General features: G+C 37.3%; 1 long non-coding RNA gene across 1 annotated transcript; it reads left to right on the top strand.

The window, feature by feature from the left end:
- Window positions 1-58,254: 58,254 nt before the first annotated feature.
- Window positions 58,255-65,775, top strand: LOC109273019 (uncharacterized). The gene is made up of 3 exons (XR_002082708.2): window positions 58,255-58,398; window positions 59,044-59,127; window positions 65,697-65,775. It is a non-coding gene; the product is annotated as an uncharacterized LOC109273019 (long non-coding RNA).
- Window positions 65,776-72,089: the final 6,314 nt, after the last annotated feature.

The following is a 72,089-nucleotide window of genomic DNA, read 5'->3' as shown; positions in this document are numbered from 1 at the left end:
CTGATCATTGATGAATAAACCCATTTTGGAACATAATGCGTAATATTAACTCATAAAACATTCCCATTGTTTTGGTGTAATCCCATCCCACATCTTTATCCTGACCTTCAGTCAAGTCTGTTAGGCCCACAAATGGATGTCAGTGATCTGGAGAATCTAAGGAAAGAGGGCTGGATTTGTGCCATGTAAGATGGCAAAAAATATAGAGAAGAGAACAAATGAATTCAGTGGGACATGGAAAGAAGATTTTAGAAAGAGTCCACAGTTAGAAAAAGTCAGGAAGCTGTTAGCTGCTAAAGGCTTTTCTTCCAAATGAGGGACACCTTTTAAAATATTTTTTTAAATATTTTTAAATGAACAAATTTAAACAAGTATTTATAGAAAAGTGTTAGAGTTACAGAAACATTACAAAGGTTGTACAGAGAGCTCACACACAGCCCACATGGTTTCCCCATTATTTATATTGTATATTAGCATGGTACATATGTTGCACTAATGATCAATGTTGATACATTGTTTTAAACTATAAGTCCAAAGTTTATTGAAATTTCCTTAATTTTTTTCTTTTGTTCCAAGATTCCATTCAGAATACCACATTACATTTAGCTGTCCTCTTGTCTGTGACAGTTTCTTAGACTTTCCTTGCTTTTGATGACCTTTCCTTGGTTTTGAAGAATACTGGTCAGTTACATTATAGAGTGTTCCTAAATTGGGATTTGTCTGATATTTCTCTCATGGAGTTAGAGATTTTCAGGAGGAAGACCACAGAGATAAGGTACCAGTTTCATCACATCATATCAAGAATACATACTACCCAGTGACTTATCACTGTTAGTGTTGTCCTTGATCACCTGGCTGAGGTAGGCTCTGTCCGTCAGGTTTCATCACTGTAAATTACTATTTTTCTGCCTTTTCCATACTGTACTCTTTGGAAGGAAATTACTCTGCTTAGCTCACACTTAAGAAGGGTATCTACATATGTTACTTGTAATTCTTCTCTACAGAATGTTTGTTTATTCTCCTTCATGTATTTATTCAACCGCTCATTTAACTCAGTATGGACTCATGGACATTTAATTTATACTATGGGCTATAATCCAATGCTTCTTTATTTTGTTAATCAAATTTTTCCAGCTTTATTCATTGGTAGCTCTTTCATTTGGCTGCTATGTCCCTTGGATATCCCTCATCGTTGTGTTTTGTTGTGGTTGAGCACTTCCTTACTTTTTGGCACTATCAGATGCCCCGGGATTATCTTGTATCTTTTCTGTCCCAGTTCTAGAATTAGTCATTTGTACAAGGAGCTGTGCTTGCATTTATTGGAAGAAGGTATTAGAAACCAAGACCTGGGCATTAGGTGTGCTTGTAACTACTGGAGTATCATTGCTTCTAAGTCCTCTCAGCTGAGAGAGCACAGAAAAATGTGTACACTAACCATGTAACAGACACCTATAAACACATGTGTGTAAACATCTGTCTCTATATTAATTTCAACATGGGTTCATACTAATATCTCCAACTTCTAATCCATTACCATATAGATTATTATAGCTTCCCCTTGCTTATCTGTAATCCACTCCAACAGCGGGAAGCCTGGCTCCCACCACTTATCATCCATTTACCTATTTGTTCAGTTCAAGTACACGTGTAAAGCAGTATCAGAATTAATTGTACCTCCCCTGGGGGTGAGGAAACTTTATCAGTTAGAATAAACTGCTTATGTCCAATTTTTTTTTCACCAGACTCTATGCATTTCCAAAGTTACTCGTGTCAGCACCTTTTCCTCCCAATCTCTTTACTAAAATTGTTCCATTCATTTATAATAGAGTTAGAGTGTATGTCACAATCATGTATTACATCCAGGGATCCACTGACTTCCTGAGTGCTTTTCAAATTTTGCATGTATTAATGTTTGCTCTTTATACTGTCAGGTTCAATGGGTTTCAATAAATACGTTATGATGTACATCCACAATTACAGTATCATAAAGAATAGTTTCACTTCCCTAAATTATCTGTTGGATTTCACCATCTCTACCCTGCCTCCTTCCCTCAAATCCCTGTTAACTACCAATCATTTTACCATTGCTATAGTTTTTCTGTCTCTACAATGTCACATAATTGGAATCATATAAATGTCCTTTTAGACTAGCTTCTTCCACAGTATTTATTTAAGGTTCATCCATGTCATTTCATGGCTTGATAGCTCATTTCTTTTTATCATTGAATGGTTTTACCACCATTAGTTTATTTATTCATTCTTAAATCTATTTTTGCTTCTAGTTTGGGGTGAATAAATAAAGCTGCTCTTAACATTTGAGTCCATGCTTTTGTGTGGATATATGTTTTCAAATCAATTAGGTAAACAGATAGGGATGTGATAGCTGAATCATATGGTAGGTTTATGTTTAGTTCTGTAAAAACTGCTAACTCACATCCTAAGTGGTTGTTCCATTTTTGACCCCTACCACCAAGAAATGAGAGTTCATGTTGCTTCTCATGGTGTCAGACCTTGGGATTTTAGCCATTCTAATCAGTGTGTCTTTCGGCTTTTAATTTGAAATTTTCTAGTCACAGGTGATGTTGATCATCTTTTAATATGCTCACTTGCCATTGATACTTCTTTGTGGAGATGTCTATTCAGATCCTCTGCCCATTTTTTTTTTTTAGTGGACTGTTTACTTATTGTTGACTTTTAAGTGTTCTTTGTATATTTTGAAAACAAGTCCTTTATTCGATATGCGTTTTGCAAATATTTCTCCCAGTTTATGTCTTGTATTTTCATTATCTTAACAATGTCCTTCAGAGTAGAAGTTTTAAATTTATAAAGTTTTCTGCCATGGATTATGCTTTTTGGGTTATATATAAAATGTGTTGCTAGGCCTAAGGTCACCTATATGTTATGCTATCTTCTAGAAGTGTTGAGATTTTGCATTTTACAGTTATATCTGTGGTCCATTTTGAGTTAATTTTTGTGAAAAGCATAAGTTCTATGTCTAGGTTCTTTTTTTTTTTTTTTTGCATATGGATATCTAGTACTCCAGCACGGTTTGTTGAAAAGAATATCCTGTTTACATGGAATTGCCTTTGATCCTTTGTCAAAGATTAGTTGACTACATGTGTATGGGTTAATTTCCTGGACCCTTTGTTCCATTAATCCATGTGTTTATTTTTTCCAGTTACATGCTGTCTCGATCATTGTAGCTCTATAGTAAGTATTAAAGTGGAATATGCATCCTACAACTTTGTTTTTCAGCATTATGTTGGCTATTTGGGGTCTTTTGCCTTTAGAATCAGTTGTTATCCATGAAATAGTTTGCTGAGATTTTGACTGGGATTTTGTTGAATCTGTAGATCAATTTGGGAATAATTGAATCTTAACAATATTATATTCTAATCCATGAACTTAGAATATGTCTCTTTTTTTTTAACTCCTCTGTGGTTTCTTGCATCATAGCTTTATGTATATATAAAGTTTTTGTATATAGATCCTTATATATTTTTTTCATATTTATAATTTAGCATTATGACTTTGGGGGTGTTATTATAAATGATATTTTTTTATTTCAAATTCAAATTGTTTATTACTGGTAGATATGAAAGCAACTGACTTTTGTATATTAACCTTTATCCTGTTATCTTGTTATACTTGGCTATTAGTTTCAGAAGTTTTTTTGTTTTTTGTTTTAATCAGTTCTTTGGGTTTGTACACAGATAAATTAACTTCAAACACAGACCATTTTATTTCTTCCTTCTCAATCTGTATGCCTTTTATGTCCTTTTTTTATGTTTATTTATTTTTGAGAGACAGAGAGACAGAGTGCAAGTAGGGGAGGGGCAGAGAGAGAGGGAGACACAGAATCTGAAGCAGGCTCCAGGCTCTGAGCTGTCAGCACAGAGCCCGATGCGGATCTTAAACCCACCAACCACGAGATCATGACCTGAGCCGAAGTCGGATGATTAACTGAGTGAGCTACCCAGGCGACCCTCCTTTTTTATCTCATTTCACTAATTAGGACTTCCAGCACAATGCCGATAGGAGTAGTGAGATGTTACATTCTTACCTTATTCCCAATTTAAAGGGAAAAACATCCATTTTCTCACCATTAGGTATGATACTTTTTGTAGGATTTTTGTACATATTCTTCCTCAAGTAGAGGAAGTTCCCCTCTATTCCTATTTGCTAAACATTTTTATTATGAATTAGTGTTGAATTTTGTTAAATGCTTTTTCTGCATCAATAACACAGTCATGGGATTTTTCTTTTTGAACATATTAATGTGGTGGATTAATTTGGTTGATTTTTGAATATCAGGTCAGCATACCTGCAATAAACCCTGCTTTGTCACTGTGTATGCCATTTTATCCATTGTTGGATTTGATTTGCTCATATTTTATTGAGGATTTTTGCATTCATGTTCATCAGAAGTACCAGACCGTAGTTATCCTTTCTTGTGACATCTTTATCTGATTTTTATCTCCACTTCTGTTTTCTGGAAGAGATTATGGAAAATGGGGTTTTGTCTTCCTTAAATGTTTGATTGAATTCCTCCAATAAAACTGTCTTGGCCTGGTGCTTTCTTTTAGGGCGGTTATTAATTGCTCATTCGATTTCATGAATGGATATAGACCAATTTGAATTATCCAAATCTCCTTCTGTGATTCTGGTAGTTTATGTCTTTCAAGGAATTGGTTCATTTCATCTAAGCTATCAAGTTCATGGGCAGAGATTTGTTCATATTATTCCTTTATTATCCTCTATGGGATCAGTAGTAATGAAATTTTTTTGTTGTTGGTAGTTTGTTCCTTCTCTCTTATTTTCTTGGTTAACCTGGCTAAAGGTTTTACAAGTTTTATTGATATTTTCACAAGGTAAGAATGTAACCATAGCCCTAGACTGTCTTCTTCTAGACTTCTTATTAGATAAGAAAAATTTCAAACCTTTACTTTGGGCCATAACTTTATTTTTTTTACAAGCAAATTAACTTAATCCTTAATTGATACATTACCCTTCCCTCACCTCACTTCTCATTCTTTGGAATCTACTGACTGTCCTAAGGTTTAAGAGTTACATACTATCTGCCCCCTCTTTCTCCTTCTTCCCTCCTCCCTCTTGTATTTATCTTATCAGTTAGTTCCGTCAAATGGCACCTAACACAGTAGATATGAGATAAATATTGGTTGAATGAATGAATAAGTTTTCTTGATTATAACAGTTTCTAAGCATATGAGGAGAGGAGCTCACTCACAAATCCATTTCCAGTATCTGTCCCATGGAACAACTCATAAGAGAAACTGACATGTATGTCCTTACCTTACCTTAAGATTAGCAAACTTCCAAAGCAAAACTAAGGCTTGAATGATTACCAGAATCATTTGTCAAAACAAGTACTTTAGCCAAATATTCAATCCCCAGCAGGACATATTTCTGCCCAAATTATCTGGATAATTTGTTCAGTCTTCCAGTTGGCTTCTCCATGGCCTCCTATGGTCCTTGTAAGCTTCTGCAGCTGTAGCTATGCCAGTGCTTGGCTCAGAGCTAGAATGCAGGTAAGTGAGGGTGGAAAGCTCTGAAAATCCAATGGCAAGGGTTAGAGGCACTATTTCTGGGGGGTTCTATGTGTTATTTTTCTGGGATGGAAGGGAAGAAAATGTAAAATGGAAAGAGAACTGAGCTACACATCATATTTCTCTTCTTAGCACTTTTCATTATCTGGGGTTAAATTTGTTTTTCTTTAAGTTTTGATTTTCTTTCCTCTCCCTCTGGAATGTGAGCTCCATGAGGGCAAGGGCCATCTCTATCTTATTATTCTCTTAACATGGAAACTTGGCAAATAGTGGATGACCAATAAATACTCCTCAAGTGAATGTTTCAAAAACAAACCAAAAGCCTCTGGGGCAAGCACAGCTCCCTTCTGTCGAGTTTTGTGTTAAGATCACTGTTTGGAATGAGACTGCCCTGGTTTGTATTCTGTATTGTCTATCACCAGCTTGCAACTGGGATTACTTTCTTTGTCACACTGAATTTATTTCCTTATTCATAAAATGGAAGCAATAATGATACTCTATAATATACTGAATATGCTACCAATTACCAAGTACAAATTTATTTTTGATCCAAAAACTGTATTGAAAAGATTATGAAAAGGAAGTACCCAGGATCAATTTGCAGTGTGCAGGAATAGAGATTCATATCTGTGTGCTAAGCATCACCATGTCTAATTAGGCTAATTCCCTAATCCAGCATATCCAAATGATCTTTTAGGTTTCCTCTGGCTTCAGCATTCCATAACTAGGTGACCAAGTGTGTAGTTCTGAGGGACTTCCCTGTGCTTCCCCCCATCCTCTCTTCACAGTGAAGAGCTCCTCAAGGTATCCTGCTCTCCTATCAAAACCCCGTCACCTCTCCTGACACTAACAGGCCCCAGTACAGAGCCCGTGGCTTCTCTTTAGCCAAATTTTGCAGTACGTTGCAGTAAGCAGACTGGGTCTGGCATACCCATGTATCCCTGCAGGGAAAGACAGACTAAGCAAAATCTTATTTACCTCTCCCAAGTCAGTATCTGATAGGGCTTGAGACATTATTGTTTTACGTGTGTTGGAAAAGACCGAGGCCTGGCAAGGAGTATCTTAGTGGCTAATGTAACACAGAATAACACTGGACCAGCCACTGAGTTATTCAGAACATAGTATGTCCCTCTGTCTGGGCACATGAGTCACAGTTCCCCCATAAATAAAAGGCAAGCATAAGTTTCTCAGAACTTCCTCGTTTTTATGGGGAGGTCTCCCTAATAGCCACAAACATTCTGCTAAAACCAGAGGGTGGTGAAATTATAAGTCCATTCTTCCCTCACATTTGCCTATGCTGGGACAATCAGCAAAACAAAAGTTTATTCCAAAGTTAAGTGCTTAATATTGTTCACTGAAATACCGTCCTCACATTCTGAAGTATTTAGTTTGTGAGTTTTATGTTTCCATGCTTTTGAAAAGGACTCCAGGATTTTAGTTATCTCTATCAGTAGCTGTGTGATTGTGGTATTTTGTTCAATGGATGACACCCCCAATGAATCACAACTTTCTGTATCAGTGTACTTGTGTATCTTTCCCCTCTGTGTTGAATTGTGCTTTGGCCAATGGATCATCAACAAATATGACGCCAAGCTCCATAAGCACTTGTACGTTGAGGCTTGTCCTCATGTACTGGTGCCTTTACCCCGAAAGGAAGCCCAGGCCTGAGCTTGCTTCTTTGAGATTCAAAAACCATAGGATGGGCCTAAAATGTATTATGCTAAGTGAAATAAGCCAATCAGAGAAAGACAAATACCATATGATTTCACTTATATGTGGAGTTTAAGAAACTAAGCAGATGAACATATGGGAAGAAAAAAGGGAGAGAAAAAAAAAAGACAGAAGGAAACAAACCACAAGAGACTCTTAATGGTAGAAAACAAACTGAGGTTTGATGGAGGGAGGAGGGGGATGGGTATTAAGAAAGGCACTTGTAATGTATACTGGGCGTTGTATGTAGGTGATGAATCACTGAATTCTACTACTGAAACCACTGTATGTTAACTAACTACAAATTAAATAAAAATTAAAACAAAAAATATAGGAAGACAGAGGCACAGCTATCCCAACTATCTAAGTTGAGCCCTGCTCCCAGCCACCTCTCCAGCTACATTCAACCATGTGAGCAAACCCAGGAAAACCAATGGAAAAACCAGCCAGCCAATCCACAGAACTGTGAGAAGTGGTAAATTGTTGTGTTAAGCCACTGGTTTTTGTTAAATTCCAGTGTCATTAATGTATAGCATATTAGTTTTCAGGTGTACAACATAGTGACTCAACACTTTTATACATCACTCTGTGCTCACTACAGGAAGTGTATTCTTAATCCCCTTCACCTATTTCACCCATCCCCCCACCTACCTCCCCTCTGGTAACTACTGGTTTGTCCCCTATATTGTAGGGGGTTTTTTCTTTGTTTTGTTTTTTTTCTTTTAAGTTCCACATAAGAGCGAAATCATATAATATTTGTCTTTCTCTTATTTATCACTTAGTATTATACTCTCTAGGTCCATCCATGTTGTTAAAAATAGCAAGGTTTTATTTTTTTTATGACTGTGTGTATATACATATATACATATATATATATATATATATATATATGCGCATACATATATATGTGTACACACACACACACACACACACACACACACACACATATATACACACTATATGCCACATCTTCCTTCTTCATTCATCTATCAGTGGACACTTAGGTTACTTCCATAATTTGGCTATTCTAAATGATGCTGCAATAAGTTTTTATGGGTATGTATATTTTTTTTCAAATTAGTGTTTACATATTCTTTGGGTAGATACCCAGTAGTGGAATTATTGGATCATATGGTAATTCTATTTTTTTAATTTTTTGAGGAAACTCCATACTGTTTTCCATAGTAATTGCACCAGTTGGCATTCCCACCAATAGTGCGCAAGTGTTCCTTTTTCTCTACATCCTCACCAACACTTGTTTCTTGTTTTTTTTATTTTAGCCATTCTGATGGGTACAAGGTAATATCTCACTGTGATTTTGATTTGCAACTCCCTGATGATGAGTAATGTTGAGCACCTTTTCACATGTCTGTTGGCTATCTGTATGTTGTCTTTGAAGAAGTGTCTGTTCATGTATTCTGTCCATTTTTTTAAATTGGATTATTTGCTTTTTGATGTTCAGTTGTATATATTCTTTATATATTTTGGAAACCAACCCCTTATTGAATATGTAATTTGCAAATATATTCTCCCATTCAGTAAGGTTGCCTTTTTGTTTTGTTGATTGTTCCTTTGCTGTACAGAAGTTTTTTATTTTGATGAAGCCACTGGGTTTTGAGAATACTGATCACATATAGATAGGTAGCTGGTACCATGATTTGGGGCTAGTTTCATAAGTCTTAGAAGCCTGAGTTTCCTCTTCTATATAATGGGAATAATGGTATTCACACTACAAGGATACTGTGAGTTTTAAATGTAATAATAAATTTGTCCCTAACTCTGAGTCTGGCCCATAGTAGACCTTAGGCTCTTAATACATGACATATTTTTGCTACTATTTTTGCTGCTTCTATATCTGAAGGAGGAAAAAAAGTGAATTGGCTTTTGTCATGAAAACCTAGTGTATTTTCCAGGAAAATTGTTTCATAGGTACATCAGGGATGAATAATCAAGATAAGAAAAGTTTCCTTCTCATAGGATACTTTAGAAGTTGTTTTATGTAAGGAAAAATGACTTCTGCCAGAATAGCAGCATTCACCTAGCTAATGTTGGATTTTTTTCAAATATTTCGATGGGACTATGTGCTTTGACTAGACAATAATCACAAGGAGAGGCTGTGTGGTGATACCAGTTTAAAACGGCATATAACAAACTCAAAACATAATTGGAGAAAACAGAGTATTCATTTCTGAGATAAAAACATCACCCCTCACATACCTTGATGATTACTGGAGCCAAAATATGGCACAAATGACTTGTTATGAATATAAACTTGTAGAAAATGAAGTCTAATGGTATAATTATGAAGACAGTCACAGTCCTGTTTATCAGACACTTTAAAATATTCTAAAGAAGTGCAGTGGTAGATCAGTATATTTGAAAAGATGATTCACTTTGAAATAGCTGAAGGATTCAGAGTGGTTCAGTCCACTGAAAATAGATATACTGCAGTGGAGAACATCATTATGCCTAGTGGACACTCAAGATGAGATAAGCAAAAGAGGAAGAATATAGGATGATGAAATTACTTCGGCCCTACTCAGTATATTGTGTAATGGGATTCTCAGGCTATTATTGACTGAGTTGGTGAAAGATAGAAAAAATATATAGCATTACCAGAGAAATTATCAGTATAAAAATACAAAGCAATCCTGAAACTAATTTGGATAAGACTTCCACAGAGATTAGAAATGATTTAAACTACTTTTTGATTTGAGATTTTTGGGGGGCTTATTTTGACAAATTTTTGTAACTTTCTTATGTTCCAATAATAAATATTTATGATAACATGATTATAGATTACTTGATTACATTACATTACATGATTATGATTACTTTATTTTTTAATTATGTAATGTTTACTTATTTTTGAAAGAGAGAGAGAGAGAGAGAGAGCAAGCAGGGGAAGGGCAGAGAGAGGGCGAGACACAGAATCTGAGGCAGGGTCCAGGCTCCGAGCTGTCAGCACAGAGCCCAACATGGGGCTCGAAGTCACAAACCATGAGATCATGACCTGAGCTGAAGTCAGACACTTAACTGACTGAGCCACCCAGGCGCCCCTGGATAACACTTTAAATTGCAACAGGAATGTGAAAGACTAGCAAGGGTATATTTCTTGGACTCAAAAGGCCTTATTTCTAGCTATAATTATGTGACCTTGAATAAGTCACCTCATTGGATCTCAGTCTCTGTATCTTCAAAATGAGGGTACTGGATGGAGGTTAGCTATTGGATATTTTTAAGACCTTAAAAATGCCTGACTTTCACTAATTTGGTGATTTAAAGTTAGACATTTGTATCATGCTAAATAATGACCCCCAGAATATCCAGGTCCTAACCCTTGGAACCTGTAAATGTTACCTTTTATGACCAAGAGGACTTTGCAAATGTGTCCAGTATAAGGGTCTTGAGAAAGAATTGTTATCCTGGATTATCTGGGTGGGCTCTAAATGTAATCACAAGCATCCTTATAAGAGAGAGTCAGAGGATATCTGACTAAAAAAGAGTAGGAAATATAACAAAAGAAGCAAGAGATTATAGGGGTCATAAATCAAGGAATGCCAGCGGTTTCCAAAAGCTAGTAAAGGCAAGGAAACAGATTCTTCCTTGAAGACTCCAGAAGGAATCAATTTTGCTGAAATCTTACCTTCAGCCTAGTGAAACTGATTTCAGACTCCTGACCTCCAGAACTTGAAGAGAATAAATGTATGTTGCTGTAAGCCACCAAGTGTGTGGTAATTTGTGACGGTAATAAGGAGGAAACTAATATAGCAGTCAAAAACCCTAAAGCCAACTTTGAGATATAAATGACTCAAATCATGAAATAGTAACTAATGATTCAGCCATTTATTAAGGGATTTATTTAGTACCAACTGTGGGACAGATATGAAACCTGGTGCTGGGGTTGAGACATAAGTCAGATATATGAATCCTGGTGCTGGGTATTACTTAGGATGCGCTTTGACCTTGAGTAACAGGAAACTTAACCCAGACATGCTTAAACATTAAAGGAGATTTATTAACTCATGTCACTGAAAAAAATCCAGAGGCAGGACAGAGGTTAGCAATTGGTACTTTTCAAAAATGGAAAATGGATTGTAGGAAAACAGCTAGAACTTTCTACTGCAATAGTCTTCACAAACACCATGAACATGTGAAGTGGCTGAGACAAAGTGCAATCAAAGAACTTCAAGATATTGTGATAAATGCCATTCTAAGGATACCTTAAAATACTGTGGATAAATATAGAAACAATGTGGAAGAATGGAGAAATCTGACTGGGATGGTTTAGGTTCAGTTTCTTGCAGAAGTAACATAAACTGAATCTTGAAAGATGAGTACATTAGTCAGAGAAGGGGATGGTCTTCCAAGATAGGAATATAGAGGTGGTTAAGTGCCCAACTCTTGATTTCAGCTCAGGTCTTGATCTCGTGGTTTGTGAGATCAAGGCCCATGTAGGACTCTGTGCTGACAGCAGAGAGCCTGCCTGGAATCCTCTCTTTGCCTCTCTGTCTGCCCCTCCCATGCTCATTCTCTCTCTCTCTTTCTCTCTCTCAATAAATAAGTAAACTTTAAAAAAGAATATAGATTGTAAGGCTAAAGAAGCATGAAAGCATGCGATCAATGAGAAGTGAAGTGTGGTTGAAAAGTACACAGTGGGCCTGGGAGTTGAAGGGTAAGGGTACCATGGGACATGAAGGAGAAAACCAAGACTGAGGATGGAATTTATAAATTTTAGGGTCTGTAAATCTTGTAGGTCATCGTGAGGAGTTTGGTCTTCATCCTGACAACAGTGGGCGAGAGCGTTATCATTATTTTAGATCTATAGCAAAGGGTACTATAGAATAGACAGAACTTTGCAATTACTGTGATTAGCAGCTAAGGAAGAATGAGCTGGGTCAGGTCTACTGTGAAGGATCTGGCTTAAATGAGGGATCTGTAAGTAACCAGGAATGAGTCTGAAGTGCTCCAGAACCTGAAAAAGAGATTTTCAGTGAGCATCTAGAGCTGTGGCAGACGTGTCTGTCTCTCTCACACTTCGTTAGGGATGGGAAGATGGGGAGATGTAAAGAAACTTGTCCAAAGTCATGGGACAGAAAGTTTCTGATTCTTCCAGATTCACTCAAAATTTATGCAAGGTTCAGACCCAGGGTCTGCCTGGCTCCAAAGCTCATGCTCTTAACACTTTTGCCATATGGCTCACAGTAACTCTTTCTATAGAGGTTAATGAACACCTGTTTTGTAGATGGCAACTGAAGCTCAGAGAAGTGATTTGTTCAAAGTTATATAGCCATTAAATAGTAATTTTTGGCCTTGCAAACTGACCTTTTCAACTCTAATGTTATTTGTAATACATGGCATTGTCTTTCCATAAAAGTTTGCTTTCTAGGGATCTTTAAAAAAAATTTTTTTAGAACATATACAGGCAAATCTTCAGTGAGATTAGATCAGGCAAAGGTCTCCAGAGAAAAAAAGTTAAACTAGAATAATTCCTTTCAACAATAGAATTCAACCTGGGTGATTTTGATCCCCAGGGGACATCTGGCAATGCTAGAGACATTTTTAGTTGTCACAATTGGGGTGTGAGTGCTACTAGCATCTAATAAGTAGAGGCCACTTGTGGTGCCCATCATCCTACAGTGCACAAGCCAGCCTCTCACAACAAAGAATTTTCCAACTCAACTGTTAATAGTGCCAAAATTGAGAAACCCTGGCCTATAGCAATAATGCTTTTGCTTGGTAGATGGGGTCATTGTCATGTCCTCTGTCTGTGTATCCCAACCACTGAAAACTCTGCTTTCCCTCTCCTATTTTACCTGTTAAACTGACCATTGCCTCTATGTCATTGCTGTCTCCTTACCATCATTTTAAATAAATGCAGGGTATTAATAACCATGTCCCTAGAAGCTGACAGAACATATTTTCAGGAGGAAACTTTCTAGGAAATATTTAAAACAGTTTCACTCCTAAAAGTTGAGCTATGCACCTAATGACACCATACCTTAAGGAACAGCCTATTTTTTCTAGTTGAAGACAAGTGGTTTAGACAGCAATTCTAGAGGATGCATAAATAATTGGATTGGTGCCTCACCCGAGGGCAGGTCCAGTTAAGGGCTTTGCCCTTATTTCCATTTGTCCTTTCTTCCTTGTCTGTCTCCCACAGGGTCATGCCTCCTCCTTCTGTTCCCTCAAGGAAACTCTTTGCAAATTCCAATGAGCTCTGAAGAGACACAATTTTTGTCTGTGTTTTTGGTAAATTCCTTCTCTTATTATAGTGATTTATTTTTTAAAATTTGAATTGGCAAAATTATGCACACTCCTTTTCAAAGTTATCAATCACATCGAAAAGGGTAAAGAAGCAGAAAAAAAAGATCATCCATAATCCCATAGCCCAGTAGTAATTGTGGTTGGAATTCAACATTTTTAAATATTTTCAATATTTTATTCCTTTGTTTGATATAGGTGACTTAAATATTTTAGCTTCAATGTTTTGTGTCCTTTTATTTTTCTTAGCATTATTTTACAAGAATTTCTACATCCCACTAAAAATTCCTTGGAAATTTTTGATTTAATGGATGTAGATTATTCTCATATATATATATATATATATATATGTGTGTGTGTGTGTGTGTGTGTGTATGTGTGTGTGTATATATATGATATACAGTATGTATATCATATATATATATATATATATATATATATATATATATATATATAGTAACCAATGTTCTATTGTTGGATATATCCTTTCCCCCCAACTATTATAAGTCGGCTGTGAATATCTTTGGAAATAAATCTTTACCTATATTTCTGATTATTTTTTCAAGTTATACTGCTAGAAGTGCTCAAGCATTGTGTCAAAGGGCAGGAGAACTTTTAAGATTGGTCAAATTATTAATTTGCAATCCCACCAGCATATATGAGAATGCTTAGTCTTGAAAGCTTCCCCGGATCAAAATAAGAAGATTCTCTAAAGAAATACCTAAGTAGAGTATAGAATTATGTACCAGAGTTTTTAGATTGGAGAAGAGAGTCCTTAAAAAAGAATTCTTAAGAAACAGATCATTATCAACTAGCGTGGGGAAGTTAAATGCAGATGTCTACCTTTCTGTTTTTATTATAGAGCTGGAAAGGCAATAATTTTCCCTCACCGGTCCATCAGCTCCAGGTATGAAAATATTTGCTGACTTCCGATCAAAAGTTTATTTTAAACAGGTAGAATTTTCTAAGAGCTGACTTCATATCTCCATCTAGCTCCTTGTGCAGGGTCAGGGGCCAGTTAAATTCACAAGCAGAATTAGCCGAGACAAGGCAAAGGTATTAAGTGATGGCACTCATAATTTATAAAGCAGACATTATTTTGATTGGAAGTGTCTATAAATTATTCTTTCTTCAGTGTCTTTCAGTAATGGGCTTATTGTAGATGAATAAGGAGGGTTCCCTGAGGCTATAGACGTGCTTAATAAACCACTGGAGAATGTACAACAATTGCGAGATGGAAAACTAGGAAAATGATTTGGCCCCTGTGTTACATGAAATGGGGGCAGGGAGACCACTGCTGGGGAGAAGAGGAGGGAGCATTGACCCTGGGAGACCGTGGTACCAGGAAAAGTTGAGTGTCACTTTGACATTTAAAAAGAAAATTAGAGGGTGCCTGGGTGGCTCAGTCGGTTAAGTGCCTGACTTCAGTTCAGGTCATGATCTCCCAGTTCATCAGTTCGAGCCCCTCATCAGGCTTCCTACTGTCAGCACAGAGTCCGCTTCTGATCCTCTGTCCCCTATCTCTCTCTCTTACTTGTCCCTCCCCTACTTGGGCTCTTTCTCCTTCAAAAGTAAATAAACATAAAAAATAATTAGGACACACCAGTGTATATCAGGAATCCTTAAGTGTTATCCTACATTGGAGAGTGGAAAAGGAACAGAATAAGAAAAAGAATATGAGGAAGCAAGGTGACAAAAGGAGGCAAATATCAACTCTGTTGACTTTACTTGAGTGGAGATTGTATCCAACTCCTTCTGAAAAGACAAGACAGCTACAGATTAAAAGCCTAATGCAACAGGTAACATATGTGAGGTCTTTGACCCAATGTAAGAAACATACATTTTTAGGCCACATGGCATGAGACAATCTAGCCAGTGGGATCCAAATAGAACTTCTCTGCCACGACCACCACTATGACCATGGAGTTTAGCTGAACTCACCTTGCAGCCTCCCTATGTTTGCAGCAAGGTGTAGCTTACTCAAGCTTAAAACTAAATACTTATGGATCTCGAGTTCACAGAATTTTCACATACTGAAAGTCTATAATCAGGAAAAAAATGGCATTATTGTCTAGTATGCTGTTGCTTATGCAGCTACCTCTGCTTACACGCTATAGATGGTCCATAAAAGGCTTGATCATGATTCCAAAAACATCAAGTGCATGCTAATGAAAGGTAACAGATACTGTTGCTCCCCAGCCCAGGTTCCCTTCACTCCTTTTAACCAGATCACTGTACATATCCCTTAGCTGCCCTGAGTATTGTCAGCTAAGGGCTCTGGACTATCTATCTTCTCCAGAGAATTGTCCTCTGCTACAGGGAGACTCCTACCCTAGGAGAGGAGACCTGCCCCTGACCTGGGACTATCCATAGCCAATGACTGACTAATAAGGGAATAAAAAAGGCAGCCCCCTTGCCTTCAGTGGGAACATGTATATGGTGGGTCCCCAATACTATCCTTGTTGCCAGCAGATCATGCCAGGACCAGTCTACCTGAGACCATAGCCTTTTTTGGCTCTTTCTATTTCCTTATTTTGTTTTTCTCTTCTCCATAGGTTTTTTTTTTTCCTCAGGAGCACTCACTCCATCAAGAAATTACACACCCAAATCCCTGTCTCAGGCCCTGCTTCTAGATCTAAGACAGGAGAAATTATTTTATGATAATTATATGTTTATCTTTCAGTCTCTCAGAATAGACTGTGAGTTTCTTAAAAGTGAGGTCTATCCTTTCCCATCCTTGTAACCCCTCTAGTGTCTAGTAAATAAATTCCTTCCACATTTTAGGTTGTGAAATAGTAAGCTGAAGCAACCATGGATATTGCAGAAATACACGAAAAATCAGATTTAAAAGAACCAAATGCTGGGGTGCCTGGGTGGCTCAGTTGGCTAAGCGACCGACTCTTGATTTTGGCTCAGGTAATGATCTCACAGCCGTGAGGATTAGCATGGAGCCTGCTTAAGATTCTCTCTCTCTCTCTCTCTCTCTCTCTCTCTCTCTTCCCCTCCTCCACTCATAGTCTCTCTCTCTCTGTTTCTCAAAATAAATAAACATTAAAAAATGTTATACTATATTAATATAGAGTATTAAAAATGTTATATACTATATTAATAATGAATTTAGATATATTGTGGTCTACCTCTGAATTAATGAGAGACCAAAATAACCTATCCAAAGACCAAAATGCCTTTATTTTCCCCTACTCCAAACTTTAATTATTTTCACAGCCCTTGATACATTTTCTTATTCTACCACTACCACCCACCTTTACTCAATTCTGTAATTCTTGATTTAACAGATTTTGAACATCTAATAGATAAATGTACCAGTCAATTTTTTTGTTGTTGATAGTGCAAATAAAGAAACCAATTTGAGCTAGCTTAAGTGGCAAAGGAAAAAATTTTGAAGGATATGAGGGTGTCTTACAGCATTCAAAGAAGGGTTGGACAAGAGGTTATCAGAATGGACAAAAACCAGGATAGCTTTGGCAATTTCAGGTGCTGAAGTTCATGGACTTTCTCTTTAGAGAGCTACCATTTAGTCACGCTCAGCCTCTAATTCTTGTGTTTCTTGGTAAAAAAAAAAAAAAAAAAAAAAAAAAAAAAGTATATATATATATATATATATATCTACCTATCTCCTGGGGCGCCTGGGTGGCTCAGTCGGTTGAGCGGCCGACTTCGGCTCAGGTCACGAAATCGCGGTCCGTGAGTTTGAGCCCCGCCTCGGGCTCTGTGCTGACAGCTCAGAGCTCAGAGCCTGGAGCCTGTTTAAGATTCTGTGTCTCCCTCTCTCTGCGACCCTCCCCCATTCATGCTCTGTCTCTCTCTGTCTCAAAAATAAATAAAACTTTAAAAAAATCCTAAATACACACAGTTAAATACGCAGTTTATGTGTCAACCCCCAAAATAAACAATTACAATCAGAAAATGTCACAAGTCACCTGCCTGGCTATTAGGGACCCATCCTAGAGAAGTGGGAATTTTTATTAACAGGCAGGTTCCCTGAAAGTGTACAACCTGAAAAGGTAGTGTTCTGGACATTTTAGATCATTTCAGGATTATTAGGAGAGCCCTAAATGGACTTAACATTCTAGAAGAGGAGCTAGTATGTATGCTCAAATAGTTATTCTCAACTAACACAAATAAAATTGACAAATACAAAGGGCATAAGAGCAAAACATTTTAAGGGGATCAAAAGAAGGAAAGAATTTTTTTTCAGCACAGATGAACAGGATAAAGCCATGGTCGAGAAAGGGGATTTTAGGAGCCAGAATAGCACAAGAAAAGGTGTGAATAGGTAAAGTGTGGTAGTTAGAGGTGGGCTGGCTGTGCCAGAGGTCCGAGGGCGTTTTGCAGAGTGGCTAGAAAACGGGTTCAAAAGGTGAGACTTGACTGGCTGGTGAAGAAGCAGAAAGAGGAGTTATCAGATAATGGGAAGCAGAAGGTTTCCGAGCAAAGGAATGAGGTGCTCAAAATTGTGCTTTTAGATTAATCTACTTACACCCACATTCCCCAAACACTGCCATTAGGAGAAATAAAGTCCCAATTTCCTGTACTTTCTGCATGTTTGACGATGCAGAGGCAGCCAATGAGAATGATTTTACTACCTTCAGGGAGCCCATGTGTGGGAAGGTATAGCTGAGGCTTCTCAGGTAGCACATATGCAAGCAGAGTGAAGAATTAGGGCAATTACCAAAAAAATCTTGACTTCAAGGTCACATTCACTTGACAAATCCCAATTGTTAATGAAAGATGGTGTGCATGGTTTTTCACCCCTTAGTTTGGTTTGATTGGGGGTAGTTTACTTGAGTCGTCTAGATAATTGCTTCATTTTCCCACCTTTCCTGGTTTCTGTAGTCACAACGCTCATGTGTCAGAGTTTTGTGGGGCCCCAAAGAAGCCCACATCCCAGGATATGTTAGGTGCTACTCTCCCAAGCAGGATTCATTTGCCTGTTTCCTGAATAGATTTCATTCTCAGGAGAGGAACGTGAGGACAGAGCTCTATGTAGATTGAGATTCAGCCTTCTTCTCTCTTCTTCCAGCAACTTTGGAGATTTTGGAATTATTTCCCTTGGTTAAAAAAAAAAAAGCAATAGGAGCGCCTGGGTGGCTTGGTCGGTTAAGCGTCTGACTTCGGCTCAGGTCATGATCTCACGGTCCGTGAGTTCGAGCCCTGCATCAGGCTCTGTGCTGACAGCTCAGAGCCTGGAGCCTGTTTCAGATTCTGTGTCTCCCTCTCTCTCTGCCCCTCCCCTGTTCATGCTCTGTCTCTCTCTGTCTCAAAAATAAATAAATGTTAAAAAAAAAAATTATAAATAAAAAAAATAAAAAAAAAAACAATAATCAGCAGAAACCCACGGAATCATGGCCAGGGAAGTTGTCTCAATAACTTGAATGCTGCCCTCTCAGAAGATGACACTCATTCCCTAGAGACCTGGATGCTAAGATTGTTCTTTTCAATGTCTCTAGGTTTGCTGTAAAGGGAAAAAAAAAAAAAAAACAGACAGGGGGTGGATATTGGTGACTTCTGCCTTTCCATATGAATTAGATGCATCATTGTGTCGTGGGTATGAATCCCCTCCCCATAACACTTGAGTGTAAGAACTGTCACATGACTTTATTTTTCTTAATAAAATAAAACCTGAGCGCCCATCCACAAGAGTACTCAATAGTTTCTATCTCTGCTATGTTTTGGGCCTCTGCTGTGTATTGAAAAGTTTGTTGCCAATGTTGAGGCCATAATAATTCTGTGTGGTGCCCAAAAAAGAGATGATGGGCCTTAGCTTGCAGTGACCATCAGTGCAATATGGTCAGGTGACCCCATTATACCCATATGCCTATTGTGAGGTCCTCACCTTAGAAATTCTGTCTCTTGCTATTGCTTTCAAGACTTGGCATTTAGGGGCACCTTTGTGTCTCAGTCAGTTAAGCATCAGACTCTTGATTTCAGCTCAGGTCATGATCTCACAGTTTGTGAGATTGAGCCCCAGGTGGGGCTCTGTGCTGACAGTGAGGAGACGGCTTGGCATTCTCTGTCCCTCTCTCTGCCCCTCCCCCTGCTCTCTCTCTCTCTCAAATAAGTAAATAAACATTTTTTAAAAAGACTTGGCATTTAAAGACTATCACCCACAGACATCCCATATTTACACCCCATTTGGGAAACCACTTTCTGGGCCTAGATCTCTGTCATTTCTCTCCTAATATGTCTTCCTTGTCTTACTCAAGGCACCTCATTCCAAACTTTCCTTATCAGTGACTTTGAAACAAGCAAATATATCTGTTTACCTCTCCAGGGATGTGTGTGTGTGGGGGGGGGGGCAAGAGAGAGGAAAAGGGGTGTGGAGAGAAAGAGTTAGTTTTAGATTTGTGTGGGAATGAAGGATTGGTCAGATCTTCAGAAATATAGTTCTTACCTCCGATCCGTGGGGTGAATGTTGTGATCCAGACACAAAAAGAGGTTTTATTGTTTTTGGTGAGTTCATAGAAGCTTCCCTCAAAGCTCCAAAATGCTTCTAGTATGTTTTATTTGCAGGGAGGGGAAGGTGATGAGGAGGGTCGCAGGCATTGAACGAATCTCCTTAACACGTTGCTGTGTATCTTTGTTAAAGACAGCAGTAAGAACCACAGCAAGAGTGTAGAAGGAACTTGAGGGGAAAAACAAAACAAAAAACAAAAAACATTAGTATTGTGGCTCCAGGGTGTCTACAGTGTTTCTAGCTCCCTCCTGGACCAGCCAGTGAGCTATTTCTAATTCTTGTTTCAGGAATAAGAACAGGAACATGGTGGCTCTTTTCATGACTCCAGGCTAAAGCAGGGAGTTCATCACCAGCCTCCTGAGGACATGAGGCCTATTACTCATACTCTCCTTCCAAGTTCAGTACCTAATCCACGATGTTAAGAACTAGGTCTGGTTCCCATACCCCATGGCTTCAGTGCCTATTGATATTCTGAATTTTCCCTTCATTTTGAGCACTGGTTATATACCCAACCACTATTTTGTTTTGTTATATCCAGGACTTACAAGTGTTTAGAAGGTTCATTTATTGTAGGAAGTCCTTTGATTTCACATTCAGTTTCTTTAATAGGCAAGACTATTCAGGTTTTTCTTTTTTGTGTGTGTGAGTCAGATTTTATAAATTGTGTTTTTCCCAGGTATTTTTCCTTTTCATTTAAGTCGTTGAATTTATTGGCATATAGTTGTTCATAATTTCCTTATTTCTATATTATAATATCTGTAGAGTCTACAGTGATCTACCATTTTCATTTCTGGTATTGGCATTTTGTGTTTTTCACTCTTTTAAAATTATTGTTCTTGCTAGAAGATTCTCAATGTTTTCAGTATTTTCAAGAATGAAAACATAACTTTCATTTTTTCTGCTTTTTGTCTATTTTATATTCTATTGATTTTTGCTTGTATCTTCATTACTTCTTTCCCTCAACTTCTTTTGGGTTTGCTCTACTTTCTTCTAGCTTTTTAAGATGCAAACTTAGGTAACTAATTTTAAGCCCTTCTTCTCTCCTAATATATACATTTAAAGCTAAAACTTCCTTCCAAGCATTGTGCAGTATTGCATTCCATGATGTTTCATTGTCATTCAGTTTGACGTATTTTCTAATTTCTCTTATTTCCACTTTGATCTATATGTTTCTTAGAAGCATAATCCTTGGAGCGGGGAGGGGAAGAGAGGAAAATGGGTGATGGGCATTGAGGAGGGCACTTCTTGGGATGAGCCCTGGGTGTTGTATGTAAGCACCATGAATCATGGGAATCTACCCCCAAAACCAAGAGCACACTGTATACATTGTATGTTAGCCAACTTGACAATAAATTGTATTTAAAAAAATAATAAAAAAATAAAATGACCATGTCAACCTAAAAAATAAAAATAAACAAAAAGAAGCATACTACTTAATTTCTAAATGTTTGAGGATTTTCTTGATATCTCATTGTTACTGGTTTCTCATTTAAATCTGTTGTGGTCAGAGAATATACTCTCTAATGTTTTAATCTTTTGGGATTGTTGAGGTTTATTTTATGGCTCAGCACACCATCTGTCATGGTGAATATTCCATGTAGTTTTGGAAAGAATGTGTATTCTGCAGTTGTTGTGTGTGTCTTTTACTCCATCACGATTTGACACAGCAGTAGGGAACATCCTTCCCATCAGCTTAGCATGATTGTCACAAGTACTCTTTCACATCAAAAATATTAATTAAAAGATCCAGGGTAGTTTATCACAACTTCTGTAACCATTTCCTTTGTGTCATTTACATTGCTTCTTCCTCTTCTCCTTTCTCTTCTCTTACTTTGTGTTCTTTTATTTTGTCTACTCATTCTCTCCTAGTTCAAAAAAAAAAAAACACTTTGTGCATATTCAGAATTATTTTTTATGGCAAAATTCTAGATTGTGTGAAAGTATACGGGATAATCTAAGATTTTTTGCTGCTGATTGAAAAACAGCCTCTCAGAAAGTTTTCACTATTCTTCCCCACAGAGTGTATGTGTACAGTTACATCGGCATTGCCTCTAATGATAAATATTTTAATTTTTAAATTTGACAGTTTAGAAGACAAAAATGTCTCTAGTTGTTAAATTTGAATTTAATTACTAATGAGTTTAAATACTTTTCACATGTTTATTGGCTATTCATATTTTATTTTTGTAAATTATGTCTTTTATCCATTTTTATATTTTTCCTATTAATTTACAGGTTTTCTTATGCAATGCAAATATTTATTTTTAAATGTTTTTCTGAGATTTTTTTGGAGGCATAGACAGTTCTACTCAAGTGATCCAATCTATTCTTTCTTTCCTTTGTGATATTTATTTTACTTATTTTTATGCTTGGAAAACCTATCCATATATCAAAATCACATTTGATTTCTGCATAATTTATTCAAGATATAATATGTTTCTATTAAACCATGTAGAGAGCATTTTATTTGGTATAAAGTAAATAACTAATTTTGGAAAGATTTGTTATATCACCACCCTAATGAATAATATTTCTTGGGGCACCTGGGTGGCTCAGTCGGTTTAGCATCCAACTTCAGCTCAGGTCATGATCTTGTGGTTTGTGAGTTCAAGCCCCCCATCGGGCTCTGTGCTGACAGCTCAGAGCCTGGACCCTGCTTCAGATTCTGTGTCTCCCTCTCTCTCTGCCCCTCCCCTGCTCGTGCTCTGTCTCTCTCTGTCTCAAAAATCAATAAAAATATTTTTTTTTAAATTTAAATTTAAATTAAAGTAGCTTAAGGCTCTTTTAGTTACCACTTTTAACTTGATTTCTCTTTCCTTTAATCCAGTGGCAGTGAGCTTAATATACAGTAAAACCTTGGATTGCAAGTAATTTGTTCTGAGTGTCCCACAAGACAAGCAAACATTTCCAATAAATTTTAACTTGAGAAAGGAGCGATGTATTGCAATACAAGTAGTATGCATGAGCCAATAGTTTTTGAAATTCACTTTGATATATGATTTATTTGGATTACAAGCATGTTTCCAGAATGATTTATGCTTGCAAAACAAGGATTTACTGTATATTCACTTACTACATTTTAAAATAATCTGGCATACGTGTATATAAATTCATGAACTACATATGGTATTTATTTTAGTACTTTTAACATTTACATTAATGGAGAACCCAGAAATGGACCCACAAATATATGGCCAACTAATCTTTGACAAAGCAGAAACGAATATCCAATGGAAAAAAAGGTAGTCTCTTCGGCAAATGCTGTTGGGAAAATTGGACAGTGACATGCAGAAGAATGAAACTAGACCACTTCCTTATATCATACACAAAAATAAACACAAAATGAATGAAAGACCTAAATGTAAGACAGGAAACCATCAAAATCCAAAAGGAGAAAATAAGCAGCATCCTCTTTGACCTCAGAAGCAGCAACTTCTTACTAGACATGTCTCTCAAGGCAAGGGAAACAAAAGCAAACATGAACTATTGGGACCTCATCAAGATAAAAAGCTTCTGCACAGTGAAGGAAAGCATCAACAAAATTAAAAGACAACTGACAGAATGAGAGAAAATGTTTGCAAATGACAAACAGGATAAAGCGTTAGTATCTAAAATCTATAAGGAACTTATCAAACTCAAGACCAAAAAAGCAAATAATCCAGTGAAGAAATGGGCAAAAGACATGAACAGACACTTTTCCAAAGAAGACATCCAGATGGCTAACAGATACATGAAAAATGCTCAACATCACTCATCATCAGGGAAATACAAATCAAAACCATGATGAGATACCACCTCACACCTGTCAGAATGGCTAAAATTAAAAACTCAGAAAACAACAGATGTTAGTGAGGATGCAGAGAAAGAGGAACACTTTTGCACTACTAATGGGAATGCACACTGGTGCAATCAATCTGGAAAACAGTATGGAAGTTCCTCAAAAAAATAAAAATAAAAATAAAAATATAGCTATCTAATGACCCAGCAATTACATTTCTAGGTATTTATCCAAAGGATACAAAAATGCTGGTTCGAAGGAACACATGCACCCCAATGTTTATAGCGGTGCTGTCAACAATAGCCAAATTATGGAAGGAGACCAGATGTCCATTGACTGATGAATGGATAAAGAAGATGTGGTATATATATGATGGAATATTACTTGGTGATAAAAAAGAATGAAATCTTGCCATTTGCAACAACATGGGTGTAGTTAGAATGTATTATGCTTAGCAAAATAAGTCAGAGAAAGATAAATATGTGATTTCACTCATATGTGGACTTTAAGAAACAAAACAGATGAACATAGGGGAAGGGAAGGAAAAATAAAATAAAAACAGAGAGGGAGGCAAACCACAAGAGACTCTTAAATACAGAGAACACACTGAGGATTGCTGAAGGGGTGTTGGGGGGGATGGGCTAAATGGGTGATGGGCATTAAGGAGGGCACTTGTTGGAATGAGAACTGTGTGTTATATGTAAGTGATGAATCACTAAATTGTACTCCTGAAACCATTATTATACTATATTTTAACTAACTTGGATTTAAATAAAATTAAAATAATAATAATAAAATATTTATTTTGCAAGTCAAAAAAATAAAATAAAATACATAAATTGTATCACATGGTATATCTCATCTTGGTTCTGGTTTTATTCATTATTGTTATGTTTTTAACATCTACCCATTGAGATATATGTACATTTAGGTCATCTTGATTGCTGTATAGTTTTCTATTTTATACATAATCCATTATCCTATTAAATCATTCCATTATTGTTAAGTGTTTAGGTTGTTTTCAGTTTGTTTGCAATTACAAATAATACTGCAATGAATACCCATTCATATTTGCCCTATAATCAGATTCAATTTTTTCTTAGAATATATTTTATTTTATTTTGTTTTGTTTTATTTTACTTTATTTTATTTATTTTATTATTTTATTTTATTTCAGAGAGAGAGAGAGTACAAGGGAAAAAAGGGCAGAGGGAGAGAGAGAAAGAATCTTAAGCAGACTCCACTTTCAGCATGGAGCCCAATGCAGGGCTCAGTCCTACCACCCTGGGATCATGACCTGAGTTGAAATCAAGAATCTGACACTCACCGTCTGAGCCACCTATGTTCCCACATAGAATAGATTTCTAAAAGTAAATATTGGACTGTAGGTTATTAAATTTTCAATTTCATGGATATTGTCAAGTTGATCTTCATGCAACTCTACCAGTTTGACCTTCAATTAGTAGAATATAAGAGGACCATTACTCAGGTCCATGTCAACATTCACTACTATTATAGTTAGATATTGACATTCTGATGATCGAAAAATGATTATTCTGTCATATTCTGCATAATTATTCTGTCAATTTGCAATTTGCATTTCTCTGGTTAATGGTAAAGTTTAGCACCTTTCATATGCTTATTGGACACTCATATTTCTTTCCCTGTGAGTTGCTTTTTTATATTCCTTGCCCATATTTATTTGAGTTTGATTTTATTATTATTAATTTCTAAGATTTCTTTAGCTATTCTGGGTATTTTCTATTCTTATATTGCAAATTTTCTAGTGCTCTGTTGCTTGCCACTTAGCCTTGTTAGATGTGTACTTTTCATACTGAGAATTTTAGTTTTGATGTAGTCACTTTTACCTCTGATTTATTTTCTGGTAAATGCTTGGTATGTTTTAAGAAGTTTGTAATTACCAGAAATTATATTGTCCTCTTTTACAATTTTAAAGAATTCTTTTTCATGTTATATTTTAAATACATATGTAAATTACATTTTGTGTTTGGTCTGATATAGAACTCAACTTTTTTTCTAGTCAAAAGCTATTGAGAAATCTGTCCATTCCTCATTATCCTCACCGATTTGTGATAGTCCCTCTATTCTAAATTAGATCTCATTTTATGTGTAAGTTTATTTCTGAGTCCTCTGGCCTATTCCATTTATTTACTGTCTATTTTGGGTTTTTTTGCATCAGCTTCACATACTTTTAATTATTATGGCATTATAATGAGACTTGAAATCTGGTAGGGCAAAATTCCTCTCCTTGTCATTCTTTGTGAAATTTAGTCCTCTATTCATATGAGGTTTGGAATATGCCTCTCATATTTTGTATTGCACTAACTTCAAAGATTAATTGGTAATTAAAGGATATGTTTAACATGTAGAGTTTTCATCTCAAGTAACAGAATATATCTCTCCCTTTATTGAAATTCTTTTCCTATCTTCCAGGAAATTTCAATGAATTTCTCCATAAGTTTTCTAATTTCTCATTAGATTTATTCCTGATAATCTTATAGTTTTGAATGATATGAAATCTTTTCTTATATTACCTGTTATTGAATTTGATGATTCCTAGTTTAATGGAATGCTAATAATCTCAGTAAATTCCATTGTTTTGAACATTTAAATATAATATCAAATTATAATATAGATAAGAAAATAATTATCTACTTTTCCTTCTTTATGATCTTGGATTTTCCACATTGGGCCCACATCTATTTTGAGGAATATATTTGGCATAAAAATTAGCTATGTCAGAGTGGAACTAGATGTTCAGTAATATCATTTCCTTCTCCTACGTACATATCCTAGCAGATTTTGCACTTTGGTTGAGGCCATGTGACTGCCGTGTGGACAGACATAATTCATGTAGGCTATTTCTAGGCCTGGCTATAAAACCACCTGCAAGATCCTCCTCACTCTCTCTTTTTCTTGTTTAATGGCTGAATACAGGAAGTCCAACCAAGGGCTTTGAGAAGTCCTAAGGGGATAGCAGATTCACAAAAGGGTAAGACCTTAATTTCCTATTTATTTTTCAGAGAGCCACCAAGGAGAATTGCTTGATCTTAGTGGGATATGACAATTTTCCTTTGCTAAACCACTGAGATCTTGAGATTGTTTCAGCAGCTGGTGATAATCATCCTAACTAATATACTAGCCTTTGACAAATAACTTAGTACCAACTTCTAGAAAGCATTCAGATTTAAGCTCTGTCCATGATGAATGACCCAAGCCTGAAGAAGAGCCATAAGACAATATTTGGTTTGGGTACAGACTCTTGGATGAAAATTGAACATAAGGACATGCTAAGAAACAAAAGGTCATTCTAAGTTGTCTGGTATGGTGGATCGGTATAGGCATGAGGAAGGGAGGATGACATTTGCTACAGTAGATCCTTCCCCCAAGAAACCTGCAACTTTGAAGGAAACAACATGGTCTCTGAACCATCAGATTCCCATATGCCATGCAGAAGAAAGAGCCCTTTGTCTATGTTATTTTCATCCCATTCAGCAAATATTCACTGAGCACCTCTTCTTGTATCATGCTCTTTCCTGTTCACATACATACAAATGTGCACACACACACACACACACACACACACACACACACACACCCCAGAATTACTTTCTTGCTTGGAGCCCCAGTTAAACTTTTCTAAAACCTCAGGGAAGATATTCCCAGAGTATGGTTATCCCCAAATTGACTTTCTAGACTCTAGTTGTATGATAAAGAACATATCAGGCCCTGGAGACATTCTTGTCTTTATCAACTGGTATCAAAGCTAATTAATACACAGGAGAGCCTTTCCTCTTTAGGAAGATCAGCCCATTAGTACAGATAAAAATAGTGATCTTGGTTTATTGTGCGTGTAAATTCATCACATAAGTTCAAGTTTCCCATGGAAGTACTTAACCTTTCATGGTCAAAATTGTTATAAGGAATATTTGGAAAATTGTATTTTTTTCTATCTACATTCTGTAAGTGTAGATTTAGGTAGAAGAAAAATTAAGAATAGGATATGACCTTAGCTAGGCAATGAAGTCATGTCTTAGAAGGAAATAAATGCTTTATTCATACTAATTAATCTGTACTTGACACTCTTGCATCACAAAGTAAAGACCAAATTAATGTTTTGTATCCTGTAATATTCAGGATTGCCTGCAAAGCAAACTTTTTGGCTTCCAGAGCATTCCGTTCAGTGCATTAGAGGTCATTATGGAGCACACATTAGATAGACAAGGCTGAATGATAACGTATACTGTGCCTCAGAGGAGAAAGGAAACAAATTATTAACCATTTAGTAAAAATTTACAGCATGCCTAAAATATGTACTAACCAGGGCACCTGGGTGGCTCAGACATCTATTCATCTGACTCTTGATTTCAGCTCAGGTCATGATCTTGGCGGTTCATGAATTCAAGCCCTGCATCAGGCTCTGCACTGACAGTGTGGATTCTGCTTGGGATTCTCTCATTCTCCCACTCTTTCTCTCTCTCTCTCTTTCTCTCTCTCAAAATAAATTAAAAATGTGTACTAACCTATTAACTTGCTATGTATATTGTGCATCTTTTCTTGTATACCCAAGCAGGTGTATGAGAAGACATTAATTGTTCATATCGTGGACTGAGCAGTCCAACTTTTTCTGAAGAAATGATTCAGAAGCAAACCTTGGGTAGAGCATATCCTTCATCTTAATTAGTTAATTTATTCTACAAATTTTTGCATTACATCTGATCCATGCCAAGCACCTCACTCGTTGCAAGGATTCAACAGTGAACAAGAAAGCCAATACTAATGGCTTCTATTCTAGAAATATGATGGTTATAGAGAGCTAGAAATTTTCCTCATACAAAGAAATGAAAAATGCCACATAAAATGAAATTTTTAAAGGCCGGTTTAAATAAATGAGTGAGCTTGGCAGAAAGGACAGGGAAAGAATAGAATCATCACTCAGTGGAGGTGGGAGAAGAGTGAAGCTGCAGGCTGCCCTGAGGGGTGTGTACCAATCCATATGATTGGCTTATATGTCTTGTTTTAGCAATCTAATTAGTAAGATGGGTGCCAAAATTATTGGCCCAGTGAAGGGCATGGAGTCAGACTGGACACCCTCCTCCATGGACAAAGTATAAAACCACAAAGAATTCATGGAAAAGACTAGTTTTAAAAACATGCTCCACAGAGGCAGAAAGGAGAGAGAGAACATTTTCAGGCTTTTGTTGCAGGTGGATAAAGAGTTGCCTTTGAGAAATCTCTGCCCTAAGGTCAGCCCTCGTGAGAGACTAGGGACTGAATTCAACATTTGGAACCTGAAAAGCCATTACCTGAGATTTTACTTTAAAATAGATGAGGACAGCACTGTCTCTGGGCATGCAGCAGAAAAATAACGTCAATATTGTCTAGAGGAACTTAGAATCTATGAGATTCTTAAAGAATTCCTATGAGTTCCAAGACTATAAACTAATAATGGAATAGTAATAATAATTTCTACACAAAATTCCTGCACATGAATGACAGGCTATAGAAAAAAAAAGGAAAGAAAAGCAAATGGAAAGAAAGATATTATTTCTCATGGAACCTATAGTCTAGCAGGAGATATAGGTGAGTCATTTAACCATTTGGAATATTAAATACTGAGTGCCATGATTGGTGGATTGATGCATGGGCGAATGCAAAAAGTCCTGCCACCTAAGCTCCAATGCAAGGGTTCTAAAAACGTTCCTGGATGAAATGATATCTAAGTTGAGGCTCAGAAGGTGATGAAGAGATTGACTGACAAAGAAGATGGGGATTGAGAAATCAGGAGCTAATGGGCAGGAGTAAGAATATCTGCAAAAAGTCAGAGACATAGACAACACATAGCAGTTGGATTTCTTCAAGTATCGGTATGACCAGAGCACAGAATTTCAGCTTGGGAGAGGCTAGAGAAGCTGAAGGTGTAAGCAAGCGCCAGGTTGCAAGCAGCCAGAATTATTTATTTTTTGGTATGATCTAAATTATAATGTAAGAGGGAAAATACCTAAAAATAACTTAAATATCCAGAAATTAGAGAAGGACAAACACAGAATATGGCTGACTATTGGCAAGGATTAAAAAGTGGTCACTATGAACTTTGTAGAAAATGGAAGAGATCTTAGTGATTCTGGTGAAAAATATCAGAATGCAAAATCATACTTTACCACTTAAGCTGTAATTATAAATTTATAAAATATGTATGCATGAAGACAAAGACAGGAGGGAAATATACCAAAAAGAACATTGTGTTAGGAGATGGTGGAATATGGATGAATTTTATTTTCTCCTTTTCAAAGATGTTGTTTAATATTGTCTCATTTAAAATTAAAATAAACAGAGAGACAATAACTTTAGTGAGTACAGGGAATGAGGCTTTTCTCATTATTGAATCTCCACAACCTGGTACATAGAAGAGACTGAATAAATACTTACAAATGAATGAAAGACGGGCATTGTTTGCGGCTTTCTGGAAGAGTTGCTGATAATATCCTAATAGTGTCAGGGGGTCAGAATAAGGCTTCAGCACCAAATCAGAGATAAACAGATTGAACTGGAGCATTTTCAAGATGGACAACTTGTATACCCAAAGCAGATGTACCAGAAAGAGAAGACAACTTTCTCAAGACAGAGACCAGAAATAAAGGAAGAATTGAAATTGACATTTGTTTTTCCTTTTGGGAGGAGGATATGAAAATCGTGTTGTTTTAGTTACTCATATATTTTTTTAAAAATTTAGAATACCTTAAATAAATATAAGACATTTTAAAACAATGTACTTAAATGAAGGGGAAAAAACACAAAATTACCACTTCAAATTTCTATGAGTTCTTTTTGAATTTTTTTCACATGTATGGTCATAATCATTGCGCATATATTATTTTCTATTCTATTTTTCCCATTTAATGTTATTTTACTAAACTCCTTTAATAGTTCAAAATTTATTTTTCACTTGATAAATTTCATAGTATTTCAAAATTTCCACCTGTAATTCACTAAACCCGCAGCCCTACGCTTCACACGGAGGTTTTTGTTATTGTTGATTGGATTTTTCTCTGTAAAAAACAAACAAACAAAAAAAACTTACCATCTATATTGCCAGTTTTCTCCTTTGAATGATTTCCTTGAGATAGATTTTTAGTAAAGAAGGAAGTCTGAAGTAAAAGTTTTGATATGGTATTGTGATTTGGATAGCTGTGTATAAATTCTCCTGCAAAAGAATAATAGGAAAAAAAAGTTTCTTGTCTATCCTAATAGAATGGACTAGGCTTCCTCGCTCAGTCAGGATTCTAGAAGGAAGTTGTCTTCCTCAGTGTTTTGCACTCTACCTTTTATAGATAGAATTTAATGAAACCTTTTAGGGATGGGTGAAGACAGCAAAAATAATAGCAGTAATAATTCTTCATATTGATATTCATTTGCCATAGAATATGGTCTAGTAATATTATATCCACTTTACTAGTGAGGAAACTGAAGCTCATTGAGATTAAATAACTTTTTTGAAGTTACTTAGAGAGCTAATGGCAGGTCTCCGCTAGAATTTAAGTCTCGGAATTTTGGGACCACTATGCCAGGGTAGCCATATGAGGAAATTGCAATAGCTATGAATTTTTGTCAGTAGTAAGATAAGGAGTAACAGAGGAGGTATTGACTGCCTGGGATCACATATAGACTAATCAACTGTATGATCTTAATCAAGCCCCATAATCATTCTGACCTTTGTTTCTTCAACCTGAAAACAGGACTGGTGACAGTACTTGCTTCATACGTTTGTTGTGAAAAGTAAATGAAGCAATGCATGTAGAGTAGTTATGCAGTGCCTGTACAGGGCAACATTTGGTAAATATCTGTGATGTAGCCAAGGTCCAGATTCTTCAAAGTTGACAAGGAAGTCAACCTGACTAACCTCTATCATTCATCCTTTTCTTCAGAACAACTCTAGGACTTAAGATATACCTTTGCTGTCATAGTTTCTATATAGATCTTAAGCAAAAACAGCTCCCTGCCATCCATGGCTTCTGTCTCCCCCAGTTCACCTCTCTGCGCCATGTACCTGCCAAGTTCTGTGGTTCAGGTTGTGCAGATTGTTGTGTTAATCCTCAAATCAGTATTCTGGGTGTGCAAGATGGTTTAGTGTTGATCTGGCTGCCATTTCAGGGACGAGAGATGCAAAAAAACTTCCATGCTATTCCTCCATCTTGGTCCCTCCCCTCTATAACCAGATCTTATAAATTTTTCATCCCCAATACTTGTCTTCCTTTTGCCTTGGCAATATTCTAATTTATTAGAGAACAAAATATTTCTTTATGCTATTGATGCACTTTGCTGTTTTCCTAACCACTCTTTTAGCTTTTTATTTTAGATCCCAACAAGATTTCATTGTTCCTTGAATTCTAACATCCTGTCTTGTCTATACATTCTGGACCTTTTGTTGTGTTATATCATTCTCTGATCTAGACATGAGTCATAACATCAATATTATATTGGTGTATTCATTAAGCACTTCAGGCTTATTGCTCTGTTTTAAACAATGATATACTTTTTTTTTTACAAAGTTCTATTGAATGATTGTATAAATAGATAATGTTGGTGAAGTAGACTTGTATGTTAACTATTAATTATAGTTGCATTGTGTGGTTGGGGAGAGCAATGATTAAAACGAAAGAAAATAGTGTATTTCTCTGTAGGATCCATGTTTATGTGACTTTGTACCTATGATTCAGAAAAATGTCTGAGATTTAAAAAGTTGCAATATTTTATTTATTTACCTGTGTTTGTGAACCTTTTCATATATTCAGGAACAGAATGAACTGGATACATGAAGTATTTTCCTTGAGTTTAGAAGTTTGGTGTTAAAACTGTCTTTGTTATCATGCACACTTTCATTTATAATTGAGTTGACTGACTACTAGAAAACATTATGTTGGGGTGTCATGGTGGCTCCGTCAGTTAGGCATCCGACTTCAGCTCAGGTCATGATCTCCCGGTTCATGGGTTCAAGCCCTCCGATGGGCTGTGCTGACAGCTCAGAATCTGGAGCCTGCTTTGGGTTCTGTGTCTCCCTCTTTCTGCCCCTCCCCTGCTTGCGCTCTGTCTCTCTGTCTCTCAAAAATGAATAAACGTTAAAAAAAAATTTTTTTAAGAAAATTTTATGTTAAAGTTGGAATTCTAGAGAAAATAAACAACCTTCATTTCTCATTCATCCCTCTCCTCCCATTATTTTCAGCTGCACGCCAAATGCTTTTAATTCCTATCACTCCATTAAAATGTCTCAGAATCAATGTCAACCATTTTCTACATGTTGACAAAATCTCCGATTTTATCTATCTTGACCTCTCAGTAGAATACTCAGGGTGGGCAACTCTTATATGTGTTTTTTTCTTATTTTCCACAGCCACCCCTCAGTCTAGTTTGCTGGCTACATAGTCTTTGTATGTCATAGTCACTTCCGAGTGGAGGATGCGCAGGGGCTTGCAATGGTTATCTGACCTATTTATTTATACCCACTCTGTAGGAGACCTCAATTTGTCTCGTAGCTTTAAATGCCATATGTGTTGTTGACACTCAAAATTCTGTCTCCAATCCAGGCATCAACCTGTGAGCTCAAGCCTTATAGACACATGAGCCTACTCAATCTCTCTATTTAATAAGTGCAAATAGAATTTTGTTGTCTCCCCATCAAATCTACTATTCTGCCTGCCTCATACACCTTACCATCTCACTACAGGACACTGGCATCATGCACTTGCTTGTGCCAAAAGCAGGAATTTTGCCTTCATTTATCTCATTTATTCATTCATTCCCTTCATCTATGTAATATGATTGTTGGTAAGCTTAGTTTTAAATCTGCCACCTCACGGTTCACTTTCTGTTTGTCCCAATGTTTTTCCTTTGTCCTTTATTTTCTACCTTATTTTGAATCAGCTATTTTTTTAATGATTCTATTCTATCTCCTCTATTGGCTTATTGCTATAAGCCTAGTTTCTTATGTTAGTGGTTGCCTTTGCATTTAAAGTATACATTTTTAACTCATCACAGCCTCCCTTCAAGTGATATTATACCACTTCATACATAAGAACCTTACAATAGTCTACTTCCTTCTCTCCTTTTCTTGTTTTTAGGCCACTGTTGCTACATATTTACTTCTAATATATGATAAACTTCATGATATTTGTTAATGTTATTATTAATTTTTAATAGATTATTATTTTCTAAGCAACTTAATAAAAAATCTGAATATTTACATATTACATATTAAGTAGTTACCATTTCTGGGGCTCTTTATTCCTTGGTTTTGATCTGAATATTTCCATTTGGCATCATTTTCCTTTTGGCTGAAGGACTTCCTTTAATATTTCTTATACTAGAGATCTGCTAGTGATAATCTTTTCAATTTTTTGTGTCTGAAAAAAATATTTATTTTGCCTTTGCTTTTGAAAGATTTTTTGCTGGATATAGAATATAAGGTTGACAGATTTTTTTTTCTTAGTACTTTAAAGATGGTATTCCAATGTCTTGTCTCTTGAATTATCTTGAGTGAGAAATCTGCTGTCATCATTATCTTCATTCCTATGTTTGTGATATACTTTTTACCCCCCTTTTAGCTTCTTTTAAAATTTTTAACTTGTTACTGGTTTTGAGCAATTTGGCTATGATGTGCCTCAATGCAGTTTTCTTTATATTTCTCTTAAATAGAGTTTGTTACACTTCTTGGATATGTGAGTTTATAGTTTTTATCAAAATTAGAAAGTTTTCAGCAAGTATTTCTTTGATTATTTTTCTTTTTCTTTTTCCTTTTTGGGGATCCCAATTGTATATATATTAGGGTGCCTGAAATTGCCCCATTGATCACTTATTTTCTTGTTCGTGTTTTTTTCAGATTTTTTTCTGTATGTTTCATTATGGATAATCTCTATTGCTTATCTTCATGTTCACTAATATATTTGTTTTTCAACATGTACATGCCATCAATCCCATTCAGTATATTTTTGTCTCAGACACTGTAGTTTTCATTGTTAGAAGTTTACTTCAGGTCTTTTTATATCTTCCATGCTTCCACTAAGCACATTACATCTTTCCTCTAGATTTTAGATATATGGAATTCAGTTATAATAAATATATCTGCTAATTTTTATATTTGTGTCAGTTTGGGGTTGTTTGCAATTGAATTTTCTTCTTGTTATGGGCCATATTTTCCTGCATGAATAGTATGCTAGACAATGTGAGTTTTATGTTATTGGATGCTGGATACTTTTGCATTCCTGTCAATATTCTTGTACTTTGTTCTGGGGTGTGTCTAAAATACATGGAAAGTTTGACCCTTTTGGGTTTTCCTTTTACGATTTGTTAGTAGAACCAGAAACAAAGGTTGTTTCCATGCCTAATTCATCCTGAATGCTGAGGCAAAATCCTTCCAAGTAGGGCATTTGCGATGCCCTGCAACATGGTGGTGTTTCTCCAGTTTTGGTGTACCTAAGCAGAATAACTAACTCTTCTCACCTTATAGGGTTTTCCTATTATTGTCTGTTGCATTATTTCCAGGGTTTATAGCTGTATTTAAGAGTGCATTAGTCAGGGTCCTCCAAGGACAACAGAATCAGCAGGAGAGATATATATGTATAGACACAGATACAGATACAGATATATAGATATGGGAATCAGAGAAGTCAATGGTATAAGTCTCAGTCTAAGAGCAGAAGGTGAAATGTTCCAGCAGGCAAGTTGACACATTAAATTAACTATCACAAGTGGGGAAGAAGAGGGAGGGTCGTTTATGCTATCTTATCCAGATCAGAAGTCATATGTTAATTTTTCAAAAAAATTTTTCTGTTATTTATGTGGATTTGGGGTGGTAGGTGAACTACACACACATGTTCCGTGTTCTGTCTTCCACATCACATTCTTGGATTGGAGACTGACACTTGAGATCTTTTCTAATGCATTTTTTTTCACACTGGAGTTGCTTGAGAATAACTATTTGTATGTTTGCATGATGTTTTAATGGGTATTTGTTGCTGTTATAGGGTATAAGTGGGGGAACCTCTGTTAGCATCCAGTTGTGCACTGAGAATTTCAAGTGTGGAAAAACATAATTAATGAAGGAAGTTTATGAAGTAAAGGGATTAAAGATTCCCTAGGAATGAATAAGATTATGTTATGTATTCTTTTGGGGTGTTTTATTTTCTTCATCTCCTAATAGTTCTAGTTAAATATATTTACTGCTTCACTAGCAGGAGTGTAAGCTCCTATATCTTTCTCTTCCCTAGGTATGAATATGTTAGTCATTTTATTAAAACACAGGAATTTTTCTTTATCAGCCAATATTGGTGACAAGGCTGTTTCTTGTTTAAAGATGTTTAATTTTGCTGAAACTAATGGAATTATCAATAAATTCCTGTTCATAATAATCAATGTGAAAAAATTTTAAAGAATTCCTTGAGCCCTAATTATGTATAAAATATCTCACCTGACAGCACCTATAACACAAATGGCTCCTGTATTTAACTTTAACGTCACGTGATTGCCTCATCTGTCACTGTTTGAAATATGATCTGGGAGAAAGGAACTTCAAAGGTTGTTATTAAAATCACTTATGAGTCTCTGAGATAGTTACATGTGTTTCATTTGGAAAAGCAGCATGTCACTTTTAAGTGGTAAACTTTAATTAGCAGAAATAAAATTTTATATAAATCAATTAAAAAATGTGTGAGTACCTCTCATATGCCTTGCATTCTGACAGTCTGTGGGAAATGCTCATAGGGCAAGGTATGTCCCATTGCTCACAGCCTGAGTTTGGAGATAAAGAACGCACTTACAAAATAGGTAACTAAGAATCCAGAGCAACGACCATCAGTAAAGAACGAGTCCAGGGAAGGAAATGCCAAGTAAGTGCTGGATTGGTTAAGAAAGGCTTTTAAGACTAGGAGAAATGTCAGCTGGGATTTGAAAGAAGATGAGTTTTGTAAATTTTTTTTTAACATTTATTTATTTCTGAGAGAGAGACAGAGCATGAATGGGGGAGGGTCAGAGAGAGGGAGACACAGAATCTGAAACATGCTCCAGGCTCTGAGCTGTCAGCACAGAGCCCGACACTGGGCTCGAACTCACGGACCGCGAGATCATGACCTGAGCCTAAGTCGGCCACTTAACTGACTGAGCCACCCAGGCGCCCCATGAAAGAAGATGAGTTTTGAAATGGAATAAGGGAGACGAGATACACACCAAGGGAGAAATGACAGGCTAGACCCAGAGTTGAGAAGGAATTTCGTCAATGTTTCATAAGTACAAGACCAGGGTACTCACGGAATGGGTGAAGATTTGGGGAAGAGAGTTGGGGATGGATCATTATCAGGGCAAGCCTGGTTGGGAATTTCTTGATATCTTAAAAAGAAAAAAACATGTTTATCAATTGGGGATGTGAATTCCTTGACTTTCTGGTTTTGTATTCCCAGCATCTGGCTCTCTAAACTTTTGCTGAATGAATTAATAAAGAAAAATGAAGATCTAAGCTTAGTTATATCTTCACCTCACAGATAGAACATTCATGGTTCTTCTCCTCCCCCTCCTCCTCTTTCTTCTTTTTCTTTTTTTTTTCTCTTTCTTCTTTTTCTTTACCACATGTTCTATTCCTGCTACCTTGAGCCCAGCCTTCCCCACCCTTTGTACTGAATGTGCAAAGCTACTTTTAAGTGAGACAAGCTCTTTCATGTTAGGATTTTGAGTCAAAAGTTCTCTTCTACAATTTTAATATGGGTTTCTACTTTTCTTCTTTATGACTCATTTCCATGATAATTTTCATTTTATCTCATTGTTTTACGGAAAATCCTTGCTCTGAAAATCCAGCTCTGAAATATTCATTTTTTTAATTATAAGGTTTTCACTCAGAGTTTTAGGTTCACAGTAAAATAGAGAGGAAAATGCAAAGCTCCCACATATCCCCTCCATACACACACTCAAAGCCTCCCCCACCATCAACTGCCCACACTTGGGTGGTACACTTGTTACAACTGATAAACAGATGTTGACACATCATAATCACCCAAAGATCATAGTTTACCTCAGATTTCACTCTTTGTGTGGTATTTTCTCTGTGTTTTGACAAATAATGACATGTATCCATAATCATAGTATCATGCAGAATGGTTTTATTACCCTATAAATCCATTGTGCTCCACCTATTCATTCTTCTCTCCCCCAAACTCCTAGAAACCACTGATCTCTTTATTGTCTCTAAAGCTTTGCCTTTTCTAGAATTCCATATAATTGGAATCATACAATACGTAGCTTTTTCAGATTGGCTTCCTTCACTTTGTAATGTGCATTTACGTTTCCTCCGTGTCTATTTGTGACTTGATAGATCATTTGTTTTAGCACTGAATAATATTCCATTGTCTGGATGTATCACAGTTTGTTTATCCATTCACCTATTGAAAGACATCTTGGTTACTTCCAGGTTTTTGCAATTATGAATAAGGCTGCTATAAACATCTGTGTGAAGATTTTTACGTGAACAAGTTTTCAACTTCTTTGTGGGATTTCTGGGTGTATGACAGAGTTGTTTAGTTTTGTAAGAAACTACCAAACTGTCTTCCAAAGTGGCTGTAACATTCTGCATTCCCACCAGCAATAAAAGAGATTCTTTTTCATCAAAATAGTTTGGTATTTAAGAAATCCGGGGTGCCTGAGTGGCTCAGTCAGTTAAGCATCTGAACCTTGATTTCAGCTCAGGTCATGATCTCATGATTGTGAGATTGAGCCTCGAGTGTGGAGCCTGCTTGGGATTCTCTCTCTCTTTCTCTCCCTCTGCCTCCCTCTCTCTCAAAATACATAAAAAATAAATAAACATTTAAAAATCCTAGGGAGGAAGGGAATGTTCCTTTTTCATAAATAAATAAATAAATAAATAACCAAACACCAACCAACCAACCTGTGAAAATTAACAGTGCCTTGATGTTGGAGATAGGCATGATTTATCTCCCTGATCCTGCACTCTGCCAAATATATGATGGTTGCCGGGTGAAATTTACCTATTTGAACTCTTTTATTTTCTTTGCAGAATTTTTTTTTCCTTAGGCATTAACGCTACATGAGTGGATTGGCTCAACATTCAGTGCTGGTATGTCTTGTCATGGGATAGCTGTGTGTTTGTTTGTTTGTTTGTTTCTTTGTTTTCCTTTGAACTAAATTATCTCCTTTCTAGTTCTGTCTATCTAAAGAAATAGTCAGTTTATTCACTTTAGTCATTTCCCAAATTGATTGTTTGGAGTTTTTGTGGAAAACACATTCACTAGAAACCACACCTTGATCCAACTATAGACAGGAACCTAAGTTCAGAGGAGTAGTGATGTCCGTCCAAGTTCTATGTAGAACTATAGCAGCATAAGGCTGTGGGATATGTAAGCCTTTATTGCACCATTATTATTATCTATCATTGCTTTGGAAGCAAACATGATAATTCAGTTTTAATTTGAAATAATTGCTTTCAGCAAGTTTATTTTATACCGAACCTCATAGGCTTAGTTTGTTTCATCTTCTGTTGCCATAGGAGCAAATATATTAATACAATTGTCTGGGCATGGTGCAAATAATTTCTTTGATGTATTGTTTTTCGTTTGAGAATGGAAAACTTGTCAATTTGAAGTACTAAAATTCTGTCACCAACTTTAAATATCATCATTTTGACACCACATAATCCATCTATCATTATTTTTGGAGATATTTGGAAATTTTAACTTGATTCATTAGCATACAGTCAGAGCTGTGTATCGAATATTTGTACTTTATTTCTTTCTCATGGATCTTACTGTAATCAGATGACTGCTCTGTGTGATGTTGAGTTTTAAGTACTATACATGCAAAAAAGAAAGTGAGGACTTCTTTTTTCAACAAAATCACAGGGAATCTTCAACATACTGGCACAGTTTTTCCAATTAACTTAGCAATATAAATAAATCCTTCTCTAAGTTTGAAATAAAAATTCAAGTTAGAGGATTTGAAGGGCTACTTCTATACATGTCCATGGAATGATGAGAGTTCCAGAATCTGGTTCCTGCTTTGTGAATATCGTAATCAAGTTGAAGAGCCCAGGCTTGGCAGCCAGAATGACTGCCCAAGGGCATGAAAACCCTCAGGAAATCTTGACTTACCTTCAAAGGCATTAAGTAGAGGGAAAGGAAGGAGAGCAATGTTAGGACTATTTTTAATATTATTAAAAAATTAAATGGACTTGCTTATAATACATCTTCAAGACCAGAAACTGTATATGGATTAAGACTGCACGATCGAAGGTCACACTGCCTGAATTTGCATATCAGGTTCACCCCCTTGTTAGCTGTGGAATTTGGACAGTTAGCCTCTCCAAATCTCAGTTGCCTCTTTTAGAAAATGAGATACTTCCTACAGCCATAGAAGGATTAAATGAAAATGAAAAGCATAGATAGTGTTTACCTTAGTATCTGACCTAAAGCAAGTATTCAACCAACTTTCATGATTACTAGTATTATTTTAACAGACTGTCATATCTGTGTGTTGTTCACTGGAGTTCCACATCAGCTTTGTGTGACAACACTGTTTATCTCATTCTGATCAGAAGCTGTGACTAGCAATTAAAGATGACTTTAATTAAAACGGGATAATTAATTCATGTCTTAAAAAGTGCCGCGTATTTGATCAGATGTGTCAAAACAAAATTTTTAAAAACAAAAGTGACAGAAGCAAAATGAAAAAGAAAGGGGGATTCTTGGTGGTGAGAAGATTGAGGATTTCCAGAATGGAGACAGTGCAGGAGAGGGTACCAAAAACGGGGGAGGTGTGGGAGCAGGAGGAATGGGACAGTAGTCACCATCGTGGCCTCATTACTGACCATATTCCCCTCAGGCTCTGCCCTTCAGCCACACTGGCCTTCTTTCAGTTCTTCTAACACATTCTCTCCCTCTACTTTGGGCCTTTTCACTTGCTCTTTCCTTTGCCTAGAAAATTCTCTCCACTCCTGTTCATCAAACTAATCCTTCTGTCCTTTTAGTATTTTTTTTTAATTTTTAAAAAATGTTTTTATTGGTTTTTGAGAGAGAGAAAGACAGAGACAGAGCATGAGCAGGGGAGGGGCAGAGAGAGAGGGAGGCAATCTGAAGCAGGCTCCAGGCTCTGAGCTGTCAGCATAGAGCCCAATGCAGGGCTTAAACTCGTGAACCACAAGATCTTGACCTGAGCTGAAATCAGACACTTAACCAACCCAGGCGCTCCATCCTTTTAGTATTAATTAAAATGTCACTGCCTACCATAAATCTTCCTGATGCCCTGAACTAGGCCAGGCCCTACTGCTAAATTCTGCTATAGCACTGAGCTCTTGCCCTGCCATCGGTATTGTTGTATCCACGTTTTCAATACTTCATGTTTACCCTCCTTGCTCCCTTGTAAGCTCCATGAGAGGAGAGGTTGCCTCTGATGGCTTATTCATCTGGCAAAAGGCCTAACACATAAGTGGTGCTCAGTACTTACAAGTTGGCTCATTGGTGGGGAAAGATAAACTCGAGATCCTTCCATATTCTTCTCCTGTTATCTCTCTTGGTGGCAACAGTGTTCAGAACACTGAGCATAGGCTAGAGAACAAAAGACAGCTCCTACCCAGCAAATAATGGACAAAACCTTCCCTTTTAGTATTCTTCATGCTTTTCTCTCCTACTCATACCATACGTCTATCAATGGCCTCCAGATTTCCCATTTGTGGTGCTGAGGATCTCTTCTATTGGGTTCCAACAGTACTTGGAAGCTATAATGGAGAGCAGCTACTGAGAACCCTGAGGTCAAAGCAGTAAACCAGGGACTTGGGAAATCTCTAAGGATATTCATTCATTCATTCATTCACCCAGCAATTATTGAATAATAATAATAATAGCTAGCACCAATGGAGTGCTTATCTTGAATCATGTCGCTTAATCCTCACCATGACCTTATGAAGTAGATGCTATTAATGACCCCTCCTACAAATAAGAAAACTGAAGAAAAGTGCAGGAAAGCACCTTTGCCAAAGTGACATACATAGCAAGTTGCGAAGCCAGGATTTGAACCTGAACTCTTAACCATGAAGCAATTTTGCATCTCATGGGGCTCATTACATGCAATTATGTGCCAAGCATGAGACCATTTTCTGGGGACCCCAAAACAACCAAGTCTCTGGCCCTGGTCTTGGGGATCTTAAAGTTGGGTGAGAGGATTCAGGTAAAAATCTTAACGAGTGCTGTTCTAAAGACTGGGCTAGGGGGATGTCTTGCATGATGAAATGTATAGCAAGCCACCCATAGGGTACATGTCCTGCTACTTGGGAGGATACCGCTTGGCAGACATTTTAATCTAATTTGCACCTGTATAGCCACAGGCAGTCAAATGAGGGTTTGTGGTAGTTAGGCAATTTCTGTTCTTGAGACACAGGAGGCAAGTTAATCCTCAGAACCCCTGGGGTTTTTTCCTTTGGCCCATGGCCAACTCCTTCCTGGACATGGGTATGTTTCTTGCACTTAAAAGGGAAAAAAATGGACTTCAGTTCTGGAAGCATATGGTGTAATTTTAAGTTATTAGACCGTTAGTAATGTTCAGGGGAACATTTCCAAAATGTTCCTCTAGGCCTTTGCTTATCAAAACAAAAACAAAAACAAACAAAAAACACTATTCTATTAAACTGCTTAGCGTGTTCTCCCTAAAAAAGTGGTTTAACATTTTTGAAGACTCTAGTAAGGGGATACTTATTACCCATGTTTTGCTAAATACATGTAGGGCTGTCCTTTTCTGTCCCCTGTTTTGGATTCCAGAAAGGTTTTCTGTATAACTCCGTAGCATATCTTGGCTACTCTTGTAGCATACCAGCAGAGCAACTGCTCTTTTGTCTCCTCTTCGGGCTCAGTAAACACATACATATGAGTTTATGAACATCCATAATAACGATAGATTTTATAATTTAGAAATTAAAAAGAAATCCATTGTCTGTTGGTTGACCAAGCAATATGGGATAATGAATAGAGCATGATAAGATATACATTTGAGCTCTTGACTGTGACTTACTAGCCACTAAACAAATATTTATTGAGTGTCTGCTATGTACTGAGCACTGAGCTAAGCTCTGGAAATACCAAAGTGCCCAAAACAACATGTCTCCCGACATTCGTGGAACTTGCATTCAATGGTATGGGAAAAAGGAAGTAAAGAAGATAAGACTGGTTGAGTGTAATGTAAAGTTTGGAGAGTAGCATAGATGAAGTTAGAGTCAAAGTCTGCGGTGAGGGATGCATTCAGACTATGATAAAGATTTTGACTTCTATTCGATATGCAGTTAGGAAGAAGCTGTCAGTAAAATGGATTGTTCCAATTCAGACTGCTGGCTGTGAGTAACAGTAATCAACATAAACTAGCTCAAGTAAAGAGGGCTTATTATCGGGCAAAAGACTTATCTTATGGAAATTCAAAATTGGAAAACAATGGCCAGCCCTACAGGAACTGAAAATGGGGAGTGAAAAGCCATTACTAATGAGGTTGTTCTTTCTCATGCTTTCTCTACTCTCTTGCTTGTCACTTATTTTTTACAAACAGCCTTACTCATGTCCCATATGGGTGCCACAATTCCAAGACTAGGTGACCTTTCAGTTCAGCTACTCAGAGCTTAGTGCCTTGGTTTCCCAATTCTAACTTCCCTAGAATAAAATGTAACAGACTTAAGCTGATATCTCCCTTTTGGGTGGAGTTCTTCATACAGGGTTTGTCATGGGAATTGTAATATGCTACCTAAGTCAGCTGTCCATCCTTGACCTGGACAGCTAGGGCTGGCAGGATAATGTTACATGGCACACCATAGCTTTTGCCCGTCAATAGTTGGGGAAAGTAAGGCATGGAAACCTATCTTATTAGTAAATTTTGTAGATACATGAAAAACTTTGCCTTGTCAACCCCACACAGTTTAATGAAGTAAAATGAGATAAGATTTTTGAAAAGTTTTCTGTAAACTGTGAAGTTCTGGTAGAGGTTAGTAATTGTTTTTGCCCACTGACTGCTCTGAGTAGTGTATCAGTATACATACAAGAAAATGTGTTAAGGTACATGAAGAAAGAGTCTAGGGAGTAATTTAGAGAGAAAATTATTATAATTATTTACCAGCCTTATCTCCTGAGACCAGCTCTCTTGATGATCCTGAATACAGGTGGTTAAAGTGATAATTAACTCTCCAAATTCTAGTTGGACCTAATTTTCAACTATGGATTATGATTCTTTCAAAACCCTGTAACATCATCTGAGGCAATAAGAGGATAAACATCTGAAATGTGATTTAATGACCAGAATGTTCCCTTTCAAAAGGGAGGAAGAGAAGTCAATATTGTTAAGAAGGTGCAGACACTTTTTCTTTTGCTAATGAAAGAGATCTCTTCCAACAAGTAGATGGTGGTAGCTATTATTCTGGTGAGGCAAGTTGTTCTAGGCATTGACCTACCTATCCAATGTGAGACATAACCAGAGCCCATCCTTTATAAGAACATTTCAAAGATTTTTTTAATGACCTCGTCAAAGCAGAGACATTGAGAGCAGATTTGGTGTAACACAGAGCTGCCGGGATGTTAAGGGTTGGTCTTGGAAAACTGAGGTAGGCACAAGCCATGGTTTGATAGGTACTCTTACTTTGTTGGGTTTGTTTGGTTTACTTGTTTATTGGTTTGACTTATACCTTCTTAAGTTTCTCACATGATATAATAGAAGAAACCATGTACAGGAAAACTAGGCCCAAATCCCTGTGGCCTCTTATCTATGGGACTTTGACCATCAATCTTGTCAATGTATCTTGTAGAAAGTTAAGCAAGTCTTTTCCTATTGTGATGGAATTTTGGCTGAGATCCAGAAGATGGGAAACAAAGGATAGGAAATACTCATGCATATTTAAAATTGAAGCCCGGGCCATGTATATAGAAGTTGCTAAGGGATGATTTTTCACAATCATAGTCCATCAAGTATATTTAAGTGCATTTAAGTATATATAAGCAGCTATGTAAAGGAAAACTGAATTTCTTTGAAAAAGAGGGAGTAGAAGAATGTGCTTTCCCCACCTCAAGCCCACCACCTGTAGAAGGGAATATACTGCCAAGAGGGATTTTAATTGCTCACCCCACCTGGAAGTTGTACATCCAGGGCCCCAGTGCTGCTAAGAGACTAGTGTCAAATATGGGGAGTCTTCATCAGACATTCATGTCTCCTGTAAGTCTCCTTAGTGACATCTTCCCTGACCATTCAACATTGTAGTTCCCTTTCAGTGATCCCCATCTTTTTCTTTCTTTTTTCTTTTTTTTTTTTTTTTGCTTCGTTGTCCTCCATAACATCAATCATATGTTTGATTGATAGTCTAGTTTATCAGATAATTTATTAGTTCTTTAGTTAATTGTCTGCCTCACTACTCTAGAATGTAAATTCCATGAGGATGGGGTCCTTGGTTTGTTCATTGCCGTAATCTGAGTACCTTGACTAGTGCCTGGCAAGTGGGAGGAACTCAGTAAATTCTTGAAGTGAATTAAATTGTAAAGAAACACAAGAGTCCTTTGGAGTTTAGGGGAGGTAGGGTGCTCAACTCCCTCAAGAATACAAACTGGCCTGAGAGGCAATGAGGATGGGAGATAGAGCCAGCCACAGGGGGCACCTGGGTAAGCATATAGCCAAGAGTGTGCAGAAGGTGGTAACTGGCTCAGGTAGTCACAGATAGGGGCCCACCGGGAAGGTAGCTTGTGGAGCAAGCATGTGGTCAGAACAAGGCCCCAAGGAGAAATGGTCAAAGACCAGGAGAAGGAGTCAGTGACCAGTACCAGGAAGCAGCACATGAAGTGGTGTCAGCAAGGAGAACTCAGAGCCAGCATTGGGCATCTGCCACAATCAGTGGGCACCCAAGACAGATTAAAACTGTACCAGTCAGATGAAATATTCCCTGTCCCTCCCTGTCCTCCTCCCTGCTCCATGGCTAGAAGAAAGAGAGGCAGTTAGTGACCAAGACAGAAGGGTGGAAGAGAAAGCAAGGGCACAGTGAGGATGCTAAACTCATCACCATCTCTTCCTATAGTTTCCAAGCTTGAGTCCAATGTGAGTTCAGGGCAAGGAGTTTAAATTAATTCAGAGAGTAAAATCTTGATATTAGGAAACATGGGACTTGGTAAAAAGCCTCCCCTAAGTGAGACTCATTAAATGTGAAAGTGACAAGAGAAAATGGGGAATCCACTTGAAATTTTACATGAGGTTTAATTCTAAATGGCAGGTTTAAAGGGCCATGATGAGGGGAAAAAATTTCTCCCTATTTGCACCCTATTGAGTCAACACTTCCAATAAGCATACCATATGTCAAATAAGTGAAGTGAGTGTACAAAATGCCCACATCCATGGTATACCTTCAATACGTGTCTGTGGTTGGCGGTAATGGCGGTAATGCCATTCCATGCAGCCCCAACTGGGCTTCCAACCTCTGCCACATTTTCCTACTTTGTTTGCCTATTTTTATATTTACTAGTCTCTTCCATGGAAATTTCCCTGACATTTCTACTAATTCCAAATCATCCAAAGTAGAGACTATCATCCTCCCAAGTAAAGACTATAGATTTCTCTTCCTGCACAATCTCATGATTTCTAGTGATAATATTGATGATTTTTCAAGATAGCCAAAATTATCGAGAGCTTATTAAAATACCAGACACCCCTCTAAGCACTTTGTATGTATTATTTCATTTAATCCTTACCACAACCCTGAGAGGTAATTATAGAGTCTATAGAACTTGCTTGAAATCATCCATCGCATGTCAGACATGGCATTGAACACGGGGCTAAAAGCAAGAAGAGGAGCTAGCTGGGGCTGCCCCACATCCTAACAGGGGAGTCACGCACACTGTGGGAACATGTGTTCATTCTCTACTGCAGATCTGGTCCTAAGATTATTTTTTGTTGTGAAATCAGGAGGGTTAATGCAGTCCTTTTCACTGCATTCCTCAGAGAGAAAGTATATTTTGTAATCTCATCACATGCCTGTAAGATGAAAACCAGCTTTTGTGGTTCAGCAGGTAAAATCAGTGCATCAAATTAAAAGCTTTGAGCCCCAATTGCTGAATGCAATGGTCCAAACAGAAACTCTGGTTGTCCAGGCAAAAATATTAAAAAGAATCCCTTTGTTTGTTTCTAATTAACCATATCTCCAGATCCTCTGCCTTATTCATCCCACTTGGATGAGTACATGATGAATCAGCAGTCAGGATCTGGTTGCTTTTGCTTTGTCTTTAAACACTCCATGGTCATATATTACCAGAGGCAGACCATAGCCTTGGGACTGATGGTCACCAGCTTGCTAACTCTTAAAAGTGAACAGATCTCATGGTTTAGCTATGGGTAAATGTAAGGTTTGATAGAGGTCTACAAAGGGCTTGATAGAGGGCTACACACCTCAGATATTATGTTGTACGTATCCCTCTTTCAATATCCTTATCACTGAATCTTCCCAATTATTGCCCTGTGAATTAAGGAGGTACGACTAAAGCGTGTAGACTTTCTCAGAGAATGAGAAAGTGCTTCTGGAAAAATATTTCCACGGCTATAACTAGGGTGGTCGAATTTTCTTGTTTAGAGTGTTTCATTCTCCCTAGCTGATAAAAGGACTTCTGTTATGGTTTGGCCAATTGTGGATACATGGAATTTTTATTAGCTCTGCATGTGTAAGTAATTTCCTGGAACACAGGTGTGCTAATACCTATAAAGGCACATCCTCAGGAACAATATGAATAACAATCCAGATTTTCATTTGTTTGTCATTTATGGATCTTCTCACATTATTGGGGAGATGCTGGATCACAGTCTGATTTGAAACTGCCAGTGTCTGTGACTCTATCTTTCCAAATCCTTCCTTTAGGCCAGGACATGGAGATTAGATTTGGTTTCATGAATTACTGCTGCTCGTCCTTTCCTGCCTAAAATCAGCGTACTCATAAGGTGGCAGAAGAGGCCTGGCAATATATATCCGTAGTTTTGGCTGTAAAATGGAGACGGGACGGTGCAGCCTTCATTTCATCTTGGCTTTTGCACAGACTGCCATGGTGATTAAGAAGAGAAAACTGCTAATCCTCTGGAAATAACCTCTGCTGTTTCCTACCCCCCAAGCAACTGTGTTCAGAACACAAATACATTTCAGGGAAAACACATGAGGAGTTGTTCTCTGGATTTCAGGAAGCATCGTATCCTAAGCGCTTTGAAAATTCCCTTTGGGTCCAGCTATTCTGAATATTTCATGGTTGTATGTATTTCGTTAATTTCCACTGCCTTTATGACATCATTTTTAATGCATTGATGATATTTACTCTGTTAGGTAACTCTCGGTGAACGATGTCAGTGGCAGACTCAAGGTGAGCTAGAAGGCCATGTTGGATTGGGCTAACAACAAAAGCTCCTGTTTGCTGAGCCACCTCCTCCATGAGACACAGAGTTAGGCCCTTAAGTATATTACATCTGTTCCCTGTCACCGCCAGGCCAAATATGTTTGATTATCCACACTTTATTGAACAAGAATGGTGGCAACCATTGTGCACATTGCTTTAGCAAAGTCATCTACAAGCGAACAGGCAGAGCTAGGGTTTCATTTGAGTCTCACCAGAGAGTTAGCACCTGTTAACCCCCAGAAAGGTTTCTGAATCTCTGAGCTTCACTTTTTTTCATATGGACAAATTGGACAATAATAGCAGTTATTTATGATAAATAATAGCTGTTTATTTTCCTGGGGTGACATGGAAAGCAATTGAAGTAATATATGAGAACATGCTTTGTAAACTCTGTGGTGCCATAGATATGAGAGTATGACCATAATGGAAGCATAAGAGACACACATAATCCCCAAGCAGGGTAGGTTCCAGAATCTCTATGACCAGAACAAGTAGACCAACAGGGTAGCTAAACATTATGTCACCTTCCACATAGAGTCTTGCCTATATTCGGGCTCGAAACAAATGTTTTCCTTGCTTCTATGTCATGCATAGCATAGGGATTAAAGATTTAGGAGTAAATGTTGCCAACTATGTTCGTGACCTTCTGTCTGATTTTCTCCACATGTCTCTCCTTTCCACATTTGCAGAGGTCTTTTAATATGGACCAATTGGAATGGACCAATTCCTCCTTTAATTTTTCTAACACAAGGTAGAATTAATTGAAAATATTATTCATATCCACGCCACAGGTTAGGGACACTTTAACACCTCCAAGATCCCCTCCTGCTGAAATACTATAAGCTATAAGCAGTAGTGATTTTTGGACTATTTTCATTCAGAAGAGCACTCTTACTGCCCATCCCCCACTCCACCAGAATCCATAAAACATGAGCCGGATGCATAATCTCCTGCTCAACTCTATCACTTCTCTAATCACATTTCTCTTTAACACATTCATCAGGACACTGAGCAGAGCTCTGGGTATTTCATCGGCCTTTGATTTGCACATTAAACTTTCCAGCTTTTGAATTTTTGAAATAAATGGTAATTATAATGCTGGGGGAAGGACTGAGGAGAAGGAACTTGCATGGCTTCACACAGACACCCCATACTGGATTTCTGTGTCTGTTTGCTGCTGTATGTAGCCCCCTTCAAACTTGTAACTGGTGGGTATGAGCACCATTGATGAGAACCTAGTGTAGGCATGAGATGTGATATATTTGGGAACAGCTTATTGCTTGTTTGAAAATGGGATTCATCACTCAACCACTTCTTCCCCTTACCAGTTCTGCTACCCTTAGTCTATGTTGACCTTGTGGTGTGGCCATGACATGATTTATCAAGAAAAAAATAAATGTAACAAAGAAACTAAATACATAATGAAAATGAAGATGTAATTGCAATGTAGGAGAAATTTTAGAATTATAATGTTAGAAAAAATTATGCCAGTAAATTTGAAAATTAAGATGAAGTGGACCATTTCCTAAAAGAAATTAATTACCAACTAAGTAAAAAGAGATTAGAAAATCCAAGTAGACCTATAAATATTAATAAAATGTATATGGAGAGTGATTCCAAACCTCATCTCCAGCATTTGTATGCAGTACCCTATTCAAAGAGCTTGAGTACAAAACATTTACACTGTGGTCCCTATTCCCCAAGGAATTGACATTCCAAGAGACAGAGTAGATGGTGTAGACCTCCTGACATCAAAGGTGCCGTGTTATCTGGAACAGTCTGCATGTCAACCTGGGAGTGAGTCTCAGCATCAATAGTAACTTTAGCAGGAATGAACACAATGACCATAGTAGGTATCAATTATTGGACATTTTCCTGTGATGTGGGCACTTTATACACATTATTTTATTATTACACACATCAAGCCCAGGAAAAGGGTAATATTATTCCTATTTTATAGATGAAGAACTGATGTTAAAGGAGATGAAGGCATTTTCCCAAAGTCATCTTGCTACTGATTGGAGGGCCTATATCTAGACCAAGGCCTAACCCTAACTTGGAATTTTAGGCTGGTTGATCCGATTTAGGAGCAATGTTCTCTTTAAGGCACAAGAAGGCAGAGTAGGACACACCATACAAAAGTTTTTATTTGGGGCAACTGAAAAGAAGTGTATTTAATAAGTTTTTGTGATGGAGAAATTTTTTTATTAATTTCACTGAGGATTGTTATATATCATATTCCTGTTACAACTGGGATATAATTTCATTTAAATATGATTACAAGGACCTTTTTCACAGGACACTGAATAAAATTATGCTCCCCCCCCATCCAGTGTCAATTAATACTTTATTGCTTTCCTCTAGGTTTTTGTTACTTTTACAATACCTCATCACCTGAATTATACAATCCTAAAGTCTTGAGATGGCACCTGTTTTGACTGAATATTTATTTCATTATTACTGTGTGTCCCAGAAATATAGGGGCTGTTAACTATCCTACCACTGCTTTCCCTAGTGCCTGCCACCAAGCCCAGCACATAGTAGGTACACACTGAAAGTGAAATGAATGCATGCAAAGCCTGGCAGGATGCTGAGTTTAACAGTTACATGTCTTGTCATAATTGAAAGAAACTGAAGTCCCAAACACAAGAAAAAAACATGATTTTTCTCCAAGAGGAATGTTCATCTGTCTCTGTCTCCATCACCTACTTTGACTTCTCCAGAGATAGAGCCATCTAAGAGAGTACAAAAGTCCCAGCATTGTGATTGAGGAGGGAGAAATTGGTGGGGAGGGGGGGCAGAGATAGTGATAGGAAATGAGGTTCAGTGTTGCCCGTAGCATGAAGACAAAACAGAGTGAAGAGTGTTGGCTGTTTTCAGCATTTTGTAACATTTCTTATGGTCTTGTATCCCACTAGATTGTGGACTCCTTAATGATAGGATTGTGCAGCTAGTACAACACTTGCTTTAAGGATGCACTAAATAAATGTTTGTTCAAGTGGCATGAGAAAACCCAGCTGACATTTTTTTAATGTTTATTTATTTATTTTCAGAGAGAGAGCATGAGTGGGGGAGGCAAAGAGACCGTGAGTAGGGGAGGAAAAGAGAAAAAGGGAGGGAGAGAATCCCAAGAAGGCTCCACACTGTCAGCACAGAGCCAGACACAAGCTCATGAACCATGAGATCATGACCCGAGCTAAAATCAAGAGTAGGACGCTTAATCGACTGAACCACCCCACATCCTCACCACCCAATATTTTCTGAGCACCCACTTTCAACCAATCTCTCTGCCACGGTGACTGTCACTGGGGAGGTCATTGCCCAATAAGGAGCTAATGGTTACTGCATGTGAAAATCGATTACAAATACTGAAAGACAGAAATTTTGGGTGGAAGAAAGATTTGAACCAAGTGCTTCTAAATTCAAAAATGGCAAGGAAGTTTTGGCAGATAGGCCAAATAGGGACTTCAAAATTACATACTTCCTGCATTCTGGAATGAAAATCAACCACATCATTGAGTCTTCTGCCCTCCTCCATTTCTCATATATGATTGTCTTCTTCCTTTGTCTTTCCAGGGCACTATGGAGCCTAATGGGTTGTTAAACATTTTGAGATTCTTAGAAAAATAAAGAATCCTAGCATTTTTAAATGACTTTTTTCATTCAAAGAGCATGACAAAATTGTAAATGAGCCTGTACAAACATCAAAATGAGATGCAAAAACAAAATAGGAGAAAAGGATGGAAGGCAGAATAAACAAAGAGTTAGAAACCATGTCTCTAGCAAAAGGGCCACTTCTTTTAACAAAACTGAATGGAAGTGGGAAGTGTGAAAGACCACTGTCTGATGGTCCTGAGTTACTTACCAGACAAAGTAAGTTTTTTTTTTTTAACTTTTTTTTCATTCTGTAAATAATCTTCCTCCCCAGACTCTCCTTCTCCCTTTCCAGGCACACACAGGCACATAACCGTAACTCAGGCCAGATGAAGACCCTACATACTACAAAGATTGTGTGCATAGCCATGTGATATAGAAATTAAAAATAATACTAAGTGACAAAGTATTAAATGTACTCTTTCAGAATTTCACTAAATGTATATGAAAAGCAATATTAAATTATAGTTTTTTCCTAGCCTTTCTTAACTTTTTCTATTTTTGGTACTCCTGCTTTTCTGGTGTCCTGAAGCATGTGTTCCAAGTGTGTATTGGGTATCCTTTCACTAATGTTTTCTTTTTCCTTCACCAAGCTCTACTACTTATAAGATCATTAATGTAAATCACCTCTTTTCCTTTATTTATTGATCTCATTTTCTGTATCTCACATTTTATTTCCCTCTATTTCAAAAAACAAATGAACTTGGTGCCATCTGAGTTGGGCTATTGCCTTATTTGAAAGATTGGCTATGTATCTTCAACCTACAAGTCTTGTGGAATACAAAGATAAATCCTTTTCCATCTGTCAGGTTTTTAATCCTTGGAGAAACCTTGGAACACATGTAGAATCAATTTCCATTGAGTTTGTTGTGTATATTTGACTGAAACAGATATGGCTTTAGATAAACACCATTTAATGAAGTTCTATGCCATTAAGAATAAAATGTGGGGAAAGAATTGTTCTACCCTGGAAGATTTTAAAATGTTGAAAAATCCTTCATGATCTCTGATCTTTGTTTCCCTGTTCTTTTCAGCTTCATTATTTTCCATAAAATAACCTTATCTTCTATATCACTAATTTGTTCCTCTGCCTCATCCATCCTCATTTTTATGGCCTCCATTTATGTTTGCATCTCAGTTATAGCATTTTTAATTTTTGGCCTAAATTTTAGTTGTTTTATTTCTGCAGAAAGGGATTCTCTGGTGTCTTCTGTGCTTTTTTCAAGCCCAGCTAGTATCCTTAAAATCATTGTTTTAAATTCTAGTTTAGACATCTTACTTATATCTGCATTGCCTAAATCCCTGGCCGTCATTTCTTCCTGTTCTTTCTTTTGCAGTGAATTCCTCCATCTTGTCATTTGGAGGAAGAAACAACAACAGTAATAATATTGATAGAATGAAATACAAATTTAAAAACCTTAAAAACTCAAATAAAGGAAGCTCGATCCTAGATGTGTTTTGTTCTGCTTCTAAAGAGAAGCCTGATAGAAAAAAGAGAAAGGAGTAAAGGAGAGACAAAGAAATTAAAAATTAAAAAAATAAAAATAAAAATAAAATGGAAAGGTAAAAAATTTGTTCTTTCTGTATCCAAAAAACAAAAGAAAAGATAAACATCAACAACAACAACAAAAACAGAAGCAATAACAATAAAAACAAACCAAAAAATGAAGCTAGTTCCAGTTTCCCCTAGAGCTGAAACTTTGCAGCAGTCTATGGTCAGTAGACTAAGCTCATAGAAGGGATTTGTGCTGGTCTTCTGGGGGGAAGGGGCTTGCTGGTCTGATTCTCAGACCAACTTGTCTTAGTGGAGATGTGCCTGGAGGGCACAGGAGGTGGGGCTTGGTGTAATGGCTCTGCTCTGTTCTCCACTTGGTGGAGCCATTTAGCTCGCTGAGGTCATCAATGTTTGTGGGCTAATGGTGAAAATGGCTTCACCCTACTCTCTAGTCTCCAGAGTGGGAAGTTCTCACCCTCATAGATGTGTTATTAGTCACCCCTCCTGTGTCTCCCACTTCCATCAGCTCCCCACCTTCCCCCTGTCTGTATCTGAGCTGTCAGTTTCAACTGGATATGGATTGACAGAAAAATCTAATGCAATCTGGAGGAAGCTCTGGCCAGTTGCAAAATGGCACTTATACTCCATCCCCACTGCCTACAAAGGCGCTTTAGAAATGAAGTGAACCGTTTGTCCACTTTTTCCAACAAGTTTTATTTTAAAAGAAATGGCCCTTCCACTGAAGACATGGTTTCTAATTTTGTTTATTCTACCTTGCATCTTGTCTCTTTACAGAAAATATCTGCTATTCTTGCTTTAGAGCAAGATTAAAAAGAAATCTAAAACCATCTAGTCTTTCTATCATACTTTCCTGTTTACTAAGTGTGTTTACATATATTATTTGATTCTTGTAATAATTATGAGTCACTCTGATATAACTTGATAACTTGACACTTTTTCATAAATCTTTAGTGTTAGTGTTTTGTCAGCTCCCACTTATTTCCTCCAATTCATCAGGAACTCTAAGTTTCAAAGGCACCTTGTGAAATAGGTGTAGCCCTGATGCTTTAAGAAGGCTTACTGTATAAAGCCCTTGCTGGTAGGTTCTAGTTAGTGCCTATTTATTTTTTCACTATACTTGTTATCTTGACTTTGGTTCCCTCAAAATTACATCCTGAGACAAGGTTTCAGGTGTAAGCAGTGTATTTCGGAAGTGACCAGGCAGCATTGGAAAGGAATGGGGAAGTAAGTCAGGGAAGATAATAAAGCCAAGAGAAGCTATGATAATGAGCAGTTATCACCGTTGGTAACAGGATTTGGTCATGCTCCCATAGAAGACTCTAGGAGATACTCAGGACTGACCTCTGAGGGATAAGGAGATATTTGTCCTCTTTGCATTCTGTCCCTTGTCAGTTGTGAATGGCTCCTGAGAGCTTTATCTGCTTTTCTGGTCTTCTATATGGGGGTGGGGGGGGGGGGGGTGGGGAGGGGAAGGCTTTCAAGCAAAGTGGCATAGTGCTTGAGGAGGGAAGCCATAATTCTGTATGGGAACTGTCCATAAATGCTGCAATTTGACATTTGGGATAGACCAACAGGAAAAGGTATTACACTAGCTTTTAGCCATTTAGTGTCTTCAGAATCTCTGCTAACTTCTAAGCATCACCCTGTAAAAACGAGAAAAATTTATGATGTAGCTTCATATTGCCTGCCTTTTAAAAATATACTTTATTTTTCCAGCTGGCATTCTCCTTGTAGTCAGCTTCCAACTCATTCCAAACTTCTCTCTCTCTCTGCAGAGCTGTAGAGTTGTAGCACTGTAGGATTTGAAAGCTTAAAGGACTTTACACTTTTATTATTTTTTTCATTAGCAGATACAGCTAACCTAAAGTTTTACAGCTTGCCCTTTGTCACGGAAATCACCCTTACAAAAGGAAATTAAATTTAAAACACATATGGGTTACAGATCCTATTATCTTCCTTGCTCTGGACATTGCCCTGTAAGTCATTCAGGGAATTTCTCTGCCTGATCAGAAGTAAAATGAAGGGGGGAAAGTGGACAGGAAAATACTTTCCTATTGATTTTAACATCAGGATATGGACATTTCTTGACTAATACATACAGAGATTCCTGGAGGTTTTCTCATGCTGAGACAAGGAATAAGAGGTCCAACATTACTTGGTAATATATCGGGCATGATTGTCAGAGCTCATGATTCAGAAGAAAAAAGATCTACAATCTGTTTTTCAAGGCTACTCGATTGATTTTTTTGCCTTGCTTGCAATTGAGCTGAGTCAGTAGGTTGATGAAAGCACACATTCTTGCAAAGTAAGAGATGCCCCATTGGCTTGATTTATCTCCCAAAGAAGAAAAGGGGTCATTTAAATGGTGGATTTTCTTGTCTTATACATGTTCCTGTATCATCAGTGGTATTAGAGTCCAAGAGGATGGCTACAGAATACAGGCTTTGAAGATCTGAGGTTCAATTCTGTCTTGTTTAAGAAGCTGAGCATCCACTTAATAGGTGAAATCAGCTCTCAGGTCCAAAGAAATGAGGGGACAAGATTCCCAGTATTGTTTTCAGGGAGGTTTTCTTTCTATGCACATTGAAAAATAAGAACACTTTTGTTCCCTTGCTATAGAAATTGGGTCCATGTTCCTTTAGATAAATGATGAATTATTTTTCACCTTTTTCTTTCCTGAATTATCAAGTATAGCTACATGGGCACATGCCCTGGATCACCTGGTGACTAGGAGTCACCATTAGGATGAGAAGTAGAATTATTAAAGACTCACTGCATTTTCTTTTCTACATAAATTATATGTAGCATATTGATAATAATAACAGATTACACTTATATTACTAAGGGATATTAGATAGATAGACTACAGATAGATAGGCAGACGCTTAATTCCTGCAAAAACCAATGGGATACTTTATCTTTCCAAGGTATTGATGAAAAACCTGAGACATGGAGGAATGAAGTATTTGCATGAGGTCACATGACAATTTGATGAGTAGCTGGGAGGGAAATCAAGTAGTTTCACATCAGTCTGTGCTCTTTGCCATCACATCAAACTGCCCTTTGTCTGTTTAGAGCAGACATTTATAAATTTGTAGAGTAAGAATCAAAATGGCCAAGGTTTGACTTTGCTTACCAATTCCATTTGCGCAGTGGTGGCTGCCTGGAGGTCTGGCGGAGAACGGCCTCTGGAAGTATCAGGAAAGAGCACATTCATTTTTGTTATATTTTTCAAATTACAGTATAAATTATTTTTGCTGTTCTTTTTCCCTATCACTCTCTCTCTCTACACAATCACATACACATACACACACACGCACACGCACACACATACACACACCTTTTTACAAAATATAAACATTTGGAAACTAGGAAGAAAAGTGCCTATAATGCCATCACTCTGTAACAGTATTTATTTTTCAGTGTTCACCAGATCTTTTGTACATGAAGTTTTACAAAGTTATAATTATACAAGCACGATCTCTGTGTACCCTGATTTTCATAGAACATTGCATCATAGGAATTTGTCATGTTCCCAGACTGAATGCATAGTTTTCAATTTTGTCAGCAGCATGATGTTCCACAAAGTGGATGTCACCACAAATTTCTGCACCATTTCCCCAGTGGTGGACATTTAAGTTCCTTCCAGATTGCCTGTTATTGTAACTATGGCGATGGGCATCTTTCCCCATGTGATTTTTTTTTCTGTTCTTTGGGCTCTTAGGAAATATGCAATCCATTGGATAATAAGACAGAATTGGATAACAAATGGAAATGAAGATGGATCCAATGAAGGAGACTGAGAAGCAGTGGTCATGAGTTGGGGGAGGGTGGTCTGAGAGTACAGAACCCCAGAAGCTGAGTTATGACACGTTCCATGGACGGAGTGGTTATTTGTGTTAAACACCACTGAGAGGGGAACAGAACAAAGACAGAGAATTGACAGTTGAGAGTTTCAGGTTCTGCAGCAAGCACCAGGGTAAGCAACCATGAGCTTGGGCAGCCAAAGTTCCTACTGTCAGGAACAGCCTGTCTTCTAGGAGACACATGGTCCATAACCATGAAGTAAAGTGTTTAACTGTAACATGAGACAATTGTGGTGATGGAAAGGAACATAGTTCTCTAAGTATATTAAAAAAAAAAAAAAAAAGAATCTTGCTTTCACTTGTAATGCAAAGAATTTGATAGACAAAGGAGCCAGTAAAAAACAAAGGCCCTGCAGAGGTAGAGTGTGACACACGGGAGAACTGAAGATCAAGGAGCCTGGAGCCAGACAGAGAGGAGACCATACTAGGTGCGACTGAGGAGTAGGTGGGGGCCAGATTGCATGTAGCCTCACCTACCATATTGAGACCCTTACCCTAGGGAAAGACATAATCAGATGTGTATTTTGAAAAACTGGTTACAGCATGGAAAGAGAATGAAAGGTGGACTCAGGACACTGCAGTATTTCAGTAGCAGTCATAGAAGATTCTACATAAAGTTAGTGGAAACAGAAATTGCCATATATATCTCTCAAAATATCTTCTATGAAGACTAAATCTGAGGCTACTGGTCATTTAACAATATTGTAATGATCATGTAATTGGTGTTACTGGGAAGCATGTAAGCCCTGTGTGTAGAGTGACTTCTTCATGGAAAACATGTTACCTACACACAAAAGATTCTTCCTCTCTTCTCAAACTCTGAAGCAACCATCATAGCTCTTTACGAGCTGTTTGCAGCATGTTGATTTGAAGACAGTATTTTTTCTGCCTGTAAGTTTCCATTTAAGTTCCAGAATTTGATAACCCAAATCTGATGTAAACTTTCTCAATTACGGTTCGCTAACTGCATGGAAATGGTCAGGCTGAAACAGTGATGAGGAATGTTGAGGATGTTCTGCAGGAGATTGATAGAGACTCTTAACAACTTTGACTTCTCAGTTTTCCTTTAACTTAATATTTCGCTTTATATTCAGCAAGAAAAAATCAACGGAAATATTAGGACTTGAGGTGGGATGATAGTCCAAACTCTTATCTGTAGCAAATAATTCAAATGGACTTAAATGAAAAAGGGGATTTGTTGCTAGACAACAGAAAAGTCCCTCAGCAAGCAGGCTTGCCTTTCAGGTGGATTCAGGAAGTGTAAACAGTGTCATCCAAACTCAGGCATTCTCCCTCCTCTCAACTCTGTCTTCAGGTGCTTTTGCCATGTGGTCTTCCCTAGATGTGCCAACCTTGCGCCATGCCAGTTTAGCAACCCTAGCAGAAAGAGGACTTCTTCCCAAGAACTATACCCAAGTCCCAGCTGAGGTTACAAACTCATTCGTGAACCAGTAATCGAGGCCAGAGATGAGTGAAGGGCTCCTATACCGGGCCAACTGCCCGGGAGCCAGGAGTGGTATCTTTTCCACCAAAACCTCAGGGCCTGTCTTTGGAAGGGGATGTTTCCCAAATAAAAACAGATAAACTGGGCCTGCAGAAAAGATAGACAAATGTTCGTGGCAGGAGATGGTGAAGTTCAACTTAATAATTTCTACAGAATCTTAGATGAAGATTTATGATCAGCAAGCATCGGCTTGAAAGGTGTTCTATGTGCTCCTCATATTTTCTCTTAAGGGAATTCATTCATTCATTCCTACCCTACTTTTTCTCCAGAAAGGATTGCGAAGAGCTTACAAGGGTTCCTTCCACATGTAAAGTAGTATGAATTAAAGATTGTGCAAAAGAAGAAAAATGAAGGTAAGAGAAAAAAGTGTCTTGATGATACACAAAGGTCCTAGGCAAGCTATTGATCTAGCTGTGGCTCTTTGGAAGTCTAAGAAGGAAGATTTGTCCATTATCCTGTTCACACAGATCATGATTTTAAAGCAATCCCCATACTCTTCACCATTCCTGGTAACCAGATCAGCCAGGAATTTTTCTTGTAAGATGTGATGACCAGACTCACAAGCAAACAGCACAGAGAGCAGTGGCCCATTTCACAGTGCTAACTCTGCATAAAAACTTCTCATACAATTATGCTCTTTCTCAAGCATAATTCAGTCAAAGCAATTCTGAAGGAACCATTTCTTTTCAAATAATTAGATTTTTTCAGGGGCGCCCGGGTGGCTCAGTCAGTTAAGTGACCAACTTCAGCTCAGGTCATGATCTCTCAGCTCGTGGGTTCGAGCCCTACAGCAGGCTCCATGCTGACAGCTCAGAGCCTGGAGCCTGCTTCGTTTCTGTGTCTCCCCCTCTCTCTGCCCCTCCCCCATGCGTGCTCTGTCTCTGTCTCTCAAAAAGAAATAAAATGTTTTAAAATTTTTTAAATAAATAAATAAATAGGTTTTTTTTCAATGATAGAGTTGTACTAAAGAGGAATTTGACAATTGTCCTTGAGATGATGAGACATAGGTTCAGAGTACTAATACTAATAATAGAAGTACAGTAGGAGTAGGTGCTAATAACAATATAATTAGTAACAATTGTGCTAGGTGTGACATATTTATATGTATGGATTATCTCACTGATTCCTCAAAAGAATGCCAGAAAGTCAGGGTACTGTTATCATTGCAATGATGTTTTTTGTTATGCAAATTTGAAATCGAAAGGAAGAATGAATATATGCCCAAAATCTGAAATAATGCCCTTTACATGCATCCCTGTGGGAAAATTAGTTCTGAATCATGCAAATTTTGAAATGTGAGAAATAGTCTGGAATTCATCCCTGGTATGAAATGCTATAGGCCTATAATTCTCACATCACAGCTACGAACACTTAGATTTAGTGAGGTCCAACAGCTGTCCAATTAACGAAAGGCTGAGCAGAGATTTGAACCCAGCATTCTAAATTGCCTCCTTCAGGGTTGGTGTTCTGGGGGAGACTATTGATCAAATTCCCTTTTATAAACCCAGAATGTCCTAACACTCATTACATAACAAATTATTTTTTTCATTTTTTTTTAATGTTTATTTTTGAGAGAGAGAGAGAGACAGAGCATGAGCAGGGGAGAGGCAGAGAGAGAGACACACACACACAGAATCCGAAGCCGGCTCCAGGCTCCGAGCTGTCAGCACAGAGCACAATGCCAGACTCAAACCCACAAACTACGAGATCACAACCTGAGCTGAAGTTGGACACTCAACTGACTGAGCCACTTGGGGTGCCCCCAAATGATTTTTTTGGACAGGATCATTAAGCCAGTTGCATTGAAATACATGTGGCATTTTCTTAGAAGTATACATTTCACACATGGTGACAAATAGAACATGGAATGCCTACTACATTCCCATAAAAAACTCTGTACACAATCATGTTCCCTTGCTTTTCAAAATTACCTCCAAAGAGCAGAGAAGACGTACCCACTGGACTCTACTCAGATGAGAAAAATGAGGATAGGATCTTGTCACCACCAATCATTTTTGCCCAATGGACAATGATGAAAGGGAGCTAGATACTCCCCTACCTCTGAGTTGTCACTGAAAGGAAAGCCAAACCTTTTGTTCTGGAGTCTTCCAGAACAGATAGAAAGTCTATATGTGTTGAGACTTGAGTAAAAGAAAAGAAAATCTTATGAGACCTAAAACCAGTGAGTGCTAATTTAGGTCACAGAGCAGGGGCCATTCTTAGCCTCTCATTCTAATGTTTTCCTTCATTGCTCATCTTAAAAACCAAAATCAGGCCCAAGACAGAGAAAGGAGTGACCTCTGATTTTGGCCAGGGCCTAAAGCTGTGTTGTTTTTACTCTGCTGATGGGAGAGTGGAGTGTTTGTTTAGTCTCCAACCCTGGGTGGTTGGTGTTTTTGTTGTTTTTGTTTGTTTGTTTTTTAGTAACCTCTACAGAAGAAACACTTAAGTCTCAAAAAGGAAATTTATTCCTTCACTGGCCACCACATTAGCTGAAACAGCATCTCTCTGCTCACCACTCGATGTCAGTTAAGCGGGAAGGCCATTACACTGTGGTTTGCTGTTGGTGTTTTGTTCTCTTTGCATGCCTGTGTGACCAGCTCAGTCATTTGGACTCAATATATTTCTGCTGCTAAAGCCATTCTTGCTCTGGCAAGTTTGCTGCTACCCAGCAAGAGAACAAATTGAAGGTAATGGAAGAGATGAGAAATAATCATACCCTTGACATTCCGGCTTTTGTCTGACTTTTCTTGGTAATTTATTTGGCTGAGCATTTTGTGGCTGGTCAGAAGTAAAATTATGTCCCAGGTTCTTTTCATCCATCTTCAGGAACATCTGAAGGAAAGCCTTAGTCTTTACTTTGTTCGAGAAGTGATTTTGCTATCCTGATGTATCATGGCCTTGCAAGGCAATTAGTTTAGATAAAGTAAGGTTTGCTCAAAGTTTGAATAGAAAAGGATAGGGGAATTGATTAATTGTTCCAGGAGTATCTCTGCAGCCAAATAAATGTTATGGTCATTTAAAGGCAACAGGCTTGCACCCAGTTTCTCATTCCTGTTGGAGCCTTGCCCAGTAAACTGCTTTAATTAATGACTGATCTCTACTTTCCAAATGGTTTCATGTCTTTGAAATATCCTAAGTCCAACTGCTGAATTTTATGGTTCAAGACAGAATAAGGAAAACAACTCACCCCTTTAAAACCAATCTTTACCCAGAATCACAGGGGAGCATATATAAAGCATCACAATTTTTTAAGTAAATGCACATCAGAGAAGAATGGTGGAGACTGCATTTTGTGGAAGATCTTGCAAGGATAATATGGTTCTAAGTTCAATGAAGTTTGGGCCAGATTGATCTGGGTCCAAGTCCCCGTTCTACATTTAATGTTTGACATTGAACAAGCTACTTTCACAGCTATCTGTAAGATGTTCGCCACTATTTCCACTGTTTTTTATGATAATATCTGGCATACAATAACTGCTCAATGAGCAATAGCTGTTGTTATCATATCTACTATCATTTTATATATAAAATGTGACTGACTGAAGACACAATGAAAAATTCCCATGTGACCGTAGGTGACATTCGTCCTTTTAATGAGAAGGCATTACTCTGATTATCCCATATACCTCCTGTGTCTGGAATATAGAATCTCTGCAATGCACTGCTTGTTTCCTAACACCCCCAAAGAGCAGGCATAGAAATGGAAACCTGCTCGGTTGGTTTATCTGGTACTGTACTTCTTTCCTGCTCCCTAGAAAATTATTGACCAATATAAGAACTTGTCATGCAATCATACATATAAGAAAACTGTGACTAGTTACTAGATTTCTCTGGAATTCCCCGATTATTCAATGCAACCCATCTCAGGACCACTGCATTCTTCTTTCCCCATGCAGACTCTTCCCTTGGAAATGTGGTTGAGATGCTGCCATATGTTCATTTTGTTTAAACTGGGAGGCAATGGGTTGGATCCTTAGCCCCATAATTCTCGGGAGTAGCCATGGTGCTGAAACATAATGATGACTACTGTAAATGATCTGTTGTATGATTATGTCTGTCTGTGTCATTTGTATGATCTGTCCAACCAAGCTTTGGAATGGGAGGGAGGTGACTAATGGGTAGCCCTATTTTCTGATGGATCACATGAACTTAGGTGGACCTTTGCTTTTGTGGAGACTGTTTTTCTATCTCAAAGGTAAAGGTGATGATAGTAACTTCCGTCTGTGACCTGTCACCATGACCCTGAAGTAATCACAGATGTCTTCATCTCCTCAAAAATTAGTTGTGTGGTTCTAGCCATTACTGCCTTTCTTAGTAGTTTTCAGATTCAAATGGACACTCCATGACATTTTTGGATGAGTTTTCAAATGTTTCTATGGTTGCCAATAAATGCATGTTCAGTTGAGTTGAAACAAAATATTAAGACTCATCAGGACTCCACTTGCTCTCACACATTATCTTCAATCTACTTCATTTCTTGAGAGTCATTTTTAGTCCATGAGCATTTCTTCTCCTCCTGGCATTCTTTTCCATTAAGTACTGAAAAGATGGGGCTCCTGGGTGGCTCAGTCGGTTAAGCGTCTGACTTCAGCTCAGGTCATGATCTTGCAATTCACGAGTTCTAGCTCCACGTCAGGCTCTGTGCTGACTGCTCAGAGCCTGGAGCCTGCTTCAGATTCTGTGTCTCCCTCTCTCTCTCTGCCCCTACCCTACTCATGCTCTGTTTCTCTCTCTCTCTCTCTCTCTCTCTCAAAAATAAATAAAAACATTAAAAAAAATTTTTTAAGTACTGAAAAGATGACTTTGTGCCACGATGAAAGATAGCGCTGATTGCTATAGTAATTTCTGTTCATTTCTTTAACTTTGCCAATTAATTTTTAGCTCCCAGAGAATATTTTCTAGATAACATTAGGTGGTCCTGGCAGGTATGCTGAAAGCTAAAAACTTCCATGACCTAAAATGTCTTTGAAGATTTTACTTAATGGTGTTTTCTTTTTCTTCTTTTTTCTTTTTTTCTTCACAGCCTAAGATAGAGTAATGAAAGTTTATATTTTCATGCTATTTTTTGTATCTCTTACCTTAAGCCAGCTTGAATACACTCCATGATCATTATTTTTAAAGCTCATAGTCTTTACAATCAAGCAGACTTAGTGTGAAATCTCAGCTCTGCCATTTTCTTTCTTTGATTGACTAACTGACTCAACCTCTCAAGAACTAATAATTCCTGGTTTGGCCACTCTGGAAAACAGTATGGAGGTTCCTCAAGAAGTTAAAAATAGAACTACCTTTTGACCCAGCCGTTACACTACTACATATTTACACAAAGGATACAAAAATACCTTTTTGTATTTGATTTGATTGATTGTATTTGATTTGATTTGATTTGATTTGATTGTATTTTTTGTATTTGATTTGAAGGGGTACATGCACCCCAATGTTTATAGCAACATTATCAACAATAGCCAAACTATGAAGAGAGCCTAAATTTGCATTGACTGATGAATGGATAAAGAAGATGTGGTATGTTTTGTATATATACATATATATATACACATATATATATATATATACACATATGTATACACATATATATATATATATATATATACACACCCATACCTAGATTAGTTTTAGTTCTCAAAAGTCCATATATATGATACATAATGGATAATAATATATTCATAATATACATATAATATAGGTATATATAATAATATATACATTATATATAATGGAATATAATTCAGTCATCAAAAAGAATGAAATCTTGCCATTTGCAATGACATGGATGGAGTTAGAGTGTGTCATGCTAAGAGAAATAAGTCAGTCAGAGAAAGACAAATACCATATGGTCTCACTCATATGTGGAATTTAAGAAACAAAACAAATGAACATATGGGATGGGGGAAATATTATGATGAGCACTAGGTATCGTGTATAAGTGATGAATCACTGAATTCTGCTTCTGAAACCAATGTTGGTCTGTATGTTGACTAACTAGAATTTAAATAACAATTTAAATTTTTTTTTTTTTTGTTAAATTTTTTTAACGTTTATTTATTTTTGAGACAGAGAGAGACAGAGCATGAACGGGGGAGGGTCAGAGAGAGGGAGACACAGAATCTGAAGCAGGCTCCAGGCTCTGAGCTGTCAGCACAGAGCCCGACGCGGGGCTCGAACTCACGGACCGTGAGATCATGACCTGAGCCGAAGTCGGCTGCTTAACCAACTGAGCCACCCAGGCGCCCCACAATTTAAATTTTTTAAAGTACTAATAATTCCTTCAACTAAGAGCTGTCCTCAAAAATAAATAAAGCACCAGATATAAAATGCACAGCACCTTGTAAGTGATCAACTTACAGTTTCTTGAAAAGCTTTTCTTGGTAAATGTTGAAGGTATTTGACTGAATTGATATCTGTAGCTTTTAAGAGGTGGCTTAGAACATGAAATTAAATGATTGCATTTTTTAGGATCAGACTTTCTTAATTCTCTAATTTTATTTTAGGAAAAATTTGTTTTACTTTTCAAGGAAAAGGCACTTTAGAAAGCTTTCATATCTTTAACAGTCATTCTGAAAACTTTGTATTGAATTTCCCTGAAAACATACATGTGTTTAAAATTTGAAAAGAAGGGGAGAATATTTGGCAATAGTGTGTTTAGAGATTTGATCAAAACCCCAAATATTTTGAAACCTAATGCAACCCATACCTAGATTATTTTTACTTCTCAAAAGTCCAGTAATTTAATCTCTTAATCAAACCTCTTGAAGTTTCCATTTCTAACTAAATGAAATGATAATAAATAATAAGCCAAAAAAATAAAGTGCACCCATTTAAGGGGCAAATGTGGGAAATTTGATGGGAAATGAATGTGAGTTTAAATAAAATGAAAATATCATTTCTCTCCCTTGATTTTCAGCTCCAAGTAAATGAGGGACTGAGTAAGAGCCAGCCTAAGTTCCTTGGATTGAGTTCTTCAATGTAGAGTTCTTCATCCACGGCAAGTAGACTACATTTGTTCAGGGATAAAGGGAGACTTGGGGAATTTAAAGTCTGTTAACCTGACCGTGACTGCCTATGCTGGCATAAACTCTCCTCCCAGAGACTGTTCTTTTTATTTCATGCTACCATTATTTCTTCCTTACATGGTCTGAAAAAATGTAATCTGAATAATGTGTGGAGTAATTGATTTGCCCGATTGAGTCCGCTAGCAGTGATGATGGAAAAGTGTATTGTGTGTCAGTCCCTGGTCAGGTAAGACATAATCCCCATCCTGAAGAAAACTGCAATGTTGCAGGGTGACAAGCAATATTTTAATAGGGAGTGCACAACAAAGCACAGCAATTAAACAATGGCTCTTATGAGATAATGGAGCGGCTCAATTCAGTAGGGAGAGCACAGAGTGGCAATCACAAGAGTTGGGTTTTCATCTGAGTTCTATCACCAATTAGCTCAATAGATTTGGGTACATTGTCTTTTTTTTTTCTCTCTCTCTCTTCTGTCACCCATTTTGAAAATGGATAACCAGAGGAGGAAAAGACCAGGGAACCTCTAAAATCTTTCCAAGTATTTTCTATCTGTCTCTTTATATATTACCTATATGTATTTCTTTTTCTTGATGGAAAGAATTCTGTGGTAGTTCAGGAAATCAGTGAATGGGATTGAAACTCCTCAAAAGATGGGCTGATAAGAAGGGGAAAATGTGCAGATGTATCTTGCTAACAGGGAACCAGTCTTCTCAGTTTGTCAGTTTTGATCCTCACCATGGCAATCACTATCCTCATAGACATGGCACAAATGAATTGGAACTAATGAAGTCATGTTGCACTTACAGGAAACACAGTGCACTACCTTCCATATCACTCCAGGTAGTGGTTTTCACCCAACTCATTCACTAATCTTACTCACCAGGAAACAAGACCCTAGATGGAGATACAATGTTGTTTGCAATATCTGCCCCTCAAGACTCTTCATTTTTCTGAGGCAAACAGAAGTTTATCCATGGGGTCATATGTTACTTTTTTTATTGCCTTTTTGATGGAGTATAACAGACATACTGAAAAGAGCACAAATCATAAATGTATACTCCAATGAATTTCATAAAGTGTGCACATCCATGCAACCAGCACCTAGATAAAACCAGGGCCTTGAATTTCCCCTCAGGTCCCTCCAGGTCACTGACCTCCACTCTTTATCCAGACTTCTGTCGTCAGCGATTTTTGTTTTGTCTGTTTGCGAAGTTCCTGTAAACAGAGTCACGCGGTATGTACTCTTTTGTATCCGCAATCTTTCTCTCATTATTATGTTTGTGAATTTCATTCATGCTGTTGCATGTAGCAATAGTTTGCTATGGGCATGGGTACAAGTTTCAGGTAGTGTGCACCTTGAAATGAAACTGATTGGTCCTAGGGTTCAGCTTTAGTAACTACTGACCGCCAACCAGTCTTCCAAAGACAAATGTTAGCATGGCTATGGGATGGCTACACGTGTCGCACGCCGCTGGTGGGGGGTAGACCACTTGCTCCATGTATGTGCTATTTCAGTAGGGATGCGGTGGTATTGCATTATAATGTTAATTTGCATTTCTCTGATGACGGAAGAAGTGGAACACCTTTTCATATGTGTATTAGTCCTCTCTGAAGTGTCTAGATGTATCTTTGACCCATTATGCCCCACACCACTGGGTTAGCTAAATTTTCCTAGTTGACTTGTGGGAGCTCTTGATATAGTCTCCTTTGTCAGAAAAATGCATTGTAAATATCTTCTTTCTCTCTCTCACTTGCCTTTTTATGTTTTCATTGGTGTCTTTTGATCATCAGAATTTCTTAATTTTAATGTAATATGATCAATATTTTTTTCCTTTTGCTAAATGGTTAGTGGCCTTCTGTCCAAATTAAAAATTCTTTGACTAACGCCAGATCACATTATATTCTCTCATGTTTACACTTTCAATCTATCTGGGATTGATTTTTGTGTATTGTATCAGATAAAGGTCAGATTCATTTTTTCTACATGTATTTCCAGTTGACCTATTAATTGAAAAGACCATTCTTTCCCCATTACACTGAAGTTTCACCTTTGTCACAAATCAGTCTGTTCCTATATTCTTATTCCAGTCCATTGCTCTATTTGTCTATGTCTACGCCAGTGGTATTCTATATTAATTACTGTAGCTTTATGATAAATGTGATTTCTGACAACGTAAGTCTTATACCTTTGTTGTTCTTTATGAGCAACAAGATATTTTTTAACCCTGTAATTTCCTCATAAATTCTAGAATCAGCTATCAATTTCCATTTAAAAAAACAATCTGGCCTCCAACTCATTCTATGAGGCCATCATTACCTTGATTCCAAAACCAGGCAAAGACCCCACTAAAAAGGAGAACCATGGACCAATTTCCCTGATGAACATGGATGCAAAAATTCTCAACAAGATACTAGCAAACCAAATCCAACAATACATTAAAAGAATTATCCACCACAACCAAGTGGGATTTGTTCCTGGGCTGCAGGTCTGGTTCAATATCCACAAATCAATCAACGTGATACATCACATTAATAAAACAAAGGATAAGAACCACACGATCCTCTCAACAAGTGCAGAAAAAGCATTTGACAAAATATGCATCCTTTCTTGATAAAAACCCTCAAGAAAGTAGGAATAGAAGCAACATACCTCAAGTTCATAAAGGCCATATATGAAAGACCCACAGCTAATATCATCCTCAATGGGGAAAAACTGAGAACTTTTCCCGTAAGGTCAGGAACATGACAGGATGTTCACACTCACCACTGTTGTTTAACATAGTGTTGGAAGTCCTAGCCTCAGAAATAGGCTATGAAATAAAATGAAATAAATGGCGTCCAAACAAAATGAAAAATGAAATGAAATGAAAGGCATCCAAATTGACAAGGAATAAGTCAAACTTTCACTTTTCGCAGATGAGATGATACTCTACATGTAAAACCGGAAAGACTCCACCAAAAGGCTACTAGAGCTGATCCATGAATTCAGCAAAGTCGCAGGATACAAAATCAATTGTACAGAAATCAGTGGCATTTCTATACACCAATAATGAAGCAGCAGAAAGAGAAATCAAGGAATCAATCCCATTTACAATTGCACCAAAAACCATAAAATACTTGGGAATAAACCTAACCAAAAAGGTAAAAGATCTATATGCTGAAAACTATAGAAAGTTATGAAAGAAACTGAAGAAGACACAAAGATATGGAAAATATTCCATGCTCATAGATTGGAAGAACAAATATTTCTAAAATGTAAATTTTCTCCAAAGCAATCTACATATTCAATGCAATCCCTATCAAAATAACACCAGTATTCTTCAGAGAGCCAGAACAAACAATTCTCAAATTTGTAAGGAACCAGAAAAGACCCCAAATAGCCAAAGTAATGTTAAAAAAGAAAACCAAAGCTGGAGGCATGACAATTCCAGACTTCAAGCTGTATTAATTACAAAGCTGTAATCATCAAGACAGTATGGTACTGGCACAAAAACAGACACATAGATCAATGGAACAGAAAGAGAACCCAGAAATGGACCCACAAACATATGGCCAACTAATCTTTGACAAATCAGGAAAGAATATCTGGTGGAAAAAAAGACAGTCTCTGCAGCAAATGGTGTTGGGAAAAGTGGACATGCAGAAGACCTCCATGCCCCTCTGGAGGCAAGGGAACAAAAGCAAAAATGAACTATTGGGACTTCATCAAGATAAAAAGCTCCTGCACAGTGAAGGAAACAATCAAAAAAATTAAAGGCAACTGATGGAATGGGAGAAGATATTTGCAAATGACATATCAGAAAAATGGTTAATATCCATAATCTATAAAGAACTTATCAAACTCAATACCCACAAAACAAATAATCCAGCAAAGAAAAGAGCAAAAGGCATGAACAGACACTTTTCCAAACAAGACATCCAGATGGCTAACAGACACATGAAAAAACGCTCAGCATCACTCATCATCAGGGAAATACAAATCAAAACCACAATGAGATACCACCTTACACCCGTCAGAATGGCTAACATTAACAACTCAGGAAACAACAGATGTTGGTGAAGATGCAGAGAAAGAGGAGCACTTTTGCACCGCTGGTGGGAATGCACGCTGGGTGCAGCCACTCTGGAAAACAGTATGGAGCTTCCTCAAAAAATTAAAAACAGAACTACTCTATGACCCAGCAATTGTACTACTAGGTTATTTATCCAAATGATGCAAAAATGCTGATTCGAAGGGGCACATGCACCCCAATGGTTATAGCAGCACTATCAACAATAGTCAAATTATGGAATGAGCCCAAATGTCTATTGATTGGCGAATGGTCAAAGAAGATGTGATATATATACACAATGGAATATTACTGGGCGATCAAAAAGAAAGAAAACATCATTTACAACAGTGTGGATGCAACTAGAGTGTATTATGCTAAGTGAAATAAGGCAGCCAGAGAAAAATAAATATCATATTATATGTGGACTTTAAGAAATAAAACAGATGAGCATATGGGAATGGAAGAAAAAAATAAGATAAAAACAGAGGGGGGCAAACCATAGGAGACTCTTAAATACAGAGAAGAAACTGAGGATTGCTGGAGGGTGTTGGGTGGGTGGATGGGCTAAATAGGTGATGAGTATTAAGGAGGGCACTTGTTGGGATGAGCCCTGAGTGTTATATGTAAGTGATGAATCACTAAATTCTGCTCCTGCAATCATTATTACAGTATATATTAACTAACTTGGATTTAAATAAAATTTAAAATGTTTAAAAAATAAAAAATAAATTAACAAGAAAAATAAAATAAAATAAATAAATGATCTGGGTTCTGATTATTATTGTATTGAATATATAGATAACTTTGAGTGAAACTGATATTTAAATAGCAAATCTCATTTATGATTATAAATTTCTCTAGTTAGATTTTCTTTAATTCTCTCAATATTTAAAAAAATTAATATAGGAATCTCACATTTTTCATTAAATTTATTCCTATTTCTGATTATATAAATATTTAATTTTATGTTTTGTTGTTATTATATAGAAGTTATAGTTATTTTTATACCTAGGATCTTGCTGGATTTATTTATTAATTCTAATATTTTATATAAATTTAAATTGGCAGTATAACAGGGGTGATTTACACTATTCAGGGATTTTAAAGAAGCAGAATAAAGTGGTTATCTTTTAAGATGATGCAATTTATTTATTTATTTATTATGAAATTTATTGTCAAATTGGTTTCCATACAACACCCAGTGCTCATCCCAACAGGTGCTCTCCTCAATTCCCATCACCCACCCACCCCTCCCTCCCACCCCCCACCAACCCTCAGTTTATTCTCAGTTTTTAAGAGTCTCTTATGTTTTGGCTCCCTCCCTCTCTAACCATTTTTTTTCTTCCCCTCCCCCATGGTCTTCTGTTAAGTTTCTCAGGATCCACATAGGAGTGAAAACATATGGAATCTGTCCTTCTCTGTATGACTTATTTGACTTAGCATAACACTCTCCAGTTCCATCCATGTTGCTACAAAAGGCCATATTTCATTCTTTCTCATTGCCACGTAGTATTCCATCATGTAATTTAAAGTTAGATGTGGGTTAAGCTCTGACTTCTTCCACTTATAAGCTTGGACAAGTCTCTTAATTTTCTCATCTGTAAAGCAGGTAGCAATGGTACCTACCATACAGTCTGCTATCAGAATATAGTGAAATAATTATGTGAAGTGTTTAGAACAAGGCCGGTTGAGCTTTTGATTCAAGTAATGGAAGCTCTATATATAAATATTAAAGGTCATTGACACCTAATGGTTTTAAGCTCCTTATCCCCCTGTTGCCTATATTGCTTTCTTTAAAGCATTTCTGATATTATAGGGTCAGTTAAGAAATAAAATGCTCTTAGACCATAAAAATTTTGCAAGCACACACCCATTCTAAGACTACATCAGTTGTGTCAAAAGAAAAAGGGGGGAACACCTGCTCAGACAGTTAAGTGCCTGACTTTGGGTCAGATCATGATCTAGCAGTTTGTGAGTTTGAGCCCTGACAGGACCATCTGCAGAGCATGCTTGCGATTCACTCTCTCCCCTTTCTCTCTGCCCCTCCCCTACTTGCTGTCTCTCAAAATAAGTAAAAAAAAAATTTTTAAGACAAAAGAAAGAAAGAAAGAAAGAAAGAAAGAGAGAGAGAGAGAAAGAAAGAAAGAAAGAAAGAAAGAAAGAAAGAAAGAAAGAAAGAAAGAAAGAAAGAAAAAGAAAGAAAGAAAGAAAGAAAGAAAAAAGAAAAGGAAA

This window comes from Panthera pardus, unplaced genomic scaffold (genome assembly GCF_024362965.1).
Source record: "Panthera pardus isolate Hobbes unplaced genomic scaffold, ASM2436296v1 HiC_scaffold_22, whole genome shotgun sequence".
NCBI classification, from domain to species: Eukaryota; Metazoa; Chordata; class Mammalia; order Carnivora; family Felidae; genus Panthera; species Panthera pardus.
This window is presented reverse-complemented; position numbering and strand designations above follow the sequence as displayed.